Below are 72,089 nucleotides of genomic sequence, written 5' to 3'. Positions count from 1 at the left end.
CTGCCACAAAGCATTGCATTAGTATACTGCTGCTGGGCAGATGACCTGGTGCCCACTTTCAAGGTGAGGCCTTGCTCCCATACAAGAATGTTAGGAGGAAAAACCACAAATTAATGCATGTAGAGAGCAACCAGGAGACCTTCCTGAATGGCCAAATTCTGAATGCCAAGTCCATGATTGTGGGACAAAGACTTAGGGAACCAGTATTGTGCCTCACAGAGTAAATGCTGCTGGGCCTCTATTTTGACTGACAGATCCTTCAAACAGGTTCTTACGCTCAAAATTCATCCACGAAATGTATGCGTTGGATGGACAAGATCTTACGTGTATACAGTCCCTCAGGATTTCTAAGCCACATTGATAAATGCTGAGAAAAGTACTGAACCCACATGAAAACAATCTGATGATTTTGTAGGAATCCAAGAACAAATTTCTGTTAATTTGTGTCAGATGCTAAGAGGTTTGCAAGTGGATTTCCTATGCGCGCGCGCACACACACACACACACACACGAGTGAAAAGAAAGGATAAAAATTTTTTAAAAGACAGGGAAGGGACCAGATGGGGAGGGCAGGCTGGTGAAATTCCCCCCAGGTGATCCCCCTGCCGTGCACAGACCTGTGGTTCGTGTACTATTGGCTGTGACCACTGTTCATTAAACAGAAGTCCACAGGATTCCAGGAAGACATACAGGACTAGTGGATTTTTCTGAGAGAAAAAACAGTTAAAGGGAAGCAATGAATAAGTAATCAACACAGGCCTCACAGGCATCTGAGTGCCCAGCTAACTGCAGGCCTTGCTAAGACATGTAATTTATGATTGGGCTATCTTGTGCTGTTTTAAAACGAATAAACCCCCAAATCCTAGCAGTACAGTTTAGGCTCCGTGGTTGTGTTATTGCTATATATTTAACAAATGCTGCTAACAAAACCTTAGTAGCTTAAAACAATAACCAACAAACTCAGGGTTTCTGTGGGCCAGGAGTCCAGCCCTGCTCAGCCGGGTGCCTCAGGCTCAGGGTCTTTCCTGAGGCTGCGGTCACCTCCTGGCCACAGGGGCTGAGGAAGCTGTTTCCGGCCTCCCTGGCGTGTTGTTGGCTGACCTCAGAGTCTGTGCCTCGGTTCCCCCAGGTGAGCTTCTCCACTGGCTGCTTCGCAGCCTGGAATCCGGCTTTCCCCACAGGAAGCCACCCACATGAGCGAGAGAAAGCACCCCCAATGGACCCTGCAGTCTTTGTATAACCTGCTGTATTCTATTCATTAGAAGTGAATCAGATCCCACAGAGGCCACGAACAGGAGAAGGCAGAGACTGCTGGGGCCATCTCAGAGCATGTCTGTCACAGAGACTGGAGCCTGGGTGCTGGACCAGGAGCCCGTGTCCACGTCCCTGCTCCTGTGCCTACGAGCCGTGAAGTCTGGCTCCCTGCACCCTGACTCCCCACTGTAGAGAGGGGTAGTACAGCCTGGACTTGGAATCGGAGGGTTGTTAGGGGGAGAAACTGCTTGACATGCTGGAGAGCACAACACAAATCTTATAGAAGTGCCAGTTATTACTGGGGTCTGCTTAATCCACTGAGTTTCAGATTGTTATGGGCATAAAAACGGGAATGTTGTGCATTAGTTTATCTAGGGAACGATGCAGAATAGGACTAACCAGTCTCACCACGGCAAGCTCTACACGCTGAAAGTCTCAGAGCCTGAAGAACAGCTTTACCCTATTTCTGCTGTCCCCGTTCCTATTTCTAAGGATAAACCTCTTAACTCTGACCTTCAGAAAGAGTATGTTTGAGAACTGTCCATTTTAGCCCAAGGTCACAGAATTCCAATAGGACTAAAGTCAAAGTAAATATATCTTTGCAAGTCAGTATTGATTCCAGGGGACAGCTGGGCTCGAAAACCATGTGGCTGCCAGTAAAGAGAACTTGAAGGGCGCTCTCACAATGGACCCCCAACTTCTTACAGAGGATCATCTCACCAGGCACATAGGAACATCTCTCAGCATAGGTCTTCAAATCATAGCAGTATGAGGATTTTATTTAGTTATTTGTGTATCTATTTATTTTTTAGACAGAGTCTTTTCACTCTGGGTAGAGTGCTCTGGTGTCATAGCTCACAGTAACCTCTGACTCTTGAGGTCAAACAATTCTTTTACCTCAGCTGCCCGTGCAGCTGAGACTATAGATCCCCACCAAAATGCCTGGCTACTTTTTCTATTTTTAGTAGAGACAGGGTCTTTTGCTTAGTCTGGTCTTGAATTCCTGAGCTCAAGCAATCCACCCACCTCAGCCTCCCCCAATGTTAGGATTACTGCACCTGGTCTAGTAGGAGAATTCCAGAGGTTTCATGTCATCCCACTTCACTACATCCTCCTATCCATGTGTCAGGACAGTGGTTACACAAAGCACCTAGAAGTTACTGATTAGTAAAGGTTAGGGATGGAAAATGGCATCGAGAGTCTATTGAGCTTTTCATGGATTAGACCTCTTGATTTATTTAGACGGACTGATATCTCAAGGGTCGAATTTCACCCAATTATTTTCAAACGAGAATTACAACCCCAGTAAATTCATTGCCTACTTGGTGTGTGGGGGCGCTTATGGATTGCCCGTTTAACCCTCTCGACTTCCATGTGAAGTACATAATATTATTAACAAAGGAGGAAACAGACTTAGGGAAGTTACACAATTTGTGACAAGTAATGGAAGTCTGACTTCAAAGCCTGTGCTCTTTACCACACTGCTGATGGTTAAAGAATAAAACAACCTAGAATTCTCAAACTGACTGACAGACCCTGTGTGTATCTGAGTTTCTCTCTGTCTTGTAGGCTGTGCTACAATGACAGAGTGAGAGGGCTTTCTAATGAATCCCCTAGCAATGTCCCATCCCATCCCTTTTCTTTTTTTCTTCTTTTTAAATTTCAGATTAATATGAAGGAACAAATTTTTAGGTTATATTGTTTTCATTTCTTAGGTAAAGTTCAAGTTGTAGTTGAGCCCTTCACTCAGGGGGCGTGCTGAACACCTCACATTGTGTGCGGTAGGTGAGATCCCGCCAATCAGCCCATCACCCCCCTCCTCCCCACTCTACCCTTTCCACGCCTTTTCTAGGAGGTTCCAGCGCAAAGCCTCAGAGACCTTCTGACAATGGTTCCTATGAAGAGAAAGGCAGCAGACACTTAATAACAGTTGTTTTGGGGATGGGAGGATTTTTCTTTCAGAGCCATGGCCTTCCTTGAGGACATAATATTAATTTCTGGCATTTATTATTACCTTTGGATACAAATACAGATATTAATTGCTTTAGAAAGAATTATTTCTTCCTATCCAACTGCCCACAACGTCTAATGAGATAGCTTATCTTAATCTACAATGGGTATTTTTGAAGCCATTTAACAAGCGAAATGGATAACTAAAACAGGCCAACAGCATTGTGTTGACGCCCTTAATTCCAAACAAAAAAAAAGGAGAGAACTTCCTAGTGAGCTACCATAATGACTCTGAACCTTAGATCTAAGGCTCTGTGTTACTCTTTGAATCCAGCTTGGCCTTTAGAAATGTCCTTTTGTGTATAACTTGTTTATCTGAGAGTGATGTCTCTGGAAAATACAGTTGTGGCACATGAAAGGTGGCATTGACGTCCCCTCTCCTGAGTCTGGGGGGTCTTCTGTCTTGTTTAATTTGCTGCATTGTACAATGTCAGGTTAGAAGAGGTCTTGCTCTGGTAAAAATCCTGCTTTCTGAGTATAAAGGATCAAGTCTACCTGTGAACTAAGATAAACCCAAAAAAGGCTAGTAAGAGTTTGAGGACCGAAGGGAAGAGGAGAGAGAGGGGAAGGGGAGAGGGGATATGGGAGGAGGGAGGGCATTTGGGGAGATCTCACCTAATGTACATGATGCAATGGTACATTTCAAAACTATTAAGAAATGAGTATAATTGTGATATTATATTACTAGTATTAGTTCAATGTAAACATTTCACATTGTATATCAAATCAGTACACTGAACCCCATAAATGCATCAATGTATACAGTTATGATTTAATAAAAAAAAAAAGAGTTTTGGGGATGGATGTGGTGGCTCACCCATGTAATCCTAGCACTCTGGGAGGCCAAGGTGGCTGGATTGCTTGAGCTCAGGTGTTCAGGACCAGCCTGAGTAAGAGCCAGACCCCATTTCTACTAAAGAAAAAACTGGTGGGGCATGGTGGTGACACCTGTAATCCTACCTACTCAGGAAGCTGAGGCAAGAGGATCATTTGAGCCCAAGAATTTGAGGTTACTGTGAGCTATGATGCCACAGCACTCTACCCAGGGTGACAGAGTGAGATTCTGTCTCAAAAAAAAAAAAAAAAAAAAGAAAGTTTTGTCTAGAGTTCAAAAATAAAACAGAAAGGACAAATCTTAGTTATTGTCACAATACTAGGACAATATGGAGAACAGCACAGATGGAGTTAACCTAAGCAAACCACAGATAATTCATCTAAAGAAAAGGATTTAAATGACACGTACCTAAGGATATACAGAACTAAGCAAAAGACATGGTCTGTTGCTTGTTTTATTTCTTGCCATCCTGGTCATAATCCCCGTGAAATCTCAAGGTGTTACAAAGCTGAAAAAATTCTTCAGACAGACAGATCAACATTCATTTCTTGTTTGGAGAGATAGAAGTAGGCTTCTCCATCACACATTGTTATTATGACCAAATGTTAACAGGAGTTTCAGGAGAGGACTGTAGGGTCATGACAGTACCATTAGGGTAATTTTCATCAAGTTCCAGATTACATAAAAAGGGCTATCTCCCCTAAGATATAAACGAATTTTAGAATGATTTAGAACAAGCATGATTTCTACTTTGTAGATAGTAGTGAGAAAAATAAAGATAAATCAATAGATAATAGACACATAAAGATTTATTATTTATTATGCTGTATAACGTTTCTCAGAGGTGCTCTGCCTAAGTTGTTACTGAGATCGTAAGCAGTGGAATAAAGAGTCGGATTGAGGTGATAATCATGTTATTTAGCCTAAGCCTGGCTACATCTTAGACCACACTGCTCCCATGGAAACCTGCAGGAGACACAGATGCTTGAGAAATAAACAACTTTGAACAGGCAATCTGACAAGTTCATTGCTACGAAGCTAATCTAATAGAATTTAACTGAAAAATTGGTGCAAGCATCTGAAGTCATGGGACTGATTCTTTAGCTGTTTTTCTTGGTTGTTCAACTGATTCTAGATATTATGAAGTCTGAGGACAGACTATATGGACTTTTTTCACACTGCAGCCTCTGTTTCAGTTTGGGTTCACATTTTGCTGGTCACACCTTAGATTTCATAGAGCTTGGAAAATAAGTTTCAAATAAAGAATGAGGACTCAAGGTTGGTTCTAAAGAGATATGTAAATGGAATTGAGGTTTTTATTTCTCCTTCTTTGTTTTGTCACTTTGAAATGGCACACTTGTCAAAGCTTATAACATTAATAGGCTTATACTAAAAGGTAAACTCATGACAGGTATCAGAAGTGAGGTTGGTGTATGTGTGTGTGTGTATTAGAAAACTTAGAAATGCCAAACGTTTGTCACTGAAGAGCGGTAAAGCTTCCAAAGTCAACATAAGTCAGCAGGTTATATACAGAGCCTGGAACAACTCTGGACCAAACAGCCAAGATCAAGGCCATTCACTAGTAAGAGCAGACCTTGAACAGTATTTATCAAGGTCTTTTTTTTTTTAAGCTATTTGGGAACACTGACAGCAAATTGTACTTGCACGTAGCCCCGATTCTTTGTGTTTTGTACTTCTTTCCTTTATATTGAGGTAGTTCCATAAGAAATCCTGCAGTGTTATAGCCTTATTGTCATCAAGAACAAGATCCAAACCATGGTGTAATGGATGGGGAAAATATCATTTACTACAACTTCTAAGGAAGGCAAATCCCATTGAACGAACTCCTCCCCCACCTTGCCTAGTTCTGCTGAGGACTTCAGTTGGTTTGGCTCAGGGGCTAAGTTTACTACTTGAGGCAGAAAATAAGTAATCAGCTCTAGTTAGCAGAAAGAGAATTTGGATGTCCGGGAAGCATCTACTCTCTATACAGAGAGCACAGAGTTGCTGTGATGGCTTATGCCTGGGAGTGTGGCATGGACCAGGCTGCCAAAGAAAAATCCCTAGGGAGGGACAGTTAGAAGGACTTTTGAAAATAGAAATGTTGAGTATCAAATTGCAGTTGTTTGTAATGCTGGAAAATACGTTTCTCCTTTCCCTGCAACCTCCTTTTACTCAAGTTGGCTGCCAATAGCAATTAAGGCCCTGTGTGCAGAGGTTCTTTGTTTTTTTTTTATGCTTTTCTTTTTCAGAATGATAGGGAGGGTACAGAAACCACAGATATCTCTAAGGTCAATATCTGTGTCAATGTGGTATCAATAGGAACTGCATATGACCCAGGGCAGAGGAACAAGCATCCGTAGACGAAGCAAATTAAATAGCAGCAAGGAGTTTCAGGCAAGGATGCTCATGGAAGTGAATTCCACTGGGAATGTGGGGAATGTTGGGAAGGGCTTTTGAATTACACAGTACATGAAATGAAATTTGGAGCCAATCTTAGTGAAAAGGAAAGGGAAGAGAAACTACAGCTGCTCCTGGGATGGAAAGAGGAGTGCAGTTAACAAATATGCAAAGATATTTATTGCCCTTGGAAGATATTATTAGCTTCTATTTCATTTTTTTAAATTTATTCTTTCCTACAGCACTAGATATTTATTGATCACCTCTGTGTACAAGGCATGTGCAAGAGGGAGTCAAGTTAATTGTAAGTGCTTCCTAATTGCCCTCTGGGTGGTTGATCTATTTCATTTAAAAAATGAAGATACTAGAGCTCTGAGTAGTTTTTCCAGAGCCACTCAGGAGTGAGTGATAGAATTGGGAATTAACTGAAATACGTTGGACTCCAGGGCAATGTTCATTCCACCAGGCTGGTGGAAGTGACATGGACTCTTCTGAAATTGATGAAACACACACTATGGGGACAGGGAGAAAGGCTGGAGACTTAACAAGGGTAAAAAGCTCAGTCTGCCATATATGAGTAATCCTAACTATACACTGGTGTATGTATTCAGATTGCTAAATAAATAAGCAGGAAGCTTCAAAGATATTAGTTACTTTCACTGTATCATAATTTTCATTTTATCTTTCAACATTGGTTCTTTACCAGAGTCAATTTTCTTAGGTGAATTTGCTCCAGAAAATGGCCAGGCACAGTGGCTCATCACTGTAATCCTAGTACTCTGGGAGGCCAAGACTGGTAGATTGCCTGAGCTCAGGAGTTAGAGACCAGTCTGAGCAAGAGCAAGACCCCATCTTTAAAAAAAATCCAGATGTTGTGGTGGGCACCTGTAGTCCCAACCACTCAGGAGTCTGAGATAAGAGGATTGCTTAAGTCCAAGAGTTTGAAGTTGCTGTGAGCTGTGATGCCACAGCACTCTACCCCGGGTGACAGAGTGAGAGACTCTGTCTCAAAAAAAAAAAAAGAAAACAGAACGTTTTGCCCCTTTGACAGACATTGAAGGAACTGGAAACTAAGTACAATGAAAATATGGGGAAGTATTCATTACTGACGAATGCATGGTGAGGGGAGAGACTGACAAGTAGGCTGCATTCCAATGAGAGCATTAAATTACTGCAAAAGTAAGAGAGCCAGTTAGATGGGCGTTCACACAGATGAGACAGGATTTTAATCACAATCATAAGCAACTGAACAATTTGAAGATTAAATATCACAATGAGGATGTTTGGACTTAGTCAAGAAAGAAGACACTTAAAAAGACTTATGATAAATAGTGTAAGGGAGTGAGGGAGAGAGGAGAAGAAAATAGAGGAATGTAGACAGGACTTCAGGAAATGAATGGCTGCCAGAGATTGTGAAGAGTCAGTGAGAAAAAAAGGCATCCCACATGAAGAAGTACAAAGTGACAAAGTGACAGGGATTGTTGTCTGTGTCAGGGACACACCCTCAGAGAAGTGAATAATGGTGTAATAGGGGAACTCGGCGGCATAAACAGAAAACACAGGGTAATTTCACGCTGAGTTCTCTTAGTACACGGAGAATAAACAAAAGAGTTGTGTGGAAATAAGAGTGAAGTCAAGTGTAGCAAAAATATTGTCACACTTCACAAAAATCAATCATAATTTTCAATATACCTTGTCCATATTTCACAAATTGCCTTACAAGTGTCATTTACAGCTGGTCTATCCAAACCAGGATCCCATCCAGGGACACCACTCTGGCTGCTTCCCTTCCTCTCCTTTAAGCTAGAGGTCTCTTCATGACTCCAGTGACTCAATCTATCTCGTCGAATGTTTCATCTTCTGGATTTGTCTGGTTGCTTCTTTGTGGCGACTTTTATGCTCCTACATATTTTCTGCAAACTGAAAGCTACATGTAAAGTCTTAATAGATTCAAATGAAATGTTTTAGTCGAGAGTATAGCATAGATGACATGAGCATACTGCCGGCAATTCACTGGGAGATGAATAATATCTGGCTGACCCACCATTCTGGGGGCTAAATTTCATCAGTGAATTAGGATGGTAATGGTTTTACTCTTCATTGTCCAATTTCAGCTTCATCCCCCCTCTGCCACTGTACAGTTAACATTTTCCAACTAGTGATAAGAATGTAATTTTTTATATGTTACTTGGGTAAACCACATACACTATATATTTCCCCACCAATTGATCACCTCATAATTTCAACACCAACTGATAATCCTTGCCTGAGTCAGTAATTTCATTATGGCTGTGAAATGGTGATTTTATATTTCTATTTATTATCTGCATGAATTAGCTGGCATTCTTCCATCAAGTCGAGTTTGACTCATTAACTGAGGCTACTGTTTCCTCAGAAATACAGGTCTACTGAAAAGGCAGGTTAAAAGCATCTTCCCTCACTTAGTAATATGCAAAGTAAGGAGTTGGTTTAATGCTACCTCTGATGGTGACAGAGAGTTTTCACGACTTATGTGACAGTCATGATGAACTGATGGAATTTTGTAGACCCAATGTTTCAGTTACCCACCATCTCGATGCTCAAATGTGCCAAATAAGGCCAGTGGTAACAACATCAGCCGGGCATGGGTGTCCTTTTGATACAACCCCACTGGGCATTGAAAGCTTGCTTGTCCTTGGCAGATAACATGGGGTTTCCTTGTTTTTCCCTGTTCCAACTTGGAAATCAGCCATATTTTTTTTTCAGGGAGCGCTGCTTACTGTTAGTGAGGAATGTTATGAAAGACCAAAATTGGGGTTCAAAATGGTAAGCAACTTTTTAAAAACTGCAACCCTATGGTAAACCTATTTTCTAACTTGAATTTATTCTTATCATGAATTTTTTCCATGCTATTAAATAAACATTCTTAACGTTAAAAAAAATGACTGAACCGTGTACTGTGAAGGCATTCTAATTTTTGCTGACTCGGTTTGTGTGAGATTCTGACATACTTTTTTAAAAAGCTATTAAGCAATAGGTCTAGAAAAAACTGCATTTGTCCTACAAAATTTTCATTGACTTTAACTTATTGGCTAACACTATCCTTTAAAAGCTACTCCACAGATTTTACTAGACTGTAAGAATTCTTACTGCTTTCAATGAGCATTTTCAAATTTTTCTATCAGAAAGGAAGAGAGTAAACAACACAAGTCTCATGTTCTCCGGATTTACTCACTGCTCTGCACTGGGCCGTATCTCTCGTTCATCTGTGACCCTGTTATAGCATCTCTAGGTACATTGTTGGTCAGTGGTTAATTTTGTGAAACAGAATCAGAATTAAGAACTAAAGGATCATGTTCTTTTTTCCTTCAAGTTTTATTGAGGTATAATGGACAAGAAAATATCATGTGATGTTCTGATATATGTATACTTTGTGAAATGGATTTATCACAATCAAGCTAATTAACACGTCCATCGTGTCAGGGACTCTTTTGGGTTGGGAACCCTTGAGATCTACGCTCTGAGCAAATTTCAAGCATGTAATACATTATTATTAACTTCAGTCACCAGGCTGTATGTTAGGTCTCCAGAGTTTTTAAGACAGAAAGTTTGTAACCTCTGATCAGTATCTCCTGTCCCCCACCTCCTGGCCACTGGTAATCACATTCTACTTACTATGATTAGTTTTTGTTTAGATTCCCCAGGTTTGCGACATCAGGCAGTATTTGTCTTTCTGCGCCTGGTTTATTTTACTGTGCACATTGTCCTTCAGGTTTTTCCATGTTATCGCAAATGGCAGATTTCCTTCTTTTTTAAAGAATAATATCATACCTGTACACATTTTCTCTCTCTCTCCCCTTTCCTCTCTCCCTCCCTTCCCCCATCTTTCTTTATTTTATTTTATTTTTTTGCAGTTTTGGGCCAGTGCTGGGTTTAGAACCCACCACCTCTGGCATATGGGGCCAGCGCCCTACTCCTTTGAGTCACAAGCGCCGCCTTCCCACCTTTCTTTTTTTGAGACAGAGAGTCACTCTCTGGCCATGGACCAGAGTGCAGTTGCATCATCATAGTTTACTGCAGCCTTGAACTCCTGGACTCAAGCCATTCTCCTGCCTCGGACTCTCAATATCTAGGACTATAGGCATGTGCCCTGTGTCTAGCTAACTTGGAAAATTTTTTGTAGAGATGGGGCCTCTCTGATGTTACCTAGGCTGGTCTTGACCTCCTGGCTTCAAGCAATCCTCCCATCTCTGTCTCTCAAAGTCCTGGGATAACAGGTGTGTCACCAAGCAGGCCCCGTGGGGCATTTTACGTGCTCTCCACATAGCCTGGTCGGTGGACAACACACTCAAGTAATGAACATCTGGATAATGTTTAATGGGCAATACTATACTTACAAGAACCCTACACAATCAGTACTTTAACAATTTGATGTCACCTGTACTACACTTCTGAGATGTCAGTCATGTTTAGCCACGTATTCCTTATCTGTGCTGTGGGAGATAACAAAAAGTTAAATGATACCAATGAGTGGGTAATTTCTCATTCGTATTTAATAAGTAACTTTGATCCTCTCCCTTCATATTATTAGAGCAGTTAAAGATACTGATGTAAATTTCTTTCTCAGGACCCACACACCCCCTGGTGGAGACACGAATAAGGAACGAAATCCCCATACCCTGATGTCCTAATGTTAACTTGTCAAAGGTAACTATTATACATGATTTTGTTTTACTATCAGTAGCCCCTTGATCCTTGTACTGAGTAACAGGGCAAGTGGCCTTAAGTATTTATTGGCAGATGACATGTTGGGGTAAAAAACAGTATGTATTTCTCTTGCCATTACCTGAAGTGGCTCTTCCCTGGTGCACACAGGCGGGTAGGTGGGAAGGACTTCATTGTACATCTGGGGTTGTTGTATAAGATCCGAGCCATCTTGTGAGAGAATTAAAAATGTAATGAACACTTCTTGCATTTCTAACTGCTGTTAAGCAACGCTATCTGACGTAGTAGCCTCTTTTCTGGCTTACAATTGAATATCAGGACACCGGATTCTTACACTAGATCAATGTAAAAAAATTTTGACATTCTTATCTCCAGTTTTAAAAAAAGACAACATCATATTCTTATACAATTAATGCTAGAGGCTTTCAGATACTCTTTTTCAGCCACATCGTTCTGGATGTGATAAATTTGCAAGGATACATTATAGAAAAACATAACAGAATTGAATGTAGGAGAACAGTGCAAGAATGAGGGTTAAATAGAATCAAAATTACCAAATCTTCATAAACTCATCTTTCATCTAAGGATGTTTTTGGCAGTGAGTCCCCAAATTACCCTGTTTGCTGAATATCCCTCAGAAAATTACTTAATATGCTGAATACTCACCATAATTGCTGAATATCCCTTAGAAAACCACTTAGCCTTTTATAAAATTAGTATCCAACTATTTCTCTATGTACGCTGCCAATTCCAATATATTAAAACAGAAGGATAATGTTCCCCCAAACTGTAGGACAGTGGGAACTGAACCCCACCAAGTATCGGGAGACATTGACCCGATTTCTGCTCACAGCGTGATTCTTCACATGACTTACGTTTTATCCATGAAAATGAACAAATGGACTAGAAAATTGTGGTACATGTATACCATGGAATATTATGCAGCCTTAAAGAAAGATGGAGACTTTACCTCTTTCATGTTTACATGGATGGAGCTGGAACATATTCTTCTTAGCAAAGTTTCTCAGGAAGGGAAGAAAAAGTATCCAATGTACTCAGCCCTACTATGAAGCTAAATTATAGCTTTCACATAAAGACTATAACCCAACTATAGCACAAGACTATGGGGAAAGGGCCAAGGAAGGGGAATGGAGTGGGGAGGCTTTGGTGGAGGGAGGGTAATGGGTGGGGCCATACCTACCGTATATCTTAGAAGGGGTACAAGTGAAACTTACTAAAGGCAGAATACAAATGTCTACATACAAGAACTAAGAAAATGCCATGAAGGCCACGTTGAACAGTTTGATGAGAATATTTCAGATTGTATATGAAACCAGCACATTGTACCCCTTGATTGCACTAAGGTACTCAGCTATGATTTAACAATAAAAAAAGATAATAAAAAATATTTGTTTCATGAAATAATGTATGGGGGAAAAGCTACACATCAAATGATGTCATAATAGATGTTTTAGGATTTGTGTTTATAAAGGATTTTAAGTTGTTGCGCATTATAGATATTATCACCATTTTCAAATTCAATGAGGTAAAGCATTGAGTGTAAACTGATCTTTGTATGTTAAAATATTCAGTCAGAATACACTCCAAGGCTCTTGGTAGAGAATCTTTCAATAAACAAATATTTTATTTGGCAATTGAATTGGTACCAATGCAAATATAATTGTATGTGTAAAGATGTTCTTGACAGAAGCCATGTCTATGTCACACAGTTTTAGTCTTCCAGCCCATCGAGGACAGTCGTCAGAGCGGCCATCCTCTTCCTTGGCCCTGCAGTCCCTTGGAGGTCCCATCCACAATGGGCTCTTCTCCCAACATTTGTTAGGGTGAAGAATTTGTTCCAAGGAGAGAGCCAGGTGAGTCAGAAAGATTTAATAGCAATATTTAGAAGTATGTGGAGAACAAAGAGAAAAGCAAACCCAAGAAGAAAAAGGGAGGAGAAATAAGAATGGAACTGGAAGTTTATGTGTAGGTTGGAGGTTTAGAGGTATGTGAAAAAAACAAAACAAAAACAAAACCAGGACACCATCACTATCCTCATCCCCACATAAAGTATGACTATTTTTAGATATTTTGGCAAACACACAATGAGTAAAAGCAATGACGATTGCTTATGGCAAGAAGAATGAGATAATCAAATATGCTTTTGCATACACTTAAACATATCATTAACTAAGTAAAGTCTTAGTTTTGATTGGCAAACCATTTATAAAAGTGGAGTTAGGGGACTTATTTGAAAATATAAAATCTTAATTTATGAATTTGAAAACTTCTAGAAATGCAGACATCATTTATAGTTTTATGATTTTCATTAATAGAGTAAATTAAAGTAGATCATCTTAATTCAATAACTTATTTAGAGAAAGGAAAAAAATACAGTTTGTGAAACACCCAGTGGTGCTTTGCATCGGAGGGGGTCAGGTCTCATTGACAGATGCCAGGCACTCGGGACCGGGAAACCCATCCAGCCTCTTTCCCATTTCCACTGCATCTAAAACAAATGGATAAAGAAACCTGTGGACACAGTCCTGTGTTAAAAAGGAATTTTTTATTTCAAGTACTCCGTCTAGAGAACTCCTAATCTTCCAAGCTTTAGTGCCATTTGAAATAGAAAATATATTTAAGATTTGAATTTATAAGAAGTCAAAAAAAGAGAAACCTAGGGAAGTACTGGCTGAATATTTTCACACACATGAAAGGGTCTTATTAAGGAATATCTAAATTAAGCGTGTTTCATGGCTCATTGCCTGTGCTCAGTGGTTAGCGTGCCGGCCACATACACTGAACCCAGCCTGGGCCTGCTAAACAACAATAACAACCGCAATAACAACAACAACAACAAAATAGCCAGGCATTGTGGTGGGTGCCTGTAGTCCCAGCTACTTGGGAGGCTGAGGCAAAAGAATCACTTAAGCCCAAGAGTTGCTGTGAGCTGTGATGCCACAGCACTCTACCGAGGGTGACATAGTGAGACTCTGTCTCAAAAAAAAAAAGTGTTTTATCATTTTCTTTCTGAAAATAACTCCAAGAACATTGAAACTCGTTCATGTTTGCAGATATCCTTGTCTGTTTATAAAGGTTATTTGGAAATCTGTAACTTCAGGTCATTTCTGCTGTCTCTGCTTGCGTGGAAGATTGCACAATTGAGTTACTTTAGAGAACAAGAATATATATAATGACAAGGGAGACTTTTCTTTATAAGTTCAGCCAAATTTAATGTGCAGCCAAAGTCAACAACAGCCACTCAAACTGGTTTCATTTCAGAAGCGTGAGTGCCATGTAATTAAAGCCTCTGGTATTATCTGATTTTCTGCAGTTTTTCAATTAAAAAAGGTATTACATATATATTAGCATGCTCCCAACCCCTTACTGTGATTAAATCTCATGAACTCGTCTCATATTTTGGGAGTATCAGCACTCAAGTAACAAATGAATGGTGATAAGGTATTATGTTCTAAAACAAAACATTGAAATAAAACAAAAAAAAAAAAAAGAAAGAAAGAAAAACCGAAGAAAAGGAAAAAAAATAAGATAACAAAACACCAATAACACCAATGGCTAAAAATGTTAAATTAGGCATCTGAAATTAATTTAAGAAAATAAATTGAATAATGACTATTATTGAGGTTAGCACTATACGGGCCATGTGATGTATGAAGATACAAAGATAAAATCTATTTAAAAAATCATACTGTAAGTAAACAGATCACATGACAAATGGCCATCAAATCTTTGTTGTTTTTGAGTAATCAAGGGTTACTTGGTTCTGGTTGAGGAGTTTCCCCTATGTCTTCGGAGAACAGGCTTCTTCTCTAGCTCCACACTTCTAGAATCACAGAACCTACTACCACTGGTGTTCAGAAGATCACAGGCATTTCAAGCGGTAAGTTCCTTCTGTGTGTACTCTTAACCTTTTCCGCCCCAATTCTAGCCTGGGAACTGCCAAGGATATGCCACTGAAAACTAAAGTACTGATTATCACTCCTGGGAATGAACCAAGGCTGCCCTTTTTCTAGAACCCTTTTTCTCTCTCCTATTAAAACCAAATTGAAATTAACATTTTCTATTACCAGCATCAACTTTGTGGGCTATTCTGAATCTCTCATTTTTAAACACATGAATGCATGAGTCTTCCAGTGACCAGAGGATTCCCTTATTTTCTGATTTATTACTTTTTACCCATTTACTGAGTGACTCGCATGGAGAAGATACTATTTTAGGTTCTAGGGACACAAAGTTCTTATCCTCATGGAACTTCCTGATAATCTAGGGGAACAGGAAGGTGCAACGTGGGCGAAATAAATTAACAAGATATGTGGGTCATTACGAAGGTTTTGAGATACACAAAAATTAAGAAAGTAAAATCCAGGTGGATGGAAAGAAAGTCCCACCCAGTAACACCGAGGACGCTGAACCTTCACTGATGAATCAGAAAGGACACTGCTGACTGGGTTTCTTGGAAGTGAAATAATGAACCATACCACAGTCTGTCTCAAAACTTTTGTAGTGACCCACGAATCTGGGTTTGCTAATGTGCTGGTAAATGGGGTAAAGACACAGAGACAGACAAGGAATGACTTTAGATGAAGGCATTGAGGAAGGCCTCTCTGTATTTATTACGTTTAGTAAGCTGAGGTCACAATGACAGACTGACCAAGTGTCATTTATTGTAACATCCTGCCTGCAAATACAGGACTCTGCTGTTAGTAGGTCCTTGATAAGTGATAAGCCCAAGTAATTATCCCTAAGATATGTACTTCTCACTGAATCATACATCTGCTTAATATTAAAGAATATAAAGTCAGATTAGAGTTGCCACAGATCACCTATGAACATAGTATTTCAAACAGTGACATCTACTCACATTGTAAGTATTTATAAAAGGTTTTCAAGGAGGAAAAACCTCTTCTAGTCTCAATAGTATCATGTATCTTATAACTATATATGGCATTTGCATACCATTTTACTATATTGTTGATAATAAAAATGACTCTGCTTCTTTCTTGATCTGCTAAAAAAATTTTAAAAAGTAAAAATGACCATCTCATCCCATACATGGTGGAACCTGGTGTCAATCTGAGGAAAGGACCAACGTTTCCTTCTGTAAGATGTGACTTCACCCTCCCTTCTCTACTCAAGGACCCTCAAAAGCCCAGGCACAGTCCTGGACCGCAGGCTGCTGAGCAGACCCTGCACTTGTACTTGGCCAGCTCCAGCTTCCAGTTCCAAGCCCACTGATGCTCCTCAATATCTGTAGCAGTTACACTTGGTACTTTTTAATCAACATAGATTCTCACAGAAAAATAAAAATTATAATTTTTTACCATTCTCGATCCTAGGATAAAAATGATAAATTCTGTTAACTCTGAAGAAAAGCTTTTGTCAGGGATAAAATCTGTTAACACTTGAAGGAACAAGTGTTTCCCACACAGAGACAATGAAAAATAACATTGAAAGGGACGCTAGGAAATAAACCAAAAATTCTATATGAAGGTGTAACCTAAGAAGGACGTATTCTTATTTTAAATACTCTTCTATCCTCAAGGTTAAAGTAAGAAAAGTTACTACTGTTTTAAACCTCTGCATTAATTGTAAGCCATTTTAACAGTCCTTCCAAGCCAATGTAAACTGGAGGAGGTAAAAAGGACAAAAAAAAGTTATGTGAAAAAAAAAGGGCAGTTGCCCCAGTCTTTAATCTCTTAGCCATCTGTTAAAGTTCCCTAATTAACACTCATACCTTAATTCAAAGATAAACCAACAGAAAAAGTATTGTATTTCCTAATTAGTGTTCTATCTTTAAGTCCCTGCTGATTTGTTACTTAACAGGCCCTCCAAAGCAAGCTAGACATGTTTGATACAATGAACAGAACACTGACTTGCTACAGTTTAGTCCCTGTAGCTTTCAATTTGAATAGCTGTTCTTACAATTGTGCCAATGAAACTGCATGAGATCAACTAACAGATTCCGAAAGAATTTTTTTTTTATTAAATCAGAGCAGTGTACATTAATGCAATTATGGGGTACAATATGCTGATTTTATATATAATTTGAAATACTTTCAAATTGGTTACCATAGCTTTCACCACATTTTCTTAGTTATTGTGTTAAGACATTTATATTCTGGTGGCACCTGTGGCTCAAGGTGTAGAGCACCAGCCCCATATACTGGAGGTGGTGGGTTCAAACCCAGCCCCAGCCAAAAACTGGAAAAAAAAAAAAAGACATTTATATTCTACACTTTAGTAGATTATAAAATGCACCATAGGTGTGGTCCCACCAATTACCCTCCCTCCACCCATCCTCCCCCTCCTCTTTGCCCTTCATCTTGGGCTGTAGCTGGATTATAGCTTTCATATGGAAGTGTGGCTGCCTGGAATGATTTTGAATGTCTCTGCTTCATATAGAAACATTTATCCATAGGAAAAAGTCATTACATTTAAACTTTCTGAGAGTTTCTCCCCGCCACGCCCAAGATCAGCAGGCCATAGCTATAAATTCCAAAGAGGCAAAACTATTAAACTAAGGATTAGACCTGGCTATTAGTTCCAGGCCACATACACCATTTTCACATGCTACACAAAAACATACAGGCATACACACACCGTTATCACCGTTATGCACCGAAGCTTTTTTTTGTTTTTAGATGGGGTCTTGCTTTATTAACTACAGCGTGCAGTGCTGTCATTGTAGATTCTTGAACTCCTGGGCTCAAGTGATCCTCTTACGTCACTCTGGGACTATGGGCCTGTGCCTCACGCCTGGCTGATTTTTTTTTTTTTAAAGACAATTTCGTCTCCTTCGGTAGAGTGCTGTGGTGTCTCAGGTCACAGCAACTTCAAACTCTTGGGCTCAAGCGATCCTCTTCCCTTAGCCTCCAAAGTAGTTGGGATTACAGGTGCCTACCACACCACCTGGCTATTTTTAGAGATGGGATCTCACTCTCGCTTGGGCTGGTCTGCAGAGACGGGGTCTTGCTACGTTGCTCAGGCTGGTCTTGAACTCCTATTCTTACGTGAGCTTCACGCCTTGGACTCCCAAAGAGCTAGGATTATAGCCATGTGCCACCAGGCTCAGCCTGGGGCTCCATTTAATTAGTTAAAAGATACTTTAAAAACTTTATGAAAGAAATATAAACTTTAACATTTATGAAAATATTGGTCACATAAAATAATTTTCACTACTGATCAGAGACATGAACTCAAGGGGAAGATACCACAGACTTTACAAGAACATAGCGTGACAAGATTTCAGAAATCCACTGTGGCAAAGAACCTGAACCTTTATAATAAAGGTAGAATAAAAACAGAAACAGTAATGGGAAACTTATCATTTCTTTGATGCCCTTTAGGCCCCAGAAAAATGCGTACCAAGGGAAATTAAAGCACGGGAAATGTTACTTGTGTTTAAAATCATCTTATTCAGCCCCTCAAATAAAAGTACGAATTAAAGAAATTTTGCAAATGCTTCGATTAGTTTTAGTGAAAACATTCTTTATTGGCAGACACTTCAAACTTCATTACGTACATCATGCAAAATGACTGACTTCACACATGGTTGTCTAACTGCAGACTGCAACAACCTTTTTTGAGATGATTATAAATTATACGTTTTAACAGTTATAGTGACTACAGTAGTAAAAATAATTCAGGAAAAGGACTCTCAATGAAGCAAAACACTGTAGCAAGTACAAAAGTACTGTGTCTCCCTCTTGGGATTCTCTCTAATGTAAATCTATTTCCGAAGATGATTCTATACAAGACTGGCAGTTGTTTTTGTACATAAATCTGTATTTTGGAAGACTATTCTATACAAAAATGGCAGTCGTTTTTGCATGTGCATCTGTAGGCACTCCATTTGCTTGATAAAAACAAGAAAATTTCAAATAATTTTATGTTTGGTTAATTTTTTTCCTGTTTTGTTAATCCAAAACAGGACAATGCCCTTTTATTTAAAATGTTTATTTCTATGTTTATTTCTATCAAGAAATCATTTCTTTAGGAAGATGATTTTGCCCCATGAAAAGGTAGTTTTCCCCGGCAATCTTTCTATCGGAGCTTTTATACATTATCCAAATTATCAATAAGTGGAAATGCTAGGGGCTTCCTGAGGGGAAGACCTAGGGATAATCTTTCTATTATGACACTGATAAAAATTCTTCTCCAAAGAGGTTGGATCAACACTTTGATCCTTAGTAGTTCCAGCAGCATTCTCAATATTCAAAATCCTCTATGAAATAACCAGTGACCCCAGAGAGAGGTGGAGTCCAAATGTCCTGTCGGTAAATTCATGAGAAGGTAAACAAGACTTTTCTAGATACCTGGCAGTAGGGTGTTGCTGTAATAAATACCTAGAAATGGCTCTGGAAGTGGCACTGGGTAGAAGCTGGGAGACGTCTGAGGGCGGAATGACAGAAAAACCCCAGCCAGACTGTTCACAGAAACATGGAATGCGAGCGCCAGCGAGGGCTGGATGGAGCGTGACAGAGGATACCAAAACTGCCGAGAGAAGACTTAGATCACCACAGACTGTCGGTGGAAATAACGTTAAAGGTTCAGCTGTCGAAGGCTTATAAGAAAATGAGAAATGCATTATTGGAAAACTGGAGGAAAGAGACCCTTGTTGAACTGTGAGAGAAAGTTGAACTGAATTGTACCCTGCGCGTGGCAAGCAAAATTTCTAAGTCATAAACTTAATATTTAGCTGAGGATAGTTCCGAGCAAACGGTGGAAGGTACAGCCTGCCTTATTACAGTAAAATGTGAAAGAGACAGCTAAGAAAAAAATGTTAAAAATAAAGACAACAGGACTTGACGATTTGGGAAATTCTCAGCCTATTCAAATGGTAAAAGACACTAAAAATTAAGAAATTCACTGACAAGAATGCCTGCTTTACAGAAACAGACAAGGATATGGCTGCACAACCTTTTGTCAATACCTCAGAAAGATCAAAAGGTCGGATAATTCAGTCACACAAAAGGCTCCTTGAAGAGACTAAGGACAAGAATCATAGATTCTCCCAGCTAGTTCAGAAAAAGTATAATAAAAAATGGAGATATGATTATCCAGGAAAGATAGGAGAGCCTCCTGGATGGAAGGAATCCCCATGACATACACAGGCAATTTACCAGTTCCTTGACAACATTTAGACCCACAGAACACTGCCATCTTTAACTGCAAGGCGTAAAAGGGAATGAAAAAAGAAACAAGCTGATAAAACTTCTTAGCTGCAACCATGTGCCTACTCTGCAAAACGTCAGGATGACTCTGAGATGGAGTTACAAGCCCAAAAAACAGAGTTAGGAGGCAAGGAAGTCAATGCCAGGCCTTACTACCTAGCTGAGTGTGACTGGCTGAATTTGTAAAATAGTGCTGGTGGCTCTTTTTTTCCATTCCATTTTCTGCTTTTTGAACAGTTATTTTATGCTTGTCCTGCCGTATTTGGGAGTAGATAACTTGTTTTCTAGCTCCACAGAGAGGAATTATGCCCTAGGAATCATACCCAGATTGTCTCCCCCACTTAAATTTGTATGATTAAAATGATGACATTTGAGACTTTTGAGTTGGTGAACTTCTGATAAGATTTTGAACTTTGAGTTGATCGTATAATGGGTTGAGATTTCTGAGCACCTTTATTGGGTATGAATCTTTGGGACGGGGTGGACTGTGGTAGTCAGGCACAATGATGTCCCCCCTAAAATGTACATGTCCTGATCTTCAAACCTCTATGTGGCCCTAATGGCAAAAGGGACTCGGCAGAGGTGATTAATGCTACTATAGATATTAAGATAGGGAGATAATCCTAGATTATGCAGTGGGCCCAATTTAATCAGGAGTCCTTTTCTGGTTGTTGTCAGAGAGAGGTGATCACAGAAGAAGGGTCTGAGAGATGCAGGGTGCTGGCTTTTGAGATGGAAGGAGGCGGCCACAAGCCATGGAATGTAGGTGGTCAAAATTTATCTGTAAAAACAATAAAAAATAACCTGGTTGTTTTTGATACTGGAAGTATTTTCCTATAAATATGGCACATTATCTATTGCATGTAAGAGCAACGTTATTTTAGTTGCTGAAGTATCACAGTATTAAGAATATCTGCTTCCTGTAGTGTTAAGCTTTCGTCTGTTAGCTCTTTATTTGGAAAGGAAGTCACAAGAACAAAGTCAAGATTTGCAAATTCAGGACGGGACTGTACAATAAAGTTCCGGACATCCAGGATCCTAAAGAAATAAGAAAAATAATTTGTGAGACAAAAAACTTGTCTTTTTACATAAGGTTTAGTTAAAATTAGATCATAATAAAAAACACTCAATTTAACCCTTATTTAAAAGTGTTGCAACTTTCTTTAATATACATTATGTCAATGGAAGAATTTAACTTAGCTTTAAGGTAAAACATAATTAACAACTTTGGAGTGTACCCAACATTTAGTATAAAATAGAAACAATCTCAGGTGATTGTTTAATACATAAAATAAGGGTAATCGTGTTGCTGTAAATGGAAGTGCAGGTCCTACTTCTCCCAGAGTATAAAATGTTAGCAGCATGTGACCCCTTGGAAAGGTACTGTAACTGGCACATGGCAAGGTGAGTGTAAAACTGTGAAAGTGTTAAGTCACGAGGATGATTTTTAAAAATTACTGTTACACATAAATAGTAACTCAATTAAGATCATAAATATAACCTTTAGGGTCTTATTCAATGAACAAATACAAATAATAAAAGCACGACAAAGTCTAAGTATAAATAAATGTTAAAGGGTCATTCTTGTAGAACTCAACAAGAACACATAAGTTTTCTGGGGTGTCCAATCGTTTGGCCTCTCTCCACTACAATGAAAGAAGAATTGTCTTGGTCCACACATTGAATACACAAACACTATCAAAAGACGATGAGCACAAGAAAAAAAAAAAGGTTTGTGCATAATTTTCCTGCTCTCCACCACCACCGCAGATAAGCAAAGAAAGTCCTCACTCAATCTGCATGTGGCCCACAAGTTGGACGTCCCTGCAGAGATTATCTGAATATCATGTATCTCATTTCTTATATACAGTTATTATCCTTTTAAAGATTTTCCCTCTGTGAAAAACTCTGAAGTAAATGTAAAGAGTATCATATTCTTTATTACTCAGCTCATATAAATTTTACTATGATAAGAAACTTGGCATATGACAGCGAACTAGACACTTAGCTGGTAAAGAAACTTACCTGTGTGTACTATTAAATCTTTGAATCAAACGACATCCATCTGCTAACCGGATTTGAATTTTTGTTGTTGGCACTGAATCATCAATGAGAACAACGGCATTAAATATTGATTTATCCTCCTCTTCTGGGGAGGAAGGTGTGCTCACTATTTCAGGCGTAAGGCTATGAGAGAAGAATCAAGGAATTAGATCACAGATCTGAGCACAAGAGACTCAGGACAAATGAAGCCCTACAGCTGATTCTCAAGTGAGCCCTCAGATGACTTTTGGACTGGTAAGAACATGGCTTCAGTTGAGTTTCCTATACTTCTATTCATCTCTTTCATTACATAAAAATTGTTTGGGTTTCTATGATTCTGATTCAAAAGCCTAACTTTATACTCTTTATTTCTTTGAAATCTCAGCAGATGATTTAGTACAGCAGTTTCTTTAGCTAGAAATCTGAGCAACTCTGAATTAGTGTTGAAGAATGACTACGCAGACAGACTTGCTTTCAAATCCCAGCTATGTCAATTGTGCAACCTTGAGTGAGTTCATAACTCTTATCCCAGCTCTATCATTTATAAAATGAGAGAAACAATACTATGTTATGAAGGTATATTAGATCAGTAAGTCCTTCACAGAATGTCCCAAACGGTGTTTCAAAAGGTACCTGCCATTTTGCACATATTATCTAAACTATTCACTTAATTTCAATTGGGTTAATGTTACTTTAAAAATGTGGTTTTAGTTACTGCTTTACAAAAGAGAAATAACTTTTAAGTTATTGGTGAGGAAACAATTTCACTCATGTGATGAATTTATAATGAAGCTTATCTGATAGAACACTTTACCATTTGACTTGGATTACTAATGACCTTAGCATTGCTTTCTTTGTACCTTCTAACACTACTAGGATGACCGATCAGTCATTATACACAAAAGTGAGTGTTAAAAATAGAGTGCTCTTTTGGTTAAAAGATGAAACAAATTTAGCCAAAATCCATCCATTTATTCTTCCTTCCTTCCTCTCTTCTTCTCTCCCTCCCTTTTCTCCCTCTCTCTTTTTCTCTGTTTATTTAAGTGGTGGGATCTCTCTCTGTTGCCCAGGGCAGAGTACGGTGGTGTGATCACAGGTCACGGTAGCACTGAACTCCTGGGCTCAAGTGATCCTCCCACCTCAGCCTCCTGAGCAGATGAATCTGGGCAGCACAGAGGCAGAGAACCAAGGGCTGCAGTCAGGCAAGGGGCTGCTGAAGAGCTGAGATCAAAAAAAATAATAATAAGGAAAAGCAGGGAAGGAAGGGACTGTTAGGCTTTTAGACAAGAAAGCCCTCAAGGATTCAAGGACTAAGACAAGGTCAAACCTCAGATGGGTGTGAGTGGCCAGCACAATCTTCTGTACTGAACAACATGATGAACAGGCAGTCACTGTTCTTAAGCAGAGTATCTGCTTCAAATCATGATTTTTATCATTGTTTACAGCAGCTCAAAAGCCTACAGAAAATGCTTATCGAAAATGATGCCGTGATTTTCTAGGTCTTTTACTTGTCGACTCTACTTCAGCTTACCAATTTAATTTTTATTCGGTGATACAGTTGGAACTACAATTATAAAGTTGCGGTTCTACTCCTGTGATTTGCTTGCTTCTGTTATATGAGGATAGTGGGTAATATTTTTACTGCATTTAGGTTTGTCCCATAATTGTGAATCACAATAAAAATTAAGTTAGCTTCCATCTATGTAATGTTCTGTTTATAATTAGACTGCTTTTATGGAAAATGGATTATTTACATTTTTGTTTTACTTAATTCTTTTTATTTCTCTGTTCAGTAAACAGCTGTCTAGAACTCTTGAGAAATGAGCCATTTTAGAAAGTTACTTTCTACATAAATGTTAACTTTTAAAATTTTAATTTTGTTTCTTAAAGTGTATCTTTAATGTAAAGTGTTCTATGCAATTCTTCACTTTTTTAAAGAATATGTAATATTTGTTTATCAACATTTGGGTCCACAGGTAATCTGAAAGAGTCATAAGGCATGGTGGTGGTGGGATCCCCAGGGACCCTCAGTCACCCTGGGCACCTGCATCTGCACAGCGCGGGAACAACACACTATCTACATTAGAGCTGCGGAGCTGAAGTGAGATGATGTGCAGAAATGCTCAGACTGCTGGGATCACGGTAATGGCCAGGAAAGTATCAGCTACTGAGATTATTATCAGATTTTCATACCTAATTCCACCAGCAAGGTCTTCATTATTCACATTTCAGTTTTTATAATACTTCACAGGTCATTTTGCTTTTTTTATTCTCAAAGAAAATTCATGTTGAGCAAAGATAAATGCTTTTCTCACTTGAGGATTTTACCTTCCCAGTTTCTGCCCTTCTCCACTGAAAGCCTTGAACCTCAGCCTGGGCTTTACGTATTCTTGGTCCTGATGATCCTCCATGTCCAAATTCACGTGCCCACCATGGACCAGCCGCTGAAGCTCCAGGGGAATCTCTCTTTAAAAAGAGGAGAAAAATGTTTTAATTAAGTTTAAAAACAATTAAACTATACTGTTGAGATTATTGGAATCGAGTCATGAGCTACACTGGGAAATAGCATTTTTTGCTTAAATTATAACATATAAAAATTCCCATGATGACTGATTAGTCCTTGAAGATCTTCCTTTAAGTTGCCATCCATTATTTCTCAGTGGTTTCCAAGGTAGGAATGCTTTGGTTGTCAGTCATCTTGGAGTGCCTCTGACTTTTAAAAAACTGAATTGTAAGATAGTAGTTTACGGGGAAATTAGCCCTAGACAACTCCTGTGAGGGTGAACGGTTAATATGGATATTTATTTCTAAACTGCCTGGAGAAATTCCTGAAAATTGATTGCTGGGGGATTCCTGAGAACCTGCTGTCATTCGGAGGATCAGAGAGGCCCTGCGCCAGGGGATTCCACTCCCAGAATGAAGGCTGGTCGTGGGCTCCAGAGAAGTCACGTGGATGACAACACTGTTTATAATATCTGAGCCTGAAGCCTAACTCTCTCTTACAAATAAGCAATCCACATTCTGGGGGCTGCTGTATTAATATATTTTGATATTTTCAGAAATGCACCATCAATGTGAACTCAGAGAAGACCACACTTTGGAACTTTATCAACTCCATTAATGCAGTGCCACTTGTAGTAATTAAACTGACAGCTCCACCCACTTCATCACTGTTTTTATACCATTTTTATGTGAGAGGTGCCAGATTGTATACAGGTGCAAATTATCTGCCTACTTATGTCTGTTCGTGTGGTCAGACCCAAGTATTTATCAAATAAAATAGGTATCATTTTATGATAAATTACTTTCCCTTATTTCTTTAATATATTTAAGATAGAATACCGTATCAGTATTTTGGGAAACAGTGTGTATAGGTAGATACCATCTATGGATTCTTCTTTGAGGACAGTACAGATGGTGTTACAAAACACTATAAAAAAGGGCTCTTACACAGTAGAGAACTACTATCTGACATCATTTGTTTTGTTCATGGCATCTTTTCTAAAACTCCTCTTAATTATGATTTGTACTTAAGGATATGACAGGGCTCAAATTTAAAAATCCTTTTAATGTGCTATGTCTGTTTAAACATCAGCCTATGAAGTTTATGGATATTTTCATTTCACAGTAAGTTAAATCAATTAGGTTTTTTTTTTTTTTTTTGAGACAGAGTCTCACTATGTCGCCCTCAGTAGGATGCCAAGGTGTCACAACAGCTCACAGCAACCTCAAGCTCTTGGGCTTAAGCGATTCTCTTGCCTCAGCCTGCCAAGTAGCTGGGACTACAGGCGCCCGCCACAACGCCCGGCTATTTTGTTGTTGTTGTTGTTGCAGTTGCCATTGTTGTTTAGCAGGCCTGGCAAGATTCTAACCTGCCATCACCACTGAGCTAGGGCGCCGAGCCTATCATTCAGTTTTTAATCTTACATTTTATATAATCTTACATTCATCATCAATGTTTTCTTTCACGATCTTGAAATTAGCATCAAGTTCAAGTTACATTGGTCTTCACTTAGCAGATGTATAACCCCCAGCACACCCACTCCCAGGCTTCCCAGGGGGAGATGCTGCAGGTCTCCAAGTCCACAGCGTTCACTTAAAACTGTATCTTCTATTTGCCACTACCATACACTGCCTCCTCGGACAGCTTCCTGCCTTTTTGAATGCTTATAGCATTTCTTGCCTTTATCTGTATAGAATTTAAATTCAAAATTGATACTAATTGATTAGTGTTCTAAAATACCTTCCCTTCAGAGTTCCTTGGCTACTTTGACTCCAATGAATTTAACACACACTCCACTCAGCCACTCTCCCTGAACCCGTTTCATCAATTAGAAAAGCTCTGCCTTCAATTCTTTTGAAGTATAACCCCCTACTCTGGTCCTTTCCTGCTACTAATCTCCCAGTTTATGATCAACCTTATGTCTTTAGTGGCATTTCCACTTAGGAATAACCCCAGTGTTAGCTACTGAGGTTGTAATGTAGAAAGCCTTTTATTTCCATAGCAAAATCACTTGATTTTTCTTCCTTTACCAAGAAAAGCTGATAAGTTATAATGTTCTTTGAATGGGTCAGAGTATTGAATATCTGGTTTACTTTCACAAATTATAACTTCAAACTAACCTTTTGAAATCTTCTGCCAGTAGTAACGCGACTTTAAAAGATTTCTAACATGAGCTGCTGAATTTCAGGCATACATGCATTTTGAGTCACCCTGTCAACAGTAAGCAGGACAGGGGCTCAGTGGACGGGCAGCTACATGCTAATAAATTCACTGATCATCACATTAAGAGGTTTCTTCTTGGAAATGGGTCCATAGTTTCATCAGATTTTAAAATGGGCCAATGTTCAATACCTCTGCCCCACAAAGTTAAGAACCAGTGACTTACAGATCAGTGTATCCTTTACATACTCAAGAATATCCACACCCCGAGTAACCACTTAATATAATGTACCCCAGAAACCAATTCCTGAAAACAGACTACTGATTAGCAGTCTGTTTAAAAAAGAAAAGAAAAGAGAAACAAGGTCCTACTCTGAGTAACAAATAGAACACAATACGGCTTACCCTCTTTTAACAGATTCCAGAAATTGAGCATTTGTTGGGTCACTGTAAGGTCTCAATTCTCCATCATCTAAACTGAAACCATTGCTCCACAGTTTAAGCAAAATCTGAACCTTTTGGGTGTAGAAAAAAATATATAAAAGAATATATCTCCCTCAAAGGATTTTAAGTTTCAAATATGATATCTCATAACATATTAAACCTTTTAATTAATTTAAAATAGGGAATTATTTATGCTATTCTTTTGTGTACAAAGACATACAAGAAATCACGCTTTCTTAGCAAATTTTTATTTAGCTTAACAAATCAGCAAAGATAGCCAACCCCACAGGTCCCACAGCTAGAGCCCAGCCTGGAAGTAAAGTACTGACGTTTCATTAAAAAAATGTGGAAACAGCCTAAATGCCCACCAACCCAGGAATGGATTAACAAGCTGTGGTATATGTATACCATGGAATACTATTCAGCCATTAAAAAAAATGGAGACTTTACATCCTTCATATTAACCTGGATGGACGTGGAAGACATTATTCTTAGTAAAGCATCACAAGAATGGAGAAGCATGAATCCTATGTACTCAATTTTGATATGAGGACAATTAATGACAATTAAGGTCATGGGGGGGAAGCAGAAAGAGGGACGGAGGGAGGGGGGTGGGGCCTTGGTGTGTGTCACACTTTATGGGGGCAAGACATGATTGCAAGAGGGACTTTACCTAACAATTGCAATCAGTGTAACCTGGCTTATTGTACCCTCCATGAATCCCCAACAATAAAAAAAAATAAAAACAAAAACGAAAAACAAAAAACAAACAAAACATGAAAGTAACGAGAAGAGGAACTCCAGATGTGCCCCACTGCCTCACCCTCTCCTGCCTTTGCACCCACACTCTTCTTCATACAGAACGTGGCAAGACTGAATTTCCAAGAAAATATTGATGTTTAAAATGAAATGAAAATTCCAAAATTTCAAATGAAACAAGGAGTTACTTTAGGTATAATCTGTTTATAACACAGCTCATTTTATGTGGTGACAATATACCACTGATGATAATAATTATAGTATGTGTGTAAGTTCAATTTCTTATACTTTAAATAAAGTAACAAAAATGTATTTATAATATCAATTTTTAATTTTAAAACAAATAGTAGTAAACAGAGGCAAACATTTGTACTTTTCTCATTTTGGTTATTGTACTTACATCTTGCAGCTGATTTTCTCCATAGATATATTCAGACCGCTTACAAAAGGAATTACCCAATCTGTATCCTCCACCTGTAAATGACTAAAATACATGACAAGTGAATTAAATATTGAGCTGGAAAATTTTATAAATATTAGAATGAAGGTCTTAAGTTATAGAGAAGTGTACTCAAGATAGAAATCATGTTTCTCTCCATAAAAACATTAGTGACTCTGAAGCTGAAATAAAGGTCAACCTTAAATGAAGAGATGCATTTACAGACTGAAATACAGAAGGTACCAAAAACACGTATGCACATTTTAAGACAGGAAAAAACTGTATTCAAATTGTAATACTTAAGATATAATAACACATTGAGCACCTTTTATAATTGTGTAAGTTAAATGTGAGTTGAGTATTACAAATTTAATACAGTTTTTTCCTGTCTTAAAATATACATTCATTTTTTTTGTACCCTCTGAATATACCTTCAGGAGAGACAAATTAAGAAAAAACTAACTTTAACCTTTTATAAGAAGTGTTACGATAAAAATTACGATGACTAAACCATACGCCACAAAAGAAAAATTTTATAAATGTGCATAAATGACCCTAAAGAAAAGCTCTAGTTTTTTAAAACTTATTTGAGCTGTTTTTAACTTATTTAAGCTGCTTTTGTTCAACTGCGACAAATCAGCTATGATTGCACTTTTTATTTTGCTATACCCATCACAAGGTCTTCTATTCTTCAGGCGGGATAGTTTATGAGGTAAAAATGCTATTCCTTCTAATCACCATTTGTATCATAAATGAGTTTTTAGTTATTACATTGCTTTCTTCTCCATAGAATGAATCATACCAATTCCACAATTTTCTTACAAAATTAGAGAATCTGTAAGACACAAAATCACCTTAAGACTTGACGAAAAGAGAATTTCAAGCTGCTGACAAATAATGAAATGTAAACTAAAATTTCAGTTTCATTTGAACAGTCACTGGTTCTTAACAGTGGAAGTTAAAATTATCAGAGAGGCATTTTCGCGAGACACACATGTAAGCACACCTCACATCTACTGACGCACAAGACCTGAGGTCACGGGGAAGTTTACCAAACGTTCCCAACTGACTTTGAGGGGAAAATTCCAGGGTGAGAAATACACAACTATACTAGAAAAGACACTGCATTCTTATTCAATATACTAATACTATGTCAGCTGATAAAGTTATAAAAACTCTGTAAGATGTTTACAGAAATCAGAAAGGTACAAAGGTAATTCAACAGAAGGAAGGAGATCCTTTCAGTAAGCGATGCTGGAGTGACAGGGCATCGTAGAAAAAAAAAAAGGAACATAGATGTAAGCCTCACACCTTTTATAAAATCAACGCAAAATAGATGAAAGGTTTAAAAGTAAAATGTAAATCTGTAAAACTTTTCTACGTAACATAATGAGAAAATCTTTGGCACCTACAGTTAGGTGAAAAGTTCTTAGACAAGACACCAAAAGCCTAAACCTGAAAAAAATATTGGATGTTATCAAAATTTAAAGCTTTTGCTCTGTGAAAGACCCTGTTAAAGGGATAAAAATATAAATTAAAGTCTGGGAGAAAATACTTGTAAAAAAAAATTTTTCATGTATCTGACAAAGGACTCAAACCTATTAAAATACACAAAGAATCCTCAAAACTCAAAGTTAACAAGGTAAAAAATCTAATTAGAAAATAGGCAAAAGTTATGAAGAAACATTATAATAAAAGTATTAGCAAAAAAGCACATGAAAAGATGCTCAACATTACTAGCCATTAGGAAAATGCATATTAACACTGTTAGTCTAAAGGAAATGCAAATTAGAACCACAGTGTATTATCACTACACACCTATCAAAATGGCAGAAATTAAAAATGACAATACCAAATGTGGCAAGGCTGTAAAGAAACTGGCTCTCTCATACACTGTGAGAACACTAAATGGTACAACCACTCTGGAAAACAGCCTGGTTGTTTCTTAAAAGCCCAAACCTGCGGGCGGCGCCTGTGGCTCAGTGAGTAGGGCTCTGGCCCCATATCCTGAGGGTGGCGGGTTCAAACCCAGCCCCAGCCAAACTGCAACAAAAAAATAGCCGGGTGCTGTGGTGGGCACCTGTAGTCCCAGCTACTCGGGAGGCTGAGGCAAGAGAATCGCTTAAGCCCAGGAGCTGGAGGTTGCTGTGAGCTGTGTGATGCCATGGCCCTCTACCAAGGGTCATAAAATGAGGCTCTGTCTCTACAAAAAAACCCCAAAAAACCCAAACGTGCACTTAATATATGACCCAGGAATTGCACTCCTAGGCATTTATCCCAGAGAAATTGAAAGTTACATGAGTCATGAAAATTTTGAGATACACAAAAATAAAGAAATATGAAAATCAACTGGAAAAAAAATGAAGTCCTCCTAGGAACACCAGTAAGCTGAGCAAGGTGAAACTTGCACAGGTTGAATCAGAAAGGACATTGTCGATTGAATCTTGGTGAAGTGAAATAATGGGCTATCACACAGTGAGTCTGAAAATTTTCGTAGTGACTCATGAATAAGTAATAAAAGGCCTGTACACAATTGCTCACAGCAGCTTTAATAGTCAAAAACTAGAAAAAACTAAAATGTTCCTAAGTAAATAAATAGTAAAATAAACTGTGGAATATCCATACCATGAAATGCTACTCAGGAATTAAAAAGGAATAAAGTATTAACACATGTAATAACTTTGATGGATCATTATGCCGAGTGGAAAAAGTTACTCCCCCCATGTTCTACATTGTATGATCCCATTTGTATAACACATTTTCAACAGAAACCGAAGGAGAGGAAGGGAGCAAGGTGTGAGTGTAAGGGCTAAGGAAAGCTCTGTGATGACAGAAGAGCACTGCAACTGAGTGGGTGATTATACAGATCTATACACGGGATAAAACGACATAAAACTGTACACACGCGTTGTACTCATGTCAAATTCCTGGCTTTGATATTACACTATAATCATGTCAGGTGTACCCCTTTGGGGAAACTGGGTGAAAGGGACATGGGACCTGCCTATATTCTTTTTGCAAATGCCTCTGAATTGATAATTATTTCAAAATTAAAAATTGCATAGAAATGTAAGAAATTGCCTCAACTTTGAATCATTAACAGAAAGATTATAATCTTACAAAAATGAAATAAATATTTAAAGAAACATATAGTCAGAAAAATGCCTGCAAATATACAAAACAATAGAGGAAATAAAATAAATGAATATTGTGTTTTTAAAATTGAATACTGACCTTAGATTTGTCATCACCTGAAGCTCTTGTGGCTTCATTCAGAGGAACAGCCCCATGTTCCCTTGCCTCTTTAAAAAGTTCATTCACAATTCTCCCAGTTGAAGGTCGAACTATATGTAATCCACTGTATTCATTTTCACTTGAATAAAACCTTTAAACATAATTGTTCATAAATAAAAATATAGACTAACAGACAAGCTACATTAAAGTAAAAAGCTACAGTCTAATAATTCTTATTTAGAAAGAGACATTGTTGTGACTTCTGTTGGAAATAAGCTAGTCCCTTGCCCCCAAGAAAGCCCACATTCAGTAGAGACCTAGTTAGTGAGGAGACCTCTAGGTTTAGACAGTTTAAATATTTAGCTCTAAACTGCACATCGATGATCTATTCTTCAAAGATTTTTGGATTGAAAAGAAACCTACTCTATCATAACTCCCTGCATTGGTTAAAAAGCAGGTCATTTAGACAATTATTTTCAATAACTAATTTCTGCTCGGATTCCAACTTCATAAATGGTCCTATGGAACATAAAAGTTTCCCTTACATAAGGTTAGTATCCTACTTTTTAAATCTTCCATGATCTCTTTTAATCAATGATATCAGAAAACATAACTAAGAACGTATCAACATAGACTGTCAGTATGATGCCAAAGCTCCTATTCAGACTCTGCAGTCCAGTTTCCAGACTCACACTGAACTGACTCACGAAATCAAATGACTGGAAACTAAGAATGGGGGAAATTTTATCAGCACAAGGAAAGAGAGGTCACTGTGGAGACTTTCTTCCAAATTATTGTATGCAAAACTGAACAGAACAGAGGGAAGAGCAGGCCAGCTCTCACTTCACCATAAAAGAAGGAAAAAAGCTACCTGGACAAGTGGACACCACCTGACCCCCACTAACTGGACTCTGCAGTCCAGCCTGCCAGCGCTCTGGAGAAGTAGACTGAAGCCTGAGTTTTCCCAGAGAAGGAGCATGTGGAAGAGTTCCTCCCAAGCTTAAACAGAGGATTCAGGGTAATGGGTAAGGCTCAACACCACCCTCGCTGCTCTTGAAGTATTAGTGTTAGAGAGGAAGAACTTGATAGCAGATAATTTTGGGCAACTATGACAAATACAGGAAAACACAGTATAGATTCCTATTGCAGCCACCTCCTGCTGTATCTCCCTCGGTCCCTGTCCAGGTCTCTAATCGCCCAAAGCAAAGAATCACTCCTTTTCATCTCCATCTTGGTGAGAAAGACCTTACTGGAAACATCAGCCACAGGCAATGATTTAGTAGCTCCTTTACACTAATGGTCTTTGTTACTAGTTTAAGTCTTTGCTCACCCTAAGGTCGTGAAGATACCCTATTTTCCTCTAGAAGTTTTATTGTTTTAATTTTCACATTAAAACATGGGATTGACGTTTGCAGAAAGGAAGAGGCCAAAGAATTATTTTTCCCCTTATAAATGCCCATTTATCTGAGTATCCTGTGCTGAAATTCTTCCCCACTACCATCTTTATCATACGTCAGGTGGCTCTCTATGATTCTGAGTTCTCTATTTCGGTTCACTGGTTTCACTGTTAATCCTCACTCTCTTAACTATTGTAGTTTCAGAGTAAATCTCTAGATCTAGTAGTGTAAGTCCTCAACTTTAATTCTTTATGAATATTTTCACTAATCTTTTTTGGGGGAGAGGGGACCCAACAATATTTACTGATTCTTTAAGTAATACTCTATTCTGATACAATTTACTAAATGTAAATGAAAAGGAATAAAATTCTCTTTAATTAGCAGAAGGAAGAAGTTATCAAGAACCAGTAAAACAAGTTTTGATTTTTAAAATACTTGGGGATGGCTTCACCAACTACAAATCCCACAAATTCAGCAACTTTTGCAAGGCAATATTGATCACTATATTTACATTTCTTTCTTTCTTTTTTCAAACTTATTTTTTAAAATAATTTTTTCCTTTATTTTTATTTTTTAAAGTAAAACGGGGGCATGTGCTTGTTTTTTCCAGCAGCACCCCCCCCCTTTTCTTATTGTTTGGGATTCACTGAGGGTACAAAGAATTGGGTTATATTGATTGTATTTGTAAAAGACCCTTTTATAGATGTGTCCCGCCCTGAAGAGGTGTGCCATACACTGTGATTCCCCCTCCCTCCCTCTCCTCTACTCTCCTGCTGCTCCCTCATTCCCTCCCTCCCCCACTGTATTAGATCATCTACTGGCTTCATAGAATTGAGTACATGGAATTCTTGCTTCTTCATTCTTGTGATGTTTTACTAAGAACAATGTGTTCTACCTCAATCCAGGTAAATACAAAAGATGTAAAGTTTCCGTCTTTTTTAATGGCTGAATAGTATTCCATATACATATACCATATACCATACCAAACATATACACCATATCACATACATATAACCATAGCTTGTTAATCCATTCCTGGGTTGGTGGGCATTTAGGTTGTTTCCACATTTTGGTGATTGTAAATTGAGCTACCATAGTGATCAAAACAGCATGGTACTGGCACAAAAATAGACACACTGACATTTGGAACCGAACAGAAAACCATGAGAGGAAACTAACATCTTACAGCCATCTGATTGTTGATAAACCAAACAAGAACATACACTGGGGAAAAGAATTTCTATTCAATAAACGGTGCTGGGAGAACTGGATACCAGTTGTAAGAAACTGAAACTGGACCCGCATCTCTCACCACTTACAAAAATTGATTCAAGATGGATAAAAGATTTAAATCTAAGTCATGAAACAATAAAAATCTTCAAAGAAAGTGTGGGGAAAACACATTAAGATAATCAGCCTGCGAAAGATTTTATGAAGACTTCTGGGGCAAGAGCAACAAAAACAAACAAATGAGATTTAATTAACTGAAAAGCTTCTTCACAGCTAAGGAGAAAGCAAAAAGACAACCTTCAGAATGGGAAAAGATATTTGCACATTATGAACTGGACAAAAGTTTGGTAACTAGGATCTACACAAAATTCAAATTAATCAAAAAAAAAAAAAAGAGCCAGCTCAGTGCTCGTAGCTCAAGCAGCTAAGGCGCTAGCCACATACACCAGAGCTGGCGGGTTCGAATCCAGCCCAGGCGTGCCAAACAACAATGACAACTACAACCATAAAATAGCCAGGCATTGTTGGGGGCACCTGCAGTTCCAGCTATTTGGAGACTGAGGCAAGAGAATTGCTTAAGTCCAGGAGTTGGAAGTTGTTGTGAGCTATAATGCACAGCACTCTACCCAGGGCAACAGCTTGAGGCTCTGTATCAAAAAAAAAAAGCCAACAATTCCATATATAATCACTGGGCAACAGACATGAACAGAACCTTCTCGAAAGAAGACAGATGAATGGCTAACAAACATATTCATATTTTTCATTCAACAAATACATGTCGAGTGCTGGCTATATGCCAGGCACTGTTCTAGGTACCACGGATACAGGATTAAAACAAAAAGTACTTCTCTTTATGGCACTTACTTACATTCAATCAGGATAAGTCAGATCAAAACATACACGTGTGTAGTTATTCTTGACCCTTTGCATTTTTTTCCCTAAAACTTTTAGAACTTATCAGTTGCATGCAACTCTTCCCCATTATGCTCCAACTGGGGAGAATGAACATGTTTCTAATATTAAATCTTCCAATTCTATTTCACCCTGCCTTTGGGTCTTCTGTTAATAATGTGTGATACTGTTCTGGTACTAGTTTTTCAGTTTTTGGTAAGATTTATTCCCAGGCATTTAATATTTTTGAATATAAATGCTATATTTTAAAAATGTAACCTAATATTTTTACCTGTACATAGAAATAAAATTGATTTGTGAATATTGATCTTATATTTAGAATCAAAGATCTTGCTAAACGCAATAGAAATAAGGTTTGACTAAAAAATCTTCTGTATGCAACCAAGTCATTGCAAATAGGGCATTTTGTTTCTTTCTTTTCAGTCTATCTACTTTTGTTTTTCTTACCTTATTCTGCTCACTAAAACCTTCAGTAGAGACGGAATAAAAATGGTGATGGGGTTATTTCTGATATATTCCCAACTCCAAAAAGAAATCTTTCACTATTTTACTGCTAACTGTGATTTTGACAAGTTTTCTGTAAATACTTTAAAATCAGATTAATTTGATCTCTTTATTGTCTTTATTCAGTTTGCTGTGTTTTCTAAAATTATGAGTATTATGATTTTCACTTTATATATTTTAAGCCAGGTAACAAAATTTTGGGTCCTTCTGTCTTCTGGATGAACTGACATTTCATGACTATGAAATGTCTCCTCTTTGACTTCGGTGGCGCTTCATACCTCAGGGCTGTCTGATCTGACATTAGCACAGCTGTACAACCTTCCATTTGCTTTATATTTGTATAGCGCAGCTCCTTTTCACTTTCTCTATGCCTTATATTTAAACATTTACCTTTCTGAAGCCACACAGAGTTGTTATTTTTCTTCAACCTGCCAATCTGTCCTTTAAACAGATTATCTAGGCCACTGGTCCTCAACCTTCCTAATGCCGCGACCCTTTAATACAGTTCCCCATGTTGTGGTGACCCCCAACCATAAAATTATTTTCGTTGCTACTTCATAACTGTAATTTTGCTACTGTTATGGATCGTAATGTAAATATCTGATATGCAGGATGTATTTTCATTGGTCCGTGACCCACAGGTTGAGAACTGCTGATCTAGACCATTTGTATTTATGGTATGTTCGAATACATATTCATAATCTTATTATGCTTTACATCTCTGTTTTCTTCTTTCTTGTCTTCTATTGAAATTAGTCAAATAACTACTATTTTGTTTCCTTTGTTATACATTATTTTATTTTTCTTTTAAATGCTACCCAAGAGATTATATTATATACTCTTTAGTTATTAGACTCTAATATATAAATTATAATACTTTTACCATTTCTAGATAATAAAAGAAAACCAAAACATTTAAAATAAACTTAGTAGTAATATTAATGGCAAGCAAAGTTAAAGGCATAAACACTATGTGGTACAAACAGAATTGTTTTATATCTATTACCTGTTTATTTCTCTCATACAGCTTCCCTGTTAGATTTTAAAGGCCGTGAAGTCAAAGATCATCACATTTTATGTTCCTAGAATACCTCACACAGCTGAAATTGCTGAATAAATTAATCCTTAATGGAGATATGACTGATATAGGCTGTTTAATCAATGAATTTATGAAAAAGGAAATATTGATACTTTCATTCAAATAAAAATATAGACAAAATTAAAGCATGTGATATAGTCATAAATTATTTTAAAACTTGTATTTTCATTTTTACCTGGGCTTCCTTCTGGTCTTCTTAAGCTTCTGAAAGAGTTGATGCTTAAATGATCAAGTTTTTTTTAATAACAGTAAAATTTTCTTTTTTTTTTTTTTTTGGTTTTTTTTTGGCCAGGGCTGGGTTTGAACCCGCCACCTCTGGCATATGGGACCGGCGCCCTACTCCTTGAGCCACAGGCGCCGCCCAACAGTAAAATTTTCAAAAACAGATTTTAACTTTCTATTAATACTTCAGTTCAATAATGATATAATTACTGTATCCCCTCCATTAAGTACAGGTCTTTCCACTGACTTCAATTTATATTTAACTCAGAGAGGCAATATTAAGAATAACAGATCATTTTTAAACAATTGAAAATAAATATGAATTATTGAAGACTACATTCTTCTTTGCTAGTCTCTTCAACTCCCAATGACGACCAGACCTTACACGTATCATCTAGGCCTGGGGCCTGTACTTCTCACGCACTCCTCTGTGCAGTAAGAGTTTTGCTCCCTGTTTGCCACTAACACTATTTTATTCAAAGGTTCTGAGTTACATTCTTATCATTGACCCCAAAAGACTCTTCTCAGTTATTATATTACTACTTTCTGAAACATTTGATACTTTTAAACCTACCCTTGTCCTGTTCCTCACTTCATATCTGGGCTCTGTCTCTTTGGACTTGGATGATACCACAGTGCTGTTTTTTTGCCCAATGGGAACCAAAAGCTCACCTTCTATTTTACTGAGTTTTCTTTTCCTTCATGTGCATAACTAAGAATGCCTACGTCTTTGACTCTCGGTCTCTATTTAAACTCATTTGATCATCAAAATATTTATCCACTACCAAAGATAACATACAGACGATTCTCAACTGTGTGTTTCCACCACCCTCATACTTATGGTCCAGTGCTGTATTTAAAAGCACCTATTAGTTCTACTTAAATCAACTATACCGATTCCAAACTAAGCCTATGTTCCACATATAAACCCTTCCTTAATCACATTTTTGCCTGTATCCCAGATTGAGAACTCTGAGTCTTCTCTCTTTCCCATTTACTTACTCCCTACACGCCATGCCATCAAGTTTCAATAACAAATACCTTGAAAGTATCCTACATCAATATCATACTTTCTCCTACATTCGTTTACCATCACTGGAATCCAAAATTTTATTACTTCACTCCTTAGATTACCATAACTGTTTTCATTTTGATTTCTTTGCTTCCTTATCCTGTTCTTCCTATCACCATTTTTTTTTCTTTTTCTTTTTTTTTAGACAGAGTCTTGCTTTGTTGTGGAATAGACAACCATAGTTTACTACGTGGTCTCAGACGCTTGGGCTCAAGTGATCCTCATACCTCAGTCCCAAGCAGCTAGGACTACAGTTTTATCTTTTGTAGAGACAGGTGACTCGCTGTCTCTGTCCAGGCTGGTCTTGAACACCTAGCCTCAAGCAATCCTCCCACTTTGATCTCCTGAAGTGCTGGGATTACAGGTGTGAGTCATCACGCTCTGCTATAATTTTATATAATATTGCCATTCCTACTTTCCTAAAAGAATGTAATATTAGCTAACATTTATCAAGGAATGATAACGTGTTTATTTGATCCTCATAACAATGGTATTATTCCCATTTTACAAGTGAGAAAACTAAAACAGGAGTCTCAATGACTTAACTGCTGTTAAAACCTTATTGAAAAGAGAGAAAAAATTATAACTGAGGTGTGTGCATTTCTAGAGTTGAAGATTTGAACACTGTATGGTAGTTTTATCATTGGATTTACAATAAAACAGATATTGGCTTTCCACTACCTCCTACACAGACGTAATTTGTCTTTTTGGCTTTCAAGGTTGTGTGTATGTCTGGCTACGTAATTTGGGGGATCCAATGCAAAATGAAAATGTTTTAAGTCCCCTTGCTCAAAATTTATTAAGACTTTCAAGATGGCAACAACAAAGCAGTAAACCAAGAATGGGGCTCTTCTGAGCATGGGGCCCTGCAGGACAGCCCTTCCTGGCTCCACCCTCACCCCCCCAACCTTACTCGTCACCAAACTACTAACGTTCCTTTTCTGATTCCTCTGGTCAATTTGATTATCTTCTTCTCTGTGCTTCTTTGTTCCCTGAAGTTTTGTTCCTATTTTCTGTGCTTATTTAAATCCTAATAATCTTTTAAGGCCCACTTAAGTACCAACTCTGTGCTAGGCATCTTATATACTTTATCTCATTTAATTCTCCAAACAATACTTCTATATAACGACGGTGGAGGACATTTTCTAAGTTCTGTTTGTGATAAGTAAACTTTTGTGGATGAGTCTTTTAAAACGGCATTATGCTATTCTGAGGGGTTTTCTGTAGGTTATGTACCTCCTTTTGTAAATTAAAAACACAGACCATATTATGTTTAGAGTTTCACACAGGAAAATATCTTGGCTTGTAATGACAATGATAAGATAGTTATTTTGATTTATTATTATTATTTTTTGAGATAGAATCTCACTCTGTTTCCCAGGCTAGAGTGTGTGGCATCATAGCTCACAGCAACCAACTTTGACTCCTCAAGTGATCCTCTTGCCTCAGCTTCTCGAGTATCTGGGACTAGAGGCGAACACCACTATGCCCAACTGCTTTGATTTCTAATACTACCCGAGGGAGGGGATCATGAAAATAAGCACTCTTTTCTAAACCAAACAAAGCATAGAAATACAATGAAACTGGGAAAGTGTTGATATTGAACATAAACTCAAAGGAAGTACACACTTAGTGTTAGAAAATAAGACTGCCAATAATTTATATTATAAGCCGATTAAACACAGTTTGAGTCTCAAGTAGTATCTTTTAAGGAAGCTCATTTTTTTGGATATGTAAGTAATTCTAGAAATCAAATGTGAGGCACTACATTTGATTGTAGATTGTCTCTACATTGATAAATCCTTAAAAACTGGATTATGAGATTACAAATACTAATGGCAACATAGTTTCAGGTAACATAAAAAAGGAAAATGCTTCCTTGAAATATCTTAGTGACCATATTTGGATAGCAACAAAAATACTAATACATTCGTCTCACTGGAGAAACTCAAATACTTTGATTTGCCTACATCAAGAGAAAATTAAGTCATTAAATGTATGTTCAAACTGGAGAAACAATGGCAAAATGGTGAGTAAAACAAATACATCAATACATATTAGGTACTTTAAAACATTGAGAGAATATAAAAATTAAGGAAGCAGTTAAAAAACATAATATAGATAAAAAATAAGAATTATATATATATATATATTATATATACTGCATATACAAAAAAATTAGATGAAAGGATAGGATATTGATACAATACCAAGATACCAACCCACTGATTATTTTTTTCAGTGTTGGCCAGGGCTGGGCTTGAACCCACCACCCCTGGTACATGGGGCCGGCGCCCTACCCCCTTGAGCCAGAGGCGCTGCCCCAACCCCCTGATTATTAACATAAAGGACAGACTGTACCTTACAATGAAGTGATGTAGTAGTCAGTACCTGAACCAATTGAACACATCACTAATACTGGAAAAACCTGAAATTACATGACTCCCGATGTCACACAACAAATTGCAGACAATACTGCTTATCTGGTATTCTTTACAAAAATGTTTAATGAGAATCTGAATCATAAGGAAACAATGATCTAGAAAGTGGGACATTTTATAAAATATGAGGCCTAGATTTTTTTCACAAAAGTCAATGTAAATAGATTATGTAGCTGAAATAAAAAGACGTGAAGAATGCTCTGGATTTAAAAATTAAAAACAGGAATGAGCAAAATGCAACATGTTGGCACTGGCTGGATCTTTTTTTTTTTTTTTGTAGAGACAGAGTCTCACTTTATGGCCCTCGGTAGAGTGCCGTGGCCTCACACAGCTCACAGCAACCTCCACCTCCTGGGCTTAAGCGATTTTCCTGCCTCAGCCTCCCGAGTAGCTGGGACTACAGGTGCCCGCCACAATGCCTGGCTATTTTTTGGTTGCAGTTTGGCCGGGGCCGGGTTTGAACCCATCACCCTCAGTATATGGGGCCGGCGCCTTACCGACTGAGCCACAGGCGCCGCCCAGGCACTGGCTGGATCTTAAATCCAAAGAAAAGGCTATAAGATATGTCTCACTCACAGACTATATCTTAAATGATATTGTAGAATCCACGTTATTTTTTTAAGTTATGTTACCAAGGGTGTAAAGGAACACCTGCTTATTCTTAGGAGATGCATGCTGAAGTATTTAGAGGTGAAATGTCATGATGGCTACAATTTCCTTTGAATTAGTTGAGTAAAGGAGAAATACAATGTTATCATTTGTTAACAACTGGGTGAGGCACATGCAGTATTTACTCACTCCACTAGTCTGCTGATTTTCTCTGGGTTTTAAAATTTGTAAAATAAAAATTTGAGGGAAAAATTATAAACATTATTTGTTCTTTTCATTTAGGCCCAAAAAGATATGTCATGTTTATCTCCCCTACAGAAAGAAAGAATGTGGAGTGGTGGCAAATAAAAATAATTTCTGGTAAATTTTTAGACTGTTGGTAAACTTACAGAACTTTTGAAAACGAAATATAATTGAAAAATTCAGGTCCCTTCCCAGAGATGAGATGTGCATACTAAAAAGACGTTAATGAAAATATTACTGGCAATAAGAATACTCATGGCAGTAAAATAGACTTGGTTCTCATCACTTAAATCTTCATGGTGGGGTGTTTTTAAGGTTAAAGGATTTTAAAGGATTTTAATAAAAGCAAATATTACCTATTAGTCGTGTCATCACCCAGTGAGAACAGAGTCAGACTCTAGAAGTCGCAAATTCTTAAATGAAGGACAGAAGACCCATAGAGGAACCATGGATGTACTGTGTTACATGAACCCTTAAAAATGACTGACAAGGCTCGGCGCCCATAGCTCAGTGGTTAGGGCGTCAGGCACATAACCTGAGGCAGGTGGGTTCAAACTTGGCCCACGGCTGCTAAACAACAATGACAGCTGCAACAAAAAAAATAGCCAGGTGCTATGGTGGGTGTCTATGGTCCCAGCTACTTGGGAGGCTGAAGCAAAAGAATTGCTTAAGCCTAAGAGTTTGAGGTTGCTGTGAGCTGTGATGCCATGACTCTCTACCCAGGGCAACATAGTGAGACTATGTCTCCAAAAAAAATAAATAAAAATAAATTAATTAAAAAATATGACTGACAAAATTGAACATGAACCTGTTTTGGGAGGGGAGGGTCTGTACCTTTCATCAGATACTCAGTGAGACCTATGACTCAAAAATTATCAAAGACTCACTGCACCCAAGGAAAAAAAAATACTTGGGATATAATTTCATTGATGTCTACCCAAATATTAGCTACTTAAAGGTAAATTTTCCATGCCCTTCTTCAGCTTTATGACTATAAAAATATTAGGAACAGCCCCTAAATAATATTTATCGTAAGAAATTATAATTTTTTAAAAAACTCCAAGGCCATTTAAAATAATTTGGGATTAATGAATAAACAGGGTTATAATTATTTTTAAAACAAAACTTACCGTTGAGGTGGTGTTCGTGGGCTCTTAAAGACTGTGGTTTTAGGTCTATCGGACTTGGAAGATTTGCATTTCACTTCATCTTCATACAATTCTGCCAAGGCCAACTACATAAAAACAGGCTTGTTATAAAGTGTAACCCTAGAGATAAACCCTTCCATACAACAAGAAGTTATGAACAGATCATCAACTTGAAACTGAGTGTAAAGAGTTTTCATGAAAAAAATCAAGGCTTCGGCTTCAGATGATTCCTATCCCAAATAAACTTGTTGCATCTGTTATTTTATAGAACCCAAATGCCACATAGATGACAAATTTAAATTATAATACTTGATTATTAATATTTTAAATTAAATATTAAACAGTTTCAAAAACTATATCAGGTAACAATTTGTTTCTAAATTTGGACCTATATAACTCTTCTATAATTCTGTTAAGAGTTCTTGAACGTATTTCACTAAGGTCAGCTTCTTTACTCAGATCTCATAAAATAGTTTCATTTAGCTGTTCATGTGAATCACGTGAATGCAAAATCCAAATGCATAAAACAATTTTAAAAGCACCTGTTTAAAAGTCTGCCAGACATTTCATCAAATTTAGGGAAATTTAACTTTCTGAAAAATATAATACAATATGTTACATTGTATGTAAACCATTATATAGAAAGGAATATTACCAAATTACACATTAGAGATGTATGGCAAAATAGCTTCAAATTTAAATAAACAACTATATTAGTTCTTGATATGGAATTTAAAAAAGTAATCCAAATATTTCAGTATTGTTTCAGTTATTTTTTCCCCCAGCTTTTGAGATCTTTGGATAACAACTGGAATTTTCCCTAATGTCCCTGCGCCTGTTCAATTATAATTGTCATGCCCACAATCTCAGGGGTTTCCTTCCCCATCCCAGCCTAAAAAAACCACAAACAAACAAACAAAAAGAACAAAGTGCTCCTTTTAGAAGCATAAAGATATGAAAACTAACTCCATGGTTTCTTTCTTCAATAGGAAAAGAATAGGAAATTAAGGCAAAGGTAATTCCTTGGAAATTCTAGTTTCAACTTTTAAAATATACACAAGAAAACAAAAATGAAACAAAAATTCTATTCTCAACTTCTTTACCCACACCCCACCCACATAAAATAACTTCAGGTTTTTTTTTTTTTTTTTTTTTGACACAGGGGTCTATGTTGCCCAAACTGGTCTCGAAGTTCCCGAGTTCAAGTGATCCTCCACCTTAACCTTCCAAGTGGTTGGGATTATAGGTGCATAATACCACAACTGCCTACTTTCTTATTTTTAACACTGCTATTTTGCTAGAAATCCAAATTATAAAAGGGCTTTGTAATCTAAAAGGATTTGAATTCAAATACTAATTACTGTGTTACCTTGGGCAAATTATTTAACGTTTCTGAGTCTTAGTTCCCTTATTTTCAAATGTCTATAAAAAGTTACCCCAAAAGGTTGTTTGAAAGATTAAATAGGGTGGAGGGAAGAATAAAATGTCCAAATAGAAACTTCCAGTGATTGTTCCTCTGCATGAACACCAAATTCAACAACTATCCATACAAGCAAGCACCTCGGAACAAACAAATGCAGGTGAATGATTTTATTATGGTCTGGTTTTAACATGGTATCAAGGGAAGAGGCACTGAAGGAGGCAGAAAGGACAGTCGTGTATTCCCCACGCCACCCATCCCTCATCCCCGAGCACTGCCATGTCAGAGTACCAAGTGCAGTGACTGTGGGGCTCTGCATTGAAACTGGCCGCCTTGTCACAGGGGAACACAGCACACAGCACAGGCAAGAACTCTGCTGCTGCCCACAGAGGAAGCATTTAGACCAGCCTGGCCAGAGACAAAGATCACTCCAAAGTGCAAGTTCTGGCCAGCCCAACCACTGGCAGACAGAACGTGGCCTGAGGCCTGCAATAAATTCATAAGGAGGTCAGGTCACAAAGGCTATAGCCCGTGGGCAATTGCTGCAGCTGTGCTGGCTCTAAACCAGTGTACTTGGGCTGCACTTGACTGAGACACCAGTAGTGGTGGCCAAGCCAGTGCCTATCCCCCCAACTACAGGCAGTACGGCTCAAGGACTCAAGTGGACTTGGGGTACACCTGACCCAGAGAGACACCAGCAGTGGTGGCTAAGCCAGTGCCTGTCCCCCCAACTACAGGCAGTATGGCTCAAGGACTCTTCTTCTACTTGGGGAAAGGAAAGAGAAAAGTTTAGAGGACTTTGTTTTGCAACTTGGATATCAGCTCAGCCATACTAAAATAAAGTACCAAGAAGAATCTGAAGCCCCTGAGTTCAGGCCTTAGATCCGGGAAGACATTGCTGGATCTATCCAAGGCCAGAAAGAACCATGCTGCTCTGAAGGAAGGACCTGGTCCTGGTAGTATTCACCACCTGCTGACTAAAGAGCCCCTGGACTTTGAATAAACATCAGAGGTATCCAGGCAACAGTCATCATGGGCTCTGGGTTAGCCTGGGTTGGCTTCAGGTGTAACCTGGTGCCAGGGGGTGCCCGTGTCACTCTTCCCCCAACTCCAGCAACCTAGAACAAAATGTGAGGGAAGAGAGTAAAAGACTTTGCCTTGTAATCCAAGGAATTCTGTATCTTACTCAAGTCCATCAAGGTAGTACCACTAGGAGTCTGCGGAGTCGCTACTAGGTCTGGGGCACTCCCTATGCTGATATAGCTGCACTAACCAAAAACTTAGGTTACAATACTCAGTTCCCTTTGAATTTGAATACCTGGAATGCTTTCTCAAGAAGAACTGTTGCTGTCTCAAGTCCAGACTGCAACAATTAAAATAAATATCTAACTCTTAAATGCCCAGACATTGATGAACATAACCAAGCATCAGAAACACCCAGGAAAACATGACCACCAAGCAAACTAAATAAAGTACTGGTGACCAATCTCAGAGGGATAGAGATATGTGACCTTTTATAAAAGGATTCAAAATAGGGCAGTGCCTGTGGCTCAGAGGAGTAGGGCAGTGGACCCATATGCCGGAGGTGGCAGGTTCAAACCCAGCCCTGGCCAAAAACTGCAAAAAAAAAAAAAAAAAAAAAAAAAAAATCAAGCAGAAATTCTGGAGCTGAAGAATTCAACTAACAAACTGAGAAATACATCAGTCTCTTAACAGTGAGCCTGAAGATGGGCTATTTCAAAATACAGAGTAAGAAGCGAAAAAAGAAAAAAAAAAAAAGAATGAAGCATGCCTATAAGAGCTGAAAACAGCCTCAAAAGGGCAAATCTAAGAGTGTAAAGAGGAGGTAGAGACTGGGGTAGAAAGCTAATTCAAAAAAACTAATAACAGACAACTTTCTAAACCTAGAGAAAGATACCAACATTCCGGTTTAATAAGCGCACAGAACACCAAGATGATTTAACCCAAATAAGACTACCTCAAGGCATTGATTAGTCAAGCTCCCAAAGGTCACAAAGAAAAGGTTCTGAGGGAAACGAGAAAAAAAAAATACATACAAAGGAACTCAGTCTGTCTAGCTCAGACTTCTCAGTGGAAACCTTACAGGCCAAGAGAGGGTGGCAAGACATATTCGAAGTGATGAAGGAAAAAACCCTTAACTCTATCATATTATATACTACAAAAATATCCTGCAAACATTAAGTAGAAATAAGGACTTCCTGAGACAAATAAAAATCGAGGGATTTCATCAACACCTGACCTGTCCTTACAAGAAATGCTAAAAGGAGTTCAATACAAAAGAAAGGACATTAATGAATAATAAAAAACCATCTGAAGGTATACAACTACCTGGTAATAGTAAGTACTCAAATACACAATATTCTATTGCTGTGATTATGGTACAAACCACTTCTACACTGAGGAAAGACTGAAAAAAAAAAACCATCAAAGACAACAACTTTTTGAAAGACAGTATGAAAAGATACGGATGAGAACAACAAAAAGTTGAAAAGTTGGAGGGATGGAGTTTCAGGTAGAATTTTTGTTAGATTTCTCTTGGCTTGTTTGTGAGTAGAGTTATAGTACGTTTAAAATAATTGTTTTGTTTTTTAGAGACAGGGTCTCAGCTAGAGTGCAGTGGCATCATCATAGCTCATTACAACCTCAAACTCCTGGGCTTAAGCTGTCCTCTTGCTCAGCCTCGGAAGTAGCTGGGACTATAGATAGGTGCCATCTCCACATCTGGCTTATTATTATTATTATTATTATTTTTTTGTAGAAATGGGGTCTTGCTCTTAGTCAAGCTACCTTTGAACTCCCAATCTCAAGCAATTCTCCTGCTTCAACCTCCCAGAGTGCTGGATTATAGGCTTGAACCACCACACCTGGCCTGGTTATGTTTTTTTGCAAGCTTCATGGTAACAGACACATAAAAAACCAAAAGCAAAAAATTAAGACACACTACTAGAGAAAATTACTTTTAACAAAGGAAGAAGAAACGAAGAAAAAAAAGACCACAAAACAAACAGATATCAAATAACATGGCAGCAGTAAATGCTTACCTATCAGTAACAACACTCAATGCGAATGGACTAAACTCTCCAATCAAAAGACACACAGTGGCTCAATGGATTTAAAAAAAGCCAACTATACCTTGCTTGCAAAGAACACACTTCACTTAAAAAGACATGTCGATTAAAAACAGAGGGATGGGAAAAAATGTTTCATGATAATGGAAACGAAAAAAGGGCAGAAGTAGCTATACTTCTATTAGATAAAATAGATTTCAAGACAAAAACTATAAAAAGAGGCTCGGTGCCTGTAGCACAGTGGTTACAGCACCAGCCATGTACACCAAGGCTGTCAGGTTTGAACCTAGCCCAGGCCAGCTGAACAATGACAACTACAACAAAAAATAGCTGGGTGTTGTGGTGGGTCCCTGTAGTCCTGGCTACTTGGGAGGTGTAGGCAAAAGAATCGCTTAAGCCCAACAGTTACAGGTTGCTGAGAGCTGTGATACCACAGTACTCTACTAAGGATGACAAAGTGAGACTCTGTCTCAAAAACAAAACAAAACAAAAAACTATTAAAAGAGATAAAGAAGGTTATTATATAATGATAAATGGGTCAATTCAGCAAGAGGATGTAACAATTCTACATATATATGCACACAACACTGGGGCACCCAGATACATAAAGCAAATATAAGAGCTAGAAAGAGAGATCTCAACACAATAATTATTGAAGAAAAATAGACTTCATGACAAAAACTATAAAAAAAGAAGGTGATTAAGTAATGATAAAGAGGTCAATTTGGCAAGAGGATATTAAAATTCTATGGCTCAAAGGAGTAGGGCGCTGGCCCCATATGCCAGAGGTGGCGGGTTCAAACCCAGCCCTGGCTAAAAACTGCAAAAAAAAAAAAAAAAAACCCAAAAAACAACCAATTCTAAATATATGTGCACCCAACACTGGAGAACCCAGATACATAAAGCAAGTATCAAACCTAAAGAAAAAGAGAGAGATCCCAATACAATAATCATTGGAAACTTTAATAGTCCACTTTCGGCATTAGATCATCCAGGCATAAAATCAACAACAAAACCCTGCACTTAACGTGCACTACAAACCAAATGGACTCAAGAGGTATTTATAGAACATTTCATCCAACAGCTGCAGAATACACATTCTCCTCTTTAGCTTATGGATCATTCTCGAAGACACACCATATATTAGGCCATAAAACCAGTCTGAAAAATTCAAAAAAGCTGAACTTCTACCAAGTATTTTCTCTGACCATCAGGGAATAAAACTAGAAATCAGTAACAAGAGGAACACTGGGAAATATACAAACACAAGGAAATTAAACAATATGTTCCTGAATGATCACTGGGTTAATAAGGAAATGAGGAAGAAGGAAGTTTAAAAATTCCTCAAAACAAAAGAAAATGAAAACACAACATATCAAACCTATGAAATACAGAAATAGCAGTAAGAAGAAAGTTTATTGCAGTAAGTGCTACATCAAAAAAAAAAGAAAAGCTTTTTTGATGTAAGTACAACAAAATAGTAGAAAAACAACTAATGATACATCTCAAAGAATGAGAAAAACAAGAGCAAAGCAAAACCAAAGCTACAAGAAGGAAAAATAATGATCAGAGTACAAATAAATGAAATTGAAACTAAAAAATATATACAAAAGGTCAACAAAATGACAAGTTGGGGTTTTAAGAAGATAAACATAATTGACACGTCTTCAGCCAGATTAAAAAAATGAGAAGACTCAAATGAACAAAATCAGAGATGAAAAAGAAGACATTACAACTGATACTGTAGAAATGCAAGTATTGAACCAAGTATTCCTACCAAGACTGAACCAAGAAGAAATCCAAAATCTGAATATACCAATAACAAGTAATCAGATATTAACAGAAACAGTTAGAAAAATTCTCCCATCAAAGAGAAGCCCAGGACCTAATGGCTTCACTGTTGAATTCCACCAATTATTCAAAGAACTAATACCAATTCTATTTAAAGTATTCCAAAAAATTAAGGAGGAGAAAAGACTCCCAAACTCACTTTAGGAGACATTACCCTGATACCAATATTAGACAAAGACACAACAAAAAAATAAATTATAGGCCAATATTTTTGATGAACATATATGCAAAAATCCTCAAGAAAATACCAGCAACCCAAATTCACAACACGTTAAAAACATTAGTCATCATGATCAAGTGGGAGTCATCCCAAATATGCAAGGATGTTTCCACATATGCAAATTGATCAGTGTGCTACATTATCTCAACAGAATGAAGGACATAAAACATATCATTTCAATTGATGCTGAAAAATCATTCAATAAAATTCAGCATCTCTTCATGTTAAAAACTCTCAAAAAATTGGGTATAGAAGGAGCTAAGCTCAACACAATGAAAGCCATATATAACAGACCCACAGCTTGAATCATACAGAATGAGAAAAAACTGAAAGCCTTTCCTTTAAGATCTGGAATAAAACAAGGATCCCTAGTCTCATAACTGTTATTGAACATAGTACTGAAGTTCTAGCTAGAGTAATCAGAAAAATAAAGAAAGGGCACACAATCAGGAAAGAAAAAAGTCAAATTATCCTTTTTTGCAGACAATATGATCTTATATGTAGAGAAACCTAAAAACTTCACCCAAAACCAATTACAACTAATAAGTTCAGTAAAGTTGCAGAATACAAAATCAATATACAAAAATTATTAGCATTTCTGTATGACAAGAGTGAACAATCTGAAGAAACTAATCCCATTTACAATAGCTACAAATAAAATAAAATACCAAGGAATAAATTTAACCAAGTGAAAGATCTCTACAATGAAAACTGTAAAACATGAATGAAAGAAATCAAAGAGGACACCAAAAAAAGTAAAGATATTCCCAGCTCGTGGATTGGAAGAATTAATATTCTTAAAATGTTCATACTACCCGAAACAATCCACAGGTTCAATGCAACTGCTGTCAAAATACTGACTTCATTCCTTACAGAAATAGAAAAAAAAAAAATCCCAAAACATATATGGAATCATAAAAGACCCGGAATAGCCAAAGCCATCCTGACTGGACAAAACCAGAAGAATCATATTACTTCAAAATATACTACAGAGCTGTAGTAAACCAAACAGCATGGTATTGACATAAAAACAGACACATAGATCAATGGAACAGAAAAGAGAACCCAGAAATATTAATAAATCCATACACCTATAGTGAATTTGTCTTTGACAAATTTTGGACAAAAATGTCCAAAACAGATAATGGGGATAGCACAGTCTCTTCAATAAATGGTTTCAGAAAAATGAGTATCATATGTGGAAGAATGAAACTAGATCCTTCTCTCTCGTCTTATACAAAACTCAAATCAAAATGGATTAAATGCCTAAATCTAAGACCAAAACTATGAAACTACTAAAAGAAAACCCTGGGAAAATGCTTCAGAATATTGTTTTGGGCAGGAGCTTTTTGAGTAATACCCCCAAAGCATAGGTAGCCGAAGTACAACTGAGCAAATGAGATCACATCAAGCTAAAAAGCTTCTGCAAAGGAGGGAAATAAAGAGACAAACCACAGAGCGGGAGAAAATACTTGCACACTTCCCATGTGACAACAAAAGATTAATAACTAGAATGTATAAGGAGCTCCAACAACTCAGTAGGAAGAAATGAAATAATCTAATTTAAAATGGGGCAAAGGATCTGAATAGACATTTCTCAAAAGAAGACATACAAATAGCCAACAGGTACGTGAAAAAAATGCTCAACATTTTTAGTTGTCAGAGAAATGCAAATCAATGATATATCATTTCACCCCAGAACCAATGACAAGGAATAATGATATTCAACAGGACTAAGATGATATTCAACACGATTAAGATCCTGTGGCAATACAGCATAAGACATTCTTACTCTTTTCTCATTTACAGTACTCACTATAAAGCCCATCCTCTCGAGCCCAACTTCAACCCCCAATATAAGTACCGAAGTCATCCCTAATTCCACCCACCCCCTTCCTACCTCTATGGAAACAGAATTAAGAACAGAAACCTTTCTTTTCTTGACATTATTCTAGAGCAGTGGTTCTCAACTTTCCTAATGCTGAGACCCTTTAATACAGTTCCTCATGTTGTGGTGACCCCAACCATAAAATTATTTTTGTTGCTACTTCATAACTGTAATTTTGCTACTGGTATGAATCGTAATGTAAATATTTGATATGCAGGATGTATTTTCATTGTTACAAAGGGGTTGTGACCCACAGGTTGAGAACCGCTATTCTAGAGGCAAACTGGGACAGAGTATACAATTAAATACCTTAAACGATGGTTAAAACTCCCATATGTGGATGGACTGAGGGATGTCAGAAGAGACAAGGGTCTCTGACAATTCAGAAACACTACTGAATACTGAGGAGGCTTTAGGCTTAGTCTTGTCACTAACAATCCTTTTAACTTTCCCACTAGCCATTTCCCAATTTGGAGGGATGAAGAGAGCCAGGAACACCTCTTAGTTTGATATTCAAATGAAATTCCTGGGCGGCACCTGTGGCTCAAGGACTAGGGCGCCGGCCCCATATACCAGAGGTGGCGGGTTCAAACCCAGCCGTGGCAAAAAACAAACAAACAAAAAACCCCTGCAAATGAAATTCCCAGGTCTAAAGTTTGTAAACTGGAGGCTCCCACTACTGAGGGGCCTTCTGGGAAACAACTATGTATGTAGCTTTCCTCTGGTTGGACCTGGGACAGACACTCTCTTGTTTAGGTGCCAAGAACCCTACATGCATGGCAGCTAAGATATACTTATTTAAAGGTACTTTTGTTTTTTCCAATTAGCATCACATCTCCCTTTTCCTCACCAGGAAAGCTGTTGGTGAAGCAAGAAGTACTCCACTTCTGCAAAAACTGCACCGAGTAACTCACAAGCATGTCTAGATTAAACAATCAGAAGATAATCTATAAATAACCAATATCCAAGAAGCCACTTGAGAAGAACATTATCAATTCTTTTAAACCTTTCATACATACTTTATTTCTTGATATGTCCTCACTTTGGTTGTTTTCGAGTTTCACTGCAAGTTCTTCACATTCATATTAAATTCTAAAGGGAAGACTATCAATACTAAACATTGTATTTGATATACCAAATCATCCTCCCAAAGGAAATCAATTATCTTCCTACTGACCTATCAGAAGTAGATAGAAGATGAAAAAAACAAAAACCAAAACCCGGTCTTCTAAATATTAACGGAAACTAAGTCATTCTCACAATTAGCAACACCTACCAGCATACACAGGTGCCTCCACCGTTAAACCATTGATCCTCTGGATTAAATCTGTAAACAATGCCAAGTATCATGTGGTCATTAACTAAGCTGTTCTCACTTTTCGCATAAAAAGCAATGTATTTAAAATAGGGAAAGGGTATTAAGTTACACAGTACTGTATTAACTTTAATGGCATTAGAATGGACTAAGCAAAGGAAGTTACAGCATCTTTCTCCTTTGCGGAAAAGAAACCAAATATTCACCAAGCAAGTACTGAGCCAGGGTAATACTGAAATTGGGCACAGGGCTTTTACAGACATTTTTTAATTCTGACACATGTACCTCTATCATCCTCAGTTTGCAAATGAGATGCTGAGAATCAGAGAAATTAACACATTTTTCCTAAGTTCACACAAGTACTAAAGGCAGGCCCAAGAAGCAAACCAAAGTTGTTCTGACCACTAAATCCATTTTCCTCCAACACCTCCGGCTACCTCTTAAGTGATGTGGTCCACATCAAAGATAAGCTTGATAATAGCTTCTTATTCCTTGCTTCTTAATCACTGAATCAACTATGGGCACTGGAACTATTCTACACGAGTTCACTTTCTAAACTTACACTGAACTCTCCAATCTCCAAATTCTTCATTTGGGTGCCTTATTTTGCCACCCAATCATACCCTATCTTAAAAAGTTATGCTAAATGCATTCACATCCCATATCTCAAAACAAACACTCCCCCTCCCACCCCCATAACAACAAGAAAAAGCTGTAGGATTCCAAAAGGTAGAAATGTTTTTTACACTTCTGTATACTTCAACACCAGCACCAATTGCGGATTTTATGGGCTATATATTTCTGCATTCCCCAGAGCTTGACGGTCTGTTACTGCGACAGGTGATGACTACACATTTTATTCAAGTATGTAGAAAGTGTGGCTGTAAAACAGAACTGTTCTGCTGAGGTTTATAGATTCAGTCTCATTCATTTTTTAATTATAGCTCCTTACAGATACTTACCTGTTCGATTTCATCAATTATCTTATAAAGTGACAGAAAAAAAGCCTAAAAGGCGCAAAGTGGTGTTAGTATCTAACAGAACCGGATTTGGTGCACTCGTAAGAAATGCTTGTGTCCTATAATATTACAAAGTATTCCACGTTGCCTACGTGCAGTGTTTTATGGCTTTAACTCATCTCTTTAAAACAGAAAAGATAACAGATACAGAAAAGTATCTGTTTTTGCATGAACCAGTCTACTGCCCAACCAACCCCGCGAAGTGCCATTCCAAATTAACAGGTGCTTTTTCACATCCCACTTGGGGTGGTGCAGAAACAAGGCACGGACGCTAAAGACTCGGGCACCTGATTCCACGACCCCCACCGCGTGACGCGCCCACCCGGGGAGACCGGCGGCACCAGGGTCCCAAGTCCACCCCCCAGACAGGGTCCAGGACAGGCTCGGCGGAGCCCAGAGGCGCCTCCCGCTGGCGTCCGCCTACGCCGACTGTCGCGCTCCCTCCCTCGGCTGCCAGCCGCACCTGCAGATCCCGCGCGCTCGGGGGCCGCGGCACTGAAGACCTCCGGTCTTGCTCGCCGGACTCGCCGCCGTCTCCGCCCTCCGCCATCTTCCGCCGACTAGCGGCACCCGCCGCAGACGCCTTTCCGCAACTTCCGGGTCGGTTGCCTGGAAACCGTGGGGGGCGGGGCTCTGTGAGGCGCCTGCGCGCCGAGGTCCCCGGAACCTTCCCCGCGTTTCCGGCGCCGTCCAGCCTTTTATTTCCTTGAAGGAGGGTATCCCAGAGAGTTTTTCTCCCTGGAAATCCCTGTGTAAGTTTCATTTTCCTTCTTCCACAAGTTTGAAGGCGCTATAGGCCGCTCTAAGAGGGCAGCATGGACTCGGAGGTTCATTTAACATAGTAATGTAAACGTCTGGATGTTTTATGTGATGAAAATGGGCACTTCCCCTTCTAGCCTTGGTTCGATTCTTTCATCTTTCCTGTCAAGGACTGGATGGTAGGTACATCGCCCCTACATTAGGAGTTGGTACTGAGGGTGAAGGACACCTTCAACGCTGTGTGCAAGCCGGAGACAGTCAAGTGCTCTGCCTTCACTGTAATTAATTAAAACTCCTGTCTTATCCCAGGCACTTTATGCCCCAGAAATGCAAAGATCAAGAGAAATAGGCCCGGTCATTATGAAACTCGCAATCTAGCAGGGAAAAGAGAACAGGGAAGGGATAATATAATGCAGCTTGCAGTAGAGCTTCGCAGAAGTGTGAGAGGAATGTGGGGCGAGAGGGACTATTATGCCCGTGCCTGCTGTGTGCATCATGCTAGGTGCTGGACTTTAGAGCTTGCCACTCCAAGGTTTGGCATAATGATTATTTTGGGCTAAAAGTACTTGAAAAACAGCAGGTGCAAGAAGAGCCCTTTGACCTATTTTTTCTCTTGTTAATGGAAAAAACTTATAAATTCTGTAAAATAATTTGAAGACATTTATTCTGAGCTAAATATATGAAACCCCAGCCCAGAACACATGGTCTCAAGAGGTCGTGAGAAAATACACTCTAGGCAATCAGTTTACAATTTGGTTTCATATATTTATGGAGACAAGAATTATAGGTAAAATGATAATACATGGAAGACAGACGTTGGTTCATGTTGAAAAGGTAAGACATCTTGAAATAGAATGAGTGGGTTTTAGGGATTTTTTGAAGTTGGCATTTGGTTGAAAGAATTGAGCTTTGTCTAAAGACCTGGAGTCTGTAGAAAGGCATACTTGGGTTAAGATAGGGGGTTCAGCTAGAGTGAGTTAAGAGAACGGATCTTCTATCTGTCATGCGATGCTATACAAGATACAGGTTGGACAGCCCTACGTTATACTCAGTTAATAAAAACCTGTCTAATGAGTTTTTTATTGTTTGTAATCATGACTCCCCAGGCAAATTTTTAGGAATATGGGCAAGAGGGGAAAAAAAATATCAAGAATTCAGTCCTTATTCCTAAAAGCAGGAAATGAAACTTCCATGTGAAAGATGCCCTCCCTATGCCAGGAGGAAAGAGACTTTTACCACAAGAAATGGAGACATAAAATGGAGAAATCCGTATAATCATTGTTAAACTAATCTATATTTTCCTAGTTGTTTTTCCATCAATGCTTCTTTGTTCAACTACTGTATAAGCACTTAAGCCTAGCCACCTCTTTGGATTTTCATTTTCCCATGAGGATGCCTATGTATGTGTAACATTTTATTAAATAAAATTTGTATGCTTTTTCTCCTATTCATCTGTTTTATGTCACTTTTGTTCTTGGGCCGGTTGGAGACAGAGTATAGGAGAAAATTTTCTTCATTTAGGAGGCATTCCATGTGTAATTTCATATGTCTCTCTGTCAGGTAAGTGTCGTTACGTAGGTACATGAGTCACTAGGAAAGTTTTGAGTCACTGTGTTATGGTCCACTATTTCACTTCTAGGAAACACAGTCTACAGTGTCCTTTCTGATTCACCTGTACAAGTTTCAACTTGCTCATCTCATCAGTGTTGCTGGGATGGTTTCACTTGTTTTCACGTGTGCAGATTTTATGGTTTTCAAGTTTTGTGTATCTCAAAACTTTCATAATGACCCATATATTACCATGTTATCCCTAAGGAAACCAGATGATAAAGACTAAATTCACCCTGCAGAAAATGGCAGTACCAAATGGTACAGTACTGTACCAGTACACTACTAAATCTTGTATTTCTTGTCCCGTTACTCTTTTTTTTTTTTTTTTATTAAATCATAGCTGTGTACATTAATGCAATCCTGGTGCACCATGAGCTGGTTTTATATACAATTTGAAATATTTTCATCAAACTGGTTAACATAGCCTTCTTGGCATTTTCTTAGTTATTGTGTTAAGACATTTATATTCTACATTTAGTAAGTTTCACATGTACCCTTGTAAGATGCACCATAGGTGTGGTCCCACCAATTACCCTCTGTCCACCTAGCCTCCCCCCTCCCCTTGTTCTGTTACTCTTTTTTTTTTGTAGAGACAGAGTCTCACTGTACCACCCTCGGGTAGAGTGCCGTGGCGTCACACAGCTCACAGCAACCTCTAACTCTTGGGCTTACGCGATTCTCTTGCCTCAGCCTCCCGAGTAGCTGGGACTACAGGCGCCTGCCACAACGCCCGGCTATTTTTTTATTGCAGTTTGGCCGGGGCTGGGTTTGAACCCGCCACCTTCGGCATATGGGGCCGGCGCCCTACTCACTGAGCCACAGGCGCCGCCCCTGTTCTGTTACTCTTAATAAAATGTTCTACCCTCAAAATCCCTGGCTTTTCTTTAACAAGAAAGCCCCACAGAGCCAAGAACATTTGAGCTGAGTCTGGAAGAAGTACTTCCTGTTGAAGTACTGGACCAGAAAGGACCACAGGTAAAGGCAAAAATAAACATGTAGGCACAGAAATACCAAGTTCTCATCAGCATAGTACTACATGGTTGCAACTTAGAAATGACAAAGGAGGGAAATGGAGTGGTGGGGAGGAAACAGATCTAAACTGGAGATGTAGGTTTAAGACAGATTCTGAAGGATCTTACCTTAGATTAGAGGGCCAGTGATTCTCTGGGCCAGTGATTCTCAAACATTGCTGCATATTAGAATCACTTCTTCCCTCCCCTCTCTAGGAACCGGATTTAATTGGTATGGGGTAGAAATCAGGCATCATATATTTTAAGATGCTCCCCCAGTAGACTTTGTTATTGGTCACAACAGTGTACCTGTTACTGGACTTGCCCTCCTGCTCATAACAAAAATGCAATAAAATATATAAAACTACTGTTTTTAGTCATTGAGGAACAGTACAGTCCTGTGATACGTGAAAGAAGGAAAATGAGCAAGGCGAGCTCTGTTTGCCCTGATTATAAGGAATTCTCATACATTGCTGATAGTGTGTAATATAGTGCAGACATTTTGGAAAATAGTGTGTCAGTTTCCTTTAATGTTAAATATTCCATTACTTAAGACCCCCCCCCGAAATTCTCCTAAGTATTGGTCCAAGAGGAATGACAACATATGTTTACAAAATATTTGTACCCAATATTCATAGATGTTTTATTTGTAACAGCCTCCAAATTGGAAACACAAATATCCATCAACAAATGAATGGGTAAAGTTTTAATAAATTAATGCAATGGCATACTGCTCAATACTAAAAAGGAAGAAATTACCAATTCACATACCATGGATGAATCTCAAAGATACTATCTTGAGTAAAAGAAGGCAAATGTCTGGTTCAATTTATATAAAATTTTAGAACAGGCAAAATTAATCCTTAATAACAGAAAGTTGGAGGTTGCTTGGAGTTCTTTGGAGAAGGATAAGCTTGGGGAATTTGACTGAAATGTGGGAACTTTCTGAAGTGACAGATGTTTTATAGTTTGTGGTGCTAGTTTTGCAGGCATATACGTTTGTTAAAAACACTCTGAACTCTATACTTAAATGTGTGCATTTTATTACTTGTAAAATATACATTTATGAGCTTGATTCAACAAAACCCCTGTTGAGTTGATTCTGTTGTGCAGGTATGGTTGAAAACCTTGGCTCTAAAGCAACTGGGAGCCATTAGAGGGTTTTTGAGTTAGGAGGATCACAGAGGCATCAGTGTGTAGGATGGATCAAAGTTAGGAAACTAGGTTACTACAGCAATGAGAGGTAATTAGGACTCAAGCAGTGGCAGTGAGTATAGAGAGAAGCAGTAGTTGGTAGGAATATTAGGGTCAGACCCAGCAGGTGCTAAAGTCTTCAAAGTGGAATACATGAAAGAAAGAGGAATAAAGAATGGCATCTGGGGATCTGGTTGGATGATCTGATGAATGGTGCTACCTGTAAACTGTTGAAAGGGAAAAGCAAATTTCAAAGGAAAGAAATAAGTTTGTTATGGACATTTTGAAGTCAAAGTTTATGTGGGACACTCAGGAGATTAGGTGAGAATTTTTGTTTGGAGATACAGAGTTGGGTGTTGACTACATGTAAGTGACAGTAGAGTAGATGAGCCTACCCAGGGGCAGCGTGAAAAGTGAGAAGATGCAAGGTCCAGGAACACTTAAAACGTTAACACTGAAGAACTCAGTGGAAAAAGAAGAGCATTCAAAGTAGACTTTAGGAGTAGTCAGAGAGGTGGATGAAGACAAGAGCCTAGAAAAAATTAGTGACGAGACACTTTCAAGGGGAAGACCAGCAATGCCATTTACTACAGATAATCAAGTAAACCACGACTAGAAAGTATCTACTGAGTAAGAGAAAAGGAGATTGCTGTCTTCAAAGTCACAACTAATTTCAAAGTTAGAGAAGAAAATCATGCCGTAGTAATTTTAAAGTGACACCTAGAACAGTGAAGGCTGCATCTCAGTGTACTTAATGTCACTGCTGTTCAGGACGTGCCTTATGCACGTTCATGAGATCCTCTTGTTAAATTTTCAGGAATTGTCCAAGGCAGTTGGTAAGTACAGTAATGATTACAAATTAAATTGTACTAAAACCCCATGTAGTATTCAGAACTCATCATTTCTTAATTATTATATTTTACTACGGCCTATGCTCCTGATGTGATTTCCATCCATTGTATCTATGGGGCGGAGATACCATGGTAGTGGCTATTCTACAACTCTTCCCAACTCTTTATTCAGTGACATGTTGATGGCTTGATATCTTCCATAGTGAGAATATTTATGCCTCAGACATTGAAAAATACCACAAATAAGAGTTTGACTCCGTATTTTGCTGATCATCTACTCTGAATATAAGGATCTGTTGAAGAAAAGAAAATGTTTGCAGTACAGATGAGACTTAAAAGCATGCTATTAAATTGTGAAACCAAAAAACAAACAAACAAAAAAGGAAATATTCTTCTAGTATTTGAAAACTGTTAGCTGATTCAGGAAGAATCTGCTCATGTCATTGAGTTACTACAGACGTTTGTGCTGGTTCACCTACATCTTACTTGCATCTTGTTAATCTGAACAAGATCTTTTGGCTCATGATGAGAGTGATAGCATCTCTCCTCTTTTTTTCTCAAAGAAATATGATTACAAATACCTCATGCTTCCTCCATTCTCTAACCATTTTGTATTCTCAAAGAGTGGAGAAGTTTTAAGAATTACAGCATTTATTTATTAAAATTTAAATGTCCATTTCTGTATTTGCACCCCCGCTGTGGGAAGATGAGATGGAAATGTGGGTACATCCTCAGAATGCCATTGGAGCTCCAGTCTCTGTTGAATTTGCGTTTTCTACTCTACACACTCAAGCTGTTTCATTGTTTCCATTCTTTTACTCATATAGTATGAGACTCAGTCTTTACATTTTTTAACAGGATAAGTTGACTGTGTTTAACAGAAAAAAAAAATGAATGATGGCTTAAATATTACAAAATGCAATAGTATTTCTCTTTCACATTGGATGTGAAGCTGGACCATTCTTAGAGGATAATGTATAGCCTTGAATGCATATAGGATAAATCAAAATGGCCAAAAAGTCAGTAAGTTAAGTATCTTTTGTAAGAAGTTAGAACATAGAAAATTAAGCTCAAACAGCATTAAAGGAAAAACCTGAAATTAATAAAAAGAAAAAACAAGCGTACAATACAGAGGATAAGCAAAGTTAAAAGTTGGTTCTTTAGAAAAAATTAAGATGGATAAAACTCTGGCAAAACTAATGAAGAGAAAAAGGAAGAATTCAAAATTAGCCAAAATCAAGAATAAAAAGTGCCGTTAAAAAAAATGCAGATTTTGCAGCATTTGTATGAACTTGGATGGAGGTGGAACACATTATTCTTAGTGAAGCATCACAGGAATGAAGAAGCATGAATCCTATGTATTCAACCTTGATATGAGGACAATTAATGACAATAACATGGTGGGGGGGGTGGGTGAAGGGGAGAGCAGACAGAGAAGGAAGGAGGGTTGGGGGGAAAGGAAAAGAAAAAAAGAAAAGAAACTAGTGACTAATTCTTACATAAGTTGGATTTAATTTTGACCAAAGTACATTATTAATTTTTAACTCAACTTGTTAATATGTTGTTTAGGATATTGCATCCTCATTTATAAGTGAAATATGTTTGTAATTTTTCTTTATAATAATGTATTTTTTCCAATTTTAATATCAGGTATATCCGGATGAAGTAGAATGAATTTGAAGTATTCTTTCTTTTTCTCTTGTCTATAAGATTTGGCATGATCTGTTTTTTTGAAATTATCTTCTATTTTCATTTTTATAAATATTAGTTGTCTATTTTTTTGAGACTTTGGAAAAAAATGAGTATTCTTGGAAATATTTCTCCTCACTATTTAGAGGCCTTTTTTGGGGGGGGGGAGGGGTATGTTTCTTCTCTTTTACTATCAAAGTTTCCATAATTCTAGTAGCTGGCAATTTCAGGTGATTTTTTTGTTTTCTTGCTAGAATTTTACCTTTTCATAATTTTAAATTCAATTGTATCTGAGATTGAGGAAGAACTTTGCTGTAAATTATGAATTGCGTATTGTTCTTTTCGATCATCTGTAGTCAATGCTATGTTGAGCTTCCCAGATTCTCACAAATTCACCAACCCTTTTGAGACTGAAGTTCTGCTTCCCTCAGCTACTGGGACTATTGGTAGTTGGCTGCTCTCTGCTGAGTTCTTCTCTGAAAACTGTCCCTGGCTAAAGAGAGTCATCTCATTCAAGATTCATGTTTGTGGGGTGGCAGATATCCAAAGACTGGTCATTGCCTCAATTCACACATCCTTGAGGGGCTTTCCGAACTTCAGAGGTGCCTCCAGAGATCAACTAAGATATTTCTCGGGACATCGATAGAGTTAAACTTCTTGCTCTGTCTATCCTGCTTCGTTCTTTCACTCTCACTGATCCTCCTCTAGACAGCATTGCCCAATAAATACGCTTCCAGCTTGTATATTTCTATCACAGAGTTTGATAGAACTGCATTGTTAGCACTGTATGTTATTTAACATATATAATATTTTGCATGGAAAACATATTTCATTATCCTTGAAAAAAAAAAAACACAAAGAGAACAGAAAAGAATAAGAAGTGGATATCATTATACTTCTTATAAACAACACAAAATCATAAGAAGATATTATTTTTTCTTTCTTTTTTGTATGATTAAATCATAGCTGTATTAATGCAATCATGGGGCACCATAAACTGGTTTTATAGACCGTTTGACACATTTTCATGACACTGGTTAACATAGCCTTCCTGGCATTTCTATCTATTGAAATGTGTTAAGGCATTTATATTCTACATTTACTGTATTTCACATATACCCTTGTAAGATGCACCACAGGTGTAATCCCACCAATCACCCTCCCTCTGCCCCTCTCCCCCCTCCCTCCCCTCCCTTTCCCCCTTCCCCCTATTCTCAGGTTATAACTGGGTTATAGCTTTCATGTGAAAGCCCTAAATTAGTTTCATAGTAGGGCTGCGTACATTGGATACTTTTTCTTCCATTCTTGAGATACTTTATTAAGAAGAATATGTTCCAGCTCCATCCATGTAAACATGAAAGAGGTAAAGTCTTCATCTTTCTTTAAGGCTGCATAATATTTCATGGTGTACATATACCACAATTTATGAATCCATTTGTGGATTGATGGGCTCTTGGGCTTTTTCCATGACTTAGCAATTATGTTTATTGGGCTGCAATAAACATTCTGGTACAAATATCTTTGTTATGATATGATTTTGGTCTTCTGGGTATATGCCCAGTAGAGGAATTACAGGATTGAATGGCAGATTTATTTTTAGATCTCTAAGTGTTCTCCAAACATCTTTCCAAAGGGAATGTATTAATTTGCATTCCTACCAGCAGTGTAGAAGTGTTCCCTTTTCTCCACATCCACGACAACATCTCTGATCTTGGGATTTTGTGATATAAGCTAATCTTACCGGAGTTAGATGATATCTCAAAGTAGTTTTGTTTTGCATTTCTCTGATGATTAAAGATGATGAGCATTTTTTCAAATGTCTGTAGGCCATGCACCTGTCTTTTTCAGAGAAGTTTCTCTTCAAGTCCCTTACCCAGCCTGCGATGGGATCACTTGTTCTTTTCTTGCTTATATTTTTGAGTTTTCTGTGAATTCTGGTTATTAAACCTTTGTCGGAGACATAACCTGCAAATATCTTCTCCCATTCTGAGGGCTGTCTGCTTGCTTTACTTACTGTGTTCTTGGCTGTGCAGAAGCTTTTTAGTTTGATCAGGTCCCAGTAGTGTATTTTTTAAAGCTGCTTCAATTGCTCTAGGGGTCCTTCTCATAAAATACTCACCCAGACCGATTTATTCAAGGTTTTTCCCTGCACTCTCTTCTAGTATTTTTATAGTTTCATGTCTTAAGTTTAAATCATTAATACAGTGAGAGTCTATCTTAGGTAATGGTGAAAGGTGTGGGTCTAGTTTCCGTCTTCTACAGGGTGCCAGCCAGTTCACCCAGCACCATTTGTTAAATAGGGAATCTTTTGCCCACTAAATGTTTTTAATTGCCTTGTCAAAGATCAAATAACGGTAAGTAGGTGGATTCATCTCTTGGTTCTTTATTCTGTTCCAGACATCTGCTTCTCTGTTTTTGTGCTAGTACCATGCTGTTTTGATCACTATCGATTTGTAGTATAGTCTGAGGTCTGGTAGCATGACTCCTCTTGCTATGTTTTTATTTCTGAGTAATGTTTTGGCTATTCGAGGTTTTTTCTGATTCCATATAAAACAAAGTATTATTTTTTCAAGATCTGTAAAGTATGACAGTGGATCTTTAATAGAAATTGCATTAAAATTGTATATCAGTTTGGGTAGTATGGACATTTTAGCAATGTTGATTCTTCCCAGCCATGTGTATAGTATGTTTTTCCACCTATTTCTCTTCTTAAAGTTTCATAGTTCTCTTTATAGAGATTGTTCATGTCCTTTGTTAGATAAACTCGCAAATATTTCATCTTCTTTGGCACTACTGTGGATTGAATAGAGTCCTTAACTGTTTTTTCAGCTTGACTATTGTTGGTATATATAAAGGCTACCAATTTATGAATGTTGATTGTGTAACCTGAGGAGCTGCTGTATTCCTTGGTCACTTCTAAGAGTTTTATAGTAGAATCCCTGGTGTTTTCCAGATATACAATCATATCATCTGCGAAGAGCGAAATTTTGATCTCTTCTGACCCTATATGGATACCCTTGATCACCTTTTTTTCCCTAATTACAATGGCTAAAACTTCCATTACAATGTTAAAGAGCAGTGGAGACAATGGGCAACCTTGTCTGGTTCATGATCTGTGTGGAAATGATTTCAATTTAATTCATTTCAATATAATATTGGCTGTGGGTTTGCTGTAGATGGCCTCTATCAGTTTAGGAAATGTCTTTTCTATACCAATTTTCTTACGTGTTCTGATCATGAAGAGATGCTGGATATTATCAAAAGCTTTTTCTGCATCAATTGAGAGAATCATATGGTCTTTGTTTTTTAATTTTTTTATGTGCTGAATTATACTTACAGATTTACGTACATTGAACCAGCCTTGAGACCCTGGGATAAAACCGACCTGGTCATGATTTATAATTTGTTTGATGTGTTGCTGGATTCTGTTTGTTAGAATCTTGTTGAATATTTTTGCATCTATATTCATTAGTGATATTCGTCTATAATTTTCTTTTCTTGTTGGGTCTTTTCCTGGTTTGGGGATCAGGGTGATGTTTGCTTCATAGAACGTGTTGGGTAGTCTTCCTTCTTTTTCTACATTTTGGAACAGGTTGAGTAATATAGGTACTAGTTCCTCTTTAAAGGTTTGGTAGAATTCTGATGTGAAGTGATCTGGTCCTGGGCTTTTCTTTTTAGGGAGATTTTGTATGGTTGATGCTATTTCAGAAGTTGATATTGGCCTGTTCAATATTTCCACTTGATTCTGGCTAAGTCTTGGAAGGTGACGTGCTTCCAAGTATTGGTCAATTTCCTTCAGATTTTCATATTTCTGAGAATAAAGTTTTTTGTAATATTCATTAAGAGTTTTTTGAATTTCTGAGGTGTCTGTTGTTATTTCATCTTTGTTGTTTCTGATTGATGAGATTAGAGGTTTTACTCTTTTTTTCCTGGTTATGTTAGCCAAAGGTTTACCTATTTTATTGACCTTTTCAAAAAACTAACTTTCTGATTTATTGATTTGTTGCATAATTCTTTTGTTTTCAATTTCATTTAATTCTGCTCTAATTTTGGTTATTTCTTTTCTTCTACTGGATTTGGGGTTGGAATGTTCTTCCTTTTCCAATTGCTTGACATGTCCCATTGAGTTGTTAACTTCCTCTCTTTCCATTCTCTTGAGGAAGGCTTACGGTGCTATAAATTTCCCTTTTAGAACTGCCTTTGCGGTATCCCAGAGGTTCTGATAATTCATGTCTTCATTGTCATTTTGTTCCAAAAATTGGCAATTTCCTTCTTAATCTCATCTCTGACCCAGCTATCATTCAGCATAAGGTTATTTAACTTCCATGTTGTTGTATGAGTGTGCAGATTCCTGTTGTTATTGAGTTCAATTTTTATACCATGGTGGTCCAAGAAGATGCAAGGAATGATTTCTATTTCTTTAAATTTACTGAGGTTAGACTTGTTACCTAAGATGTGATTGATTTTGGAGAATGTTCCATGGGATGATGAGAATTAGGTGTATTCAGTTTTGTTGGGATGAAATGTTCTGTAGATGTCTGCTAAATCCAAATGTTGGATGGTTAGGTTTAAATCTAAAATTTCTTTGCTCAGCTTCTTATTGGAGGATCTATCCAACACTGCCAAAGGAGTGTTGGTATCTCCAACTATTAGGGAGCTGGAGGAAATCAAGTTGCTCATGTCTGTTAGAGTTTCTCTTATAAATTGAGGTGCATTCTGGTTGGGTGCATACATATTAATAATTGAATCTCATCATATTGAGTATTACCCTTAACAAATATGAAATGACCATACTTATCCTTCCTTACTTTTGTTGGTTTAAAGCCTATTGTGTCTGCAAATAGAATTGCCAAACCTGCTTTTTTCTGATTACCATTTGCCTGAAATATGGACAACCACCCTTTCATCCTGAGTCTACCTTTATCATTTAAGATGTGATTCTTGTATGCAGCAAGTATCTGGCCTGAGTTTTTGTATCCAGCCAGCCAATCTGTGCCTCTTTAGAGGACAGTTTAAGCCATTCATATTAATGGAGAATATTGATAAGTATGGTAAAATTTTGGGTATCGATTTTTTTGAAAGTCCAGTGGACTTTTTTAATCTTTTTGCCACTGTGGAAGTTGGAGTTTGATCAAAAGTTTCTGAGTGAGTTTGCTTTTGTGCTGGAGGATTGGGCTGGTCATTATGGAGAATAGGTCTGAGAATATCCTGAAGAACTTTGGTTATGGCAAATTTCTTCAACATACGAATGTCTTTAAAGTATTTAATTTCTCCATTATAAATGGAACTCAGTTTAGCTGGATACAGGATCCGGGGTTGAAAGTTATTTTGCTTTAAGTGATTAAAAGTCAATGCTCACCCTCTTCTGGCTTGAAAAGTTTCAGCAGAGAGATCTCCAGTCATTCTAATATTCTTCCCTTTGTAGGTAATGGATTTCTTACGTCTGGCTGCTTTTAGAATTTTATCCTTCATATTAACTTTAGTGAAGTTAATTATGATATGCCTGGGGGATGTCTTATTGGGATTGAGTCATGCTGGGGTTCTGAAACTGTTTGCTATCTGAATTTCAGAATCTCTTGGCATGTCTGGAAAGTTCTTTCATAATTTCATGGAGAAGGGCCTCTTTGCCTTGCGAGGCCACTTCATCACTTTCAGGGATTCCAATGAGGCAGATATTAACCTTCTTTGAATTATCCCAGAGCTCTCTGAGAGAATGATCCGTTTTTGCTCTCCTTTTCTCTTCCTCTTTGAGAGTTTGGGAATGTTCAAAGGCTTTGTTTTCAATGTCAGAAATCCTTTCTTCTGCTTGCTCCACTCTTACTGAGCGATTCTACTTTATTTGTCAGATCTTTGAGGGCTGCAAATTCTTGCTTCAGTGCGTCAAAATCTTTGGTGGTTTTGTCTTTCAATTTGTTAAATTCTTGAGACAATGTTTGAATTTCTCCTCGAATTTCTAATTCCGACTTTTGAATTGCTCCTCGAGTTTCTAATTCCAAATTTTGCTCCATTCTATTAATCTTGTTTGCAATCCATATTCTGAATTCGATTTCTGACATCTCGGCCAGCTGTTTATGAATGGGATCTTCTGTTACATCTGCCATATCTTTCCTTGTGGGGGGGGGGGTTTGATCTATTCCTGTTATTCATGTTACCAGAGTTTTTCAGCTGATTCCGCCCCGTGATTATTTTACACCATTTGATTTTTCACCTGGAGCTTTGTTAAGGACCTGTACAGTGCTATGGCCTGAGAAACTTGGGCCCTGTTTGGTGTGGTGGGGCTAAGTGGTTCTGTCTCGTTTTCAGCTGGTCTCTGTCTGACCCTAGTGCAACAGTTCCTCTGGATTGAAGTCTCAGCTGTGGAGAAATACCAGCAATTAAGTCACCCCGCCCCCAACAGACAACAATTGGAAAAGGAAAATCAAACCTTCCTACAACGACACACCCAGGGCACCACTTGAATAGTCCTCAGGTGATTGGCTCAGTTCAAAATGTCCAAATCAATTCTCAGTCAGCACCTGTCTCAGTAGGAGAGTTTAAAAGGTTTCTGGCAAATGGATCACAGGGGTCTGGTGACAACTCAGATATGACTTTCTCTGGTGCTCCGTGAAGTGAAGAGGACCCTCCCAGCAAATAGATTAGTCTGGGAAGGTTGATGCCTCCATCCCTACCTTGCACCTCTGTCACACTCAATCACTGATAGCCCCGCAAAGCTGTGACCCAGTTGCCTCTAGTGAACAGATACTCCAGGGTTTTGCGCCTGCCTGAATCACAAGGAAATCTATATCTGCTCAGCCAGGCCGCTGCACTCTGCCTCGATCCAGCAGGGCGAGGTGAGGCCTGACAACCTCGGGTGTTTGATGGATGCTGGTGGGTGTTCACTCAGTTCCAGTCCCTCCCCTGATTGATGTTACTGACAGAACAGAACAGAACAACTTTGCGGGAATTTGTTTCTGTCCCTGCTAAATTCCCCTGCAGAAAAGAAGCTGTTTTGAGTTCCCAGAGCCTGCGCCTCAGGCCCTGTCTTTGCTCCTGCTGGTTTGTATTCAGTTAACTGTCAGTTCTAGCCTCCTGCCTTCCTTTGTCTATAGGCTAACAGTCCCCTGAGGGTTGGGTGTGTCTTAGGTTCAGTAAAGCAGTCCTCTGGGTCAGCCCAGCCCTGGGAATTTCCAGGCTCTGTGTGTGTGTTTTCTAGTCCCTGCGCACTACCCAGGTTGGTACCACCTCAGGCAAACCCTTTACTCACAGGGACTGCATTTGCATCTCAGATCTGTTCTACGGTGGTTGCCACCTAAGAAGATGCCTGGCCTCTTCTGGTTTCCCAGGGAGATGGGTTGTGGCTTCTGAATATCCCGAAATGAGCCCTATTGTTGCCAAAAACGGCTGCTGCTCTGTGCCTCAGGGCACCACCGCTCCAGTGTAGTTCCCTCTCGGTTGACTGTCCTCTCCTCACTCCTGTGCTGCAGAATCAGCACTGACCAGCTGCAGTCTTGGCCCTGTCCACACCCCTCGGGAAATCACCCAAGAATCGGGACTCCTGGGGGATGGTCCTCTAGACCTCAGAGTGAGAGTGGAGGGGAGTGCTGGGAGCTCAGAATTGCAGGTAGAGAATATATACAGTTTTATATAGTTTTATGCCTGGCAGGAGAATGCGTGGCACCCTATTAGGGGAGGTAGGTCCAGTTTTTAGAGGGTCTATCCTGTGGAGTGTAGTGGGAGGACTTTCGAACTCTGCTTGTTTGTTTGTGGGGCACTTTGAGCTGTTCTCATGGGGGAGGGGACTCCCATCTACTTGGTGATGGATTTTGTACCTTTTGTTTGTATCCTTGGAGTCGCAGCTCACCTCAGCAGGGCTGATGTGCATTCTTCAACCTTCTCTCTTGGTGCAGCTCTAATCCACCAGGTTACTTGCTAAATTTCTGTCCTTTAACTCTCCTTCTGGATGGGAGCCTCTGTGGAAAGCTGGCTTCAGTCAGCCATCTTGTCTCCGCCCCCCGCCTATAAGAAGATATTCTGCCCATCTTTTGAAAACACTTTCTGATATCTGAAGCTCCATCCAACATTGTTGCAGATGTAATCCCCTTCTACGTTAGTAATTTTAAGATTTTCTATATACTACTTATAGTTTTTTAAAAAAGTAAAGCATATATAATACATGTATTTTAATAAATTCAGTTTGACTTAAAAGCATCTACTATAAATCCACAAACTATTTCTGTTCATTTGAGCTTAAGCCATGAAAACAATTTAGGAAACTGGTTGAAGGGTGTGTTTACAAAAGTTAACACAATGAAAACCATCTCATTGTTCCTGTGGCTTCTCCCAGTAGGAGACTGGATAGAATGCTATGTCAAGTATCTCTGCTCTCAACCTTAAGAAATGTTGATAACGAAGTTGAAATTATAAATGGAAGAGAATAGTATGATTTACTAAGGAATTTATGGGGATAAAGGAATATCAATGTACTAAATTCTCATATAAGGAAATAAATTGTGCAGGAATATGTAGGCTTCGTTATCAACCAACCAAAGCTCTATAAGTCAGGGGGAGATAAGAATGCAGACAGGCTTAATTTTAAAAATGATACAGGATTTGAAATTTAAAGAGAAAATGCACAGAGCCAAAGGTAGAAAACATCTTTATGCATAATAATTCAGCAGTAAACCTGGCTCAATTCAACTGAATCCCCAAGTTCACATGTCCCCTTTATCTCATGGTCACTGATCCTGTTCACAGCCTCATACCTTTTACCCAGAAGATGCCTCAAAATGTCCCAGGCATTGTCGAACTTCCAGGCCCATAGTCTCCTGTTCTAACATACCAAGTGCTATTGCTAAAATAAGTTGAAATAATATCCTCACATCAGAAATTTTTATTTTTCATAATTATTTCTAGAAATAAAGGTCAAACTCCTTAGCATTGCCTTTATGATCCTTCTTGATCATTTGGTTATTTTTTTTTCCATTTGGTTGTTTTTTCCATTGCGTAGACATTCCATTCAAGCCAGACTTTCTCACCATTCCCCAACTGTGCTCCACACATTCTCCACTTTGAACATGTGCTTCCATCCCCTCTGCCTGGAGGGCCCTTGAGTTTTCTTCATTGGTTGAAATCTTCTAGTCCTTTAGTGGTTAGTTCAAATGTCACCCTCTCATCCACCCAGTTCTCCCCAATCAGGGCTGATTTCTCTCTGTTTCCATAGTTCTTTCTTTACACTATCAAATTTAACTTAAATTTCTACAAGCATTATTTGTGTGTGTAATAAAGTTTAAAACATGAGAACTAAGGCTAGAGTATTCATCTTTGCGTACTCCAGAGCATGAAGAACACATTTCTTTAGGTGGATGATGGATAAAGATTATTGCAGCTAAAATTTAGAAGTTTTCATGCTTACTAAAATTTCACACAGTAAATATCTATTCAGATAATAAAGCTGACCCTTCTGATCCAAGTATGAATCCTCTGTAGGTTCTTTCTGCCCAGGAGGTTCTGGGAGTTGTAATTTCATCTAAGCCAGAGGAGCCCATTCCTGCTTATGTACCACAAAATGTTTTCTCTAAATGACAAAATAACTTCATATAAAAGCAAATGTTCTAACCTTTTCCTTGCACCTCACTCCTAAATACTCAAGGTTATCAGAAAAGTGCATTGCATACCTAAGCTCTAGGTTTATGTCTGTTACATTTTGGGGCGTTTATTGCAAAGACCTTTATTTTTCTGTCATTTGATTTGTTTCTTTTTTCTATTGCCAGTGTCTGGAATTTTTTTCTAAAAAGCATCACCAAAAAATATGCCTAGACAGTTATATACTCTGGAGTCTAAATTTTTACACTTGACACTAAGGAATGCAGAAGTAAAACCAACTCTATTAGAACTTTGGCTATGGGAAATTTTGGAGTTTGATGTCTCAGGAGCAGTGTGATGAAAACAAAGATAACATCAGAGTCTACTTAGGTAGCCATCCCCAACTTTTTTGACACCAGAGTCTGGAAGATAATTTTTCCATGGAGTGAGGAGGGGAGGATGAGGGTTTCAGGATATTTCAAACGTATTACATCTCTACCCTAGGTCATCAGGCACTATATTCTCATAAAGAGCATATCACATAGATCCCTCCCATGCTCAGTTTAGAGTAGGGTTTGTGCTCCGATGAGAATCTAATGCTATTGCTCATCTGATGGATGCAGAGCTCAGGCAGGTAATGCAAGTGTACAGATGAAGCTTTGTTCATTCCTTGTCTGCCTCTTGCCTGCTGTGCAGCCTGGTTCCTAACAGGTCACTGACTGTACAGGTCCATGGCCTGGGCATTGGGATTGCAGTACTAAGGTTTGTTGGCTTTCTAATAACTCCCAATCGATGCAATTTCTTCCCCTTCCGCTTGGTGTAGTTTATATATGTATTTCTTTTGGCTATTGGATGTTCCTTTTAAGGCAATTAATAGTTCTACCTATAAAAGATTCTACCTATAAGATGTAACAACATTTTAGTTTACTGTCAAGTTGAATTTTGGATAGTATAGGTTTGTATGATTATATGTAAGTTAAGATAGGCTTTGACAAGTGATGTGGGGCTTTTTTATATGTACAATTAGGGTGTGTTTATAAATCAATTAGGAAAGATCAATCTGTACTATGCTATAGTACAATAGACTACAAATTTTAGTGATTTATATGCAAAAGAGATGCTGATGAGTTAATGGAAGACTCTGCCCCATGTTGCCGTCACTGAGAGATTTCACCCTCTAGAACAGTGGTTCTCAACCTTCCTAATGCCACAATGTATTTTCATTGTTAAAAAGTGACCCACAGGTTGAGAACTGCTGCTTTAGAACAATCTCTGCCATCACATGTGGGGTGAAAATTTGGCAAATCATGATTAGGCCTTAAAGCTCCTGACTGAAAGTGACAAATGTTGCTTCTATCCACATTTGGTGAAAGCAAGTCATATGGCTATTTCCAACAATTAAGCAATTAGAAAAGTGCAATCCCACTATGTATTCCGAAGGAGAATGGGAAATCTCAGTGAGTAGCGAAAACTATTTTCATCTAACTCACAAATTCAGAGCGGGGGAGTGTTAAAGATTTTTCACACAGTGGCCGTGAAGCTCTAGGCAGAGAATAAATTACCTTTTTCATTATAATCAGAAGTCGTGGCAAAGATACTATATAATGGACTAGGAAGTACAACTAAGAAAAAGGTACATAGTGGGGCCTTATCCTGATAAACCTTACAGTGGGGCCATATCCTGGTAAATCCATTGTAAATTGAAAATATAGTAAGTAAAAAAATGCATTTAATATGTTTAACCTACCAAATCTTA

The 72,089-nt window shown here is 38.2% G+C and overlaps 1 protein-coding gene across 2 annotated transcripts; it reads right to left on the bottom strand.

Moving 5' to 3' along the window:
* Positions 1 to 18,704: 18,704 nt before the first annotated feature.
* Positions 18,705 to 54,235, bottom strand: UBXN2B (UBX domain protein 2B). 2 transcript variants are annotated; one of them, XM_053559404.1, is made up of 8 exons: positions 54,122 to 54,235; positions 42,839 to 42,942; positions 31,980 to 32,130; positions 28,707 to 28,790; positions 27,509 to 27,618; positions 24,769 to 24,906; positions 22,423 to 22,584; positions 18,705 to 21,435 (listed from the first exon to the last, which is right to left on the bottom strand). In XM_053559404.1, exons 1-8 carry the CDS (start codon positions 54,206 to 54,208, stop codon positions 21,273 to 21,275), a joined length of 999 nt encoding a protein of 332 aa, XP_053415379.1. In that variant the 5' UTR covers positions 54,209 to 54,235; the 3' UTR covers positions 18,705 to 21,272. The 2 variants fall into 2 exon arrangements, with proteins under 2 accessions (XP_053415379.1, XP_053415380.1); XM_053559405.1 differs by lacking the exons at positions 18,705 to 21,435; positions 22,423 to 22,584 and adding an exon at positions 27,064 to 27,154 and having other exon boundaries at positions 24,781 to 24,906.
* Between the last annotated feature and the right edge of the window lie 17,854 nt (positions 54,236 to 72,089).

The sequence above is a fragment of the Nycticebus coucang genome, chromosome 13 (genome assembly GCF_027406575.1).
Source record: "Nycticebus coucang isolate mNycCou1 chromosome 13, mNycCou1.pri, whole genome shotgun sequence".
Taxonomy (NCBI): domain Eukaryota; kingdom Metazoa; phylum Chordata; class Mammalia; order Primates; family Lorisidae; genus Nycticebus; species Nycticebus coucang.
The sequence above is the reverse complement of the archived record's forward strand: the minus strand, read 5'-3'. Positions and strand labels throughout refer to the sequence as shown.

Excerpts from the sequence above, each read along its gene's own strand:
- UBXN2B (XM_053559404.1), bottom strand. The coding sequence starts at position 54,208 with ATGGCGGAGGGCGGAGACGGCGGCGAGTCCGGCGAGCAAGACCGGAGG. Across the intron at positions 42,943-54,121 it reads CGAGCGCGCGGGATCTGCAG|TTGGCCTTGGCAGAATTGTA; the intron begins GTGCGGCTGGCA and ends GTTTTTATGTAG. Across the intron at positions 28,791-31,979 it reads CAGGTGATGACAAATCTAAG|TCATTTACAGGTGGAGGATA; the intron begins GTCAGTATTCAA and ends CATGTATTTTAG.